Source organism: Sciurus vulgaris (genome assembly GCF_902686455.1).
Source record: "Sciurus vulgaris genome assembly, chromosome: 9".
Taxonomy (NCBI): domain Eukaryota; kingdom Metazoa; phylum Chordata; class Mammalia; order Rodentia; family Sciuridae; genus Sciurus; species Sciurus vulgaris.
Window position 1 is genome coordinate 40,824,255 of NC_136469.1, and position 72,089 is coordinate 40,896,343.

At 34.5% G+C, this 72,089-nt stretch overlaps 1 pseudogene across 1 annotated transcript; it reads right to left on the reverse strand.

Annotated features, from left to right (window-relative positions):
- Nucleotides 1–6,603: 6,603 nt before the first annotated feature.
- Nucleotides 6,604–41,857, reverse strand: LOC306669241 (KATNB1-like protein 1; annotated as a pseudogene). Its single transcript has 4 exons — nt 41,798–41,857; nt 18,933–19,463; nt 7,189–7,245; nt 6,604–6,898 (listed from the first exon to the last, which is right to left on the reverse strand). The product of its transcript is annotated as a KATNB1-like protein 1 (transcript).
- Between the last annotated feature and the right edge of the window lie 30,232 nt (nt 41,858–72,089).

Here is a 72,089-nt window from a genome sequence, read left to right on the forward strand (position 1 = left end):
GAACAAGGCAGGGATGCCCTCTTTCACCACTTCTATTCAATATCATCCTTGAAACTCTAGCCAGAACAATTACACAGACCAAAGAAATTAAAGAGATACAAATAGGAAAAGAACTCAAACTATCCCTATTTGCTGATGATATAATTATATACTTAGAGGAACCAGGAAATTCCACTAGAAAACTCTTAGAACTCATAGGTGAATTCAGTAAAGTAGCGGGATATAAGATCAAGGCACATAAATCTAATGCTTTTTTATACATAAGTGATGAATATTTGGAAAGAATAATCAGGAAAACTGCCCGATTCACAATAGCCTCGAAAAAAATAAAATACTTGGGAATCAATCCCACAAAAGAGGTGAAAGACCTCTACAATGAGAACTACAGTACAGTAAAGAAAGAAATTGAAGAAAACCTTAGAAGATGGAAAGATCTCCCATGTTCTTGGATAGGAAGAATTAATACTGTCAAAATGGCCATATACCTAAAGTGCTATACAGATTCAATGCAATTCCAATTAAAATCCCAATGACATACCTTACAGAAATAGAGCAAGCAATCATGAAATTCATCTGAAAGCATAAGAATCCCAGAATAGCTAAAGCAATCCTTAGCAGGAAGAGTGAAACAGGGGGTATCGCAATACCAGATCTTCAACTCTACTACAAAGCAATAGTAACAAAAACGGCATGGTATTGGTACCAAAATAGACAGGTAGATCAATGGTGCAGAATAGAGGACATGGACACAAACCCAAATAAATACAATTTTCTCCTACTAGACAAAGGGTCCAAAAATATGCAAAGGAGAAAAGATAGCCTCTTCAACAAATGGTGCTGGGAGAATTGGAAATCCATATGCAACAGAATGAAACTAAACCCATATCTCTCACCATGCACCAAAGTAAACTCAAAATGGATTAAGGACCTCGGAATCAGACCAGAGACCCTGCAAATTATAGAAGAAAAAGTAGGTTCAGATCTTCAACATGTCGGCTTAGGACCAGACTTCCTCAACAGGACTCCCATAGCACAAGAAATAAAAGCAAGAATCAATAACTGGGATAGGTTCAAACTAAAAAGCTTTCTCTCAGCAAAGGAAACTATCAGCAATGCGAAGAAAGAGCCTACAGAGTGGGAGAAAATCGTTGCCACTCATACTTCAGATAGAGTACTAATCTCCAGAATCTATAAAGAAGTAAAAACACTCTACACCAAGAAGGCAAATAATCCAGTCGACAAATGGGCTAAGGAAATGAATAGACACTTCACAGAAGAAGATCTACAAGCAATCAACAATCATATGGAAAAATGTTCAACATCTCTAGTAATAAGAGAAATGCAAATCAAAACCACCCTAAGAGTCCATCTCACCCCAATTAGAATGGCAATTATCAAGAATAAAAGCAACAACAGGTGTTGGCGAGGATGTGGGGAGAAAGGTACACTCATACATTGCTGGTGGGGCTGCAAATTAGTGCAGCCACTCTGGAAAGCAGTGTGGAGATTCCTTAGAAAACTTGGAATAGAACCACCATTTGACCCAGCTAGCCCACTCTTTGTCCTATACCCAAAGGACTTAAAATCAGCATACTACAAAGATACAGCCACATCAATGTTCATAGCTGCTCAATTCACAATAGCCAGATTGTGGAACCAACCTAGATGCCCTTCAATTGATGAGTGGATAAAGAAACTGTGGTATATATATACAATGGAATATTACTCAGCCATAAAGAATGATAAAATTATGGCATTTGCAGGCAAATGGATGAAATTGGAGAATATCATGCTAAGCAAGATAAGCCAATCTCAAAAAACCAAAGGTCATATGATATCGCTAATAAGTGGATGAGGACACATAATGGGGGGAGGGAGGGGTTAGTGTTAGGGTTAGAGTTAGTGTTAGGGAGGGGGGCAAGAATGGAGAAAGGAAGGAGGGGTGGGGGGAAGGGAAAAAATAACAGAATGAATCAAACAACATTACCCTATGCAAATTTATGATTACACAAGTGGTATGCCTTTACGCCATGTGCAAACAGAGAAACAACATGTATCCCATTTGTTTACAATAAAAAAAAATAAAAATAAAAGTTCATCAACAACTAAAAAATAAAAATAAAAATAAAAAATAATTTAAAAAATTTATAAAAGAGAAAGAAATAAAAGAGACACCTATAGGAATGTAAGTAATCAAATTATTCTTCTTTGTAGATGATATAAACCTAAACTGAGAAGACTCACTGTTGTAAGCAGTGAGTAAGAGAAGAATCAAGTTTGGTTCCAACAAGTGGATTTTACTCATGCAATGCACACTCAACTTAACATTCCTAATTATAACAAGTCACAAATACATTGAAGATTCACTCCCTTGTTCACCTAGAGTCCAATCCCCATGGACTTACTCAATGCAACATCTCTTAGCCAAGAAGTCAGTCAGTAAGACCTAGGAGATTCTTCTCAGCTGTAGCCTCTCTCAACTCCTTGGATGTCTTTGGATGTCCTTGGGTGTCCGATAAGCCAGAGGCTGGGTGGAAGTCATGGCTGCAGGAGAGGTGGTCAGTCATCTGGCCTTGGTGACAACAGCCAATCAGCAATCAGTGATGGAGTGGACAGCAGTTGGGATAGTCAGGAGACAGAGCAACATGGAGTCCTCTGGTCACAGTGCTGCTGACAGTTTGCTCCAAAAGTCCAGGGGTTTAAGTAGTGATTTGCAGCCCACTCATGCTCTGGTCTTCATTGATAAAGACCAGAACACGACTATACTAGGAGCTGCAACTCAAATCATAGATAAAGGTTCATATCGGCATTGTTCAGGAGTGTCATCCTGCCACACAGCAAGTTTGTCACCAGGCGCCTTTATTTTAGTTTTATAAGGCAAATACCAAATGCAACTTATTATTACTGCATAATACAAAACTATAGCAATTCCTATTATTTCCTTGTCTCATTGCACTCTCATTGTCAGGTCAGAATTTAAGCAGCTACATGGGAGGGAGCAGAACAATTAAGGTGGTGGGCAGCGTGCCAAAGAGTGACCAATCAAACACAGACAGATAAACCCCACTGAGCCTTATGCCCACCTATTACTCAGCAGGACCCCTCCCCCAATTCTGGCCTATAAAGACCCTGGGCAGCTGGGACCACATGCCATTTTCTCTCCACCCTGACCTGTACCCTGAGGGCTGGGATTTTCGACTGACAGCCAAATTCCAATAAAGCTTGTTTGGCCACTTTTGTCCGACTTTTGTTTGGCCACAAGCCCTCGCCCTCAAACTTACATTCATGATTCTATTAGGAGAATTATAGAGCTGATAAACAAATTCAGCAAACGAGTAGGACACAAAACTCTCGTACAAAAATCAAGTTGTCTGTATGCCAGTAATGAGTTTGCAAAGAAAGAAATGAATACAAGAATTTCAATCATATTAACTTCTAAAATAATAAAATGCCTAGGAACACATCTAACCAAAGAGATGAAAGACCTGTACAATAAGAATTACAGAACACTGAAGAAAGAAATTGAAGATACTAGAAAAATGGAAAGATGTCTCATGTTCATGAATAGGCAGAATCAATATTGTCAAAATGGCCACATTAATAAAAGTGATGTGAATATTTAATGCACTATCCATCAAAATACTAATGACATTCTTTACAGAACTAGAAAATTAATCATAAAATTTGCGTGGAAAATCAAGACTCTGCATAACCAAAGTAATCCTAAGCCAAGAGAGCAATGCTGAAGTCATCATGTAACTGAAAGCTTGGTGCTCATCCCCAGTGCCAAACCAATAACAAGGACATGATTTCGAGCAAAAGAGAAACATGAGGCACTCTTGTCCCAAAGACTGTGATTCTGCCCATCAACAGGAAGAGAGGGCTGTTACAGAGGTAAGTAAGAGAAAATGAGATTAGAGAGGAGAAATCAGGAAAGAGAAGATCAGGGAAAAGAAGATCAGGGCAAAGGTTAGGGAGAAGAAATTCAGAGAGATGAAAGAGGACTACCTTTTCTCCCATCCTAGGCTGAGTTATTTGTCCTTAGTACACACCCACCATAGGAAGGAAATAATCCAGAGTTTGGGGATGGTACCAGAAGATCTCAGAAACAAGTAAATTACTACTCCAAAAGAGAATATGTGGAATATAGTCCTTGAATCACCACCTAAAAGCCCCTGTTCCTGCTGATGGGCAGAATCACAGCGTTTGGGACAAGAGGAGTCCCCTATGTTTCTTCTTTGCTAGCAAAGCAATAAACCTTCTTTTTCCTTCTTCTCAAAACCTTGTTCTTATTATTGGATTGGCATTGAGGCCAAGGACCCAGCTTTCGGCAACATCATGAGAAAAACAGCATAATAATGGCTTAAAACCAGACATAAGACCCAATGGAGCAGAATAGAATACATAGAGATGAATTAACATAGCTCCAAGTCACCTGATTCTTGACAAAGGTGCCCTTTTAAATAATGGTAAATAAATAGTAGAATTAAATTTGATCTCTGTCTGATATCTATACAAAAGTAAACTCAAACTGAATCAAAATCTAAGTACAAGACCAGAAAATTTGCAACTATTGAATAAAAAAAGGGAAAATATTTCAACCTACAGGAAAAGGTAAAGATTTTCTAAATGGGACTCCCTAAAGCTCAGAAAATCAGAGTAAAAATCATTAAATGGAGTGGCATAAAATTTAAAAGCTCCTGTACAGAAAAGAAAACAACAGATTAAAGAGCCAAGTGTCATAGTGAGAGAAAAGGTTTGTCAGCTACTCTTTTGACTGAGAATTAATTTTCAGAATATATAAAGCATTGAAAAAATTGAATACTAAAAACCACATAACTGTATCAACAAATGACCAAATGAACTAAACAGATACCTCTTGAAAGAAAATGGCCAACAATTATATGAAGAAAAAAAAAAAAAAGATGTTTACCCCCTTTAACCATCAGGGAAAAGCAAATAAAAACTACACTGAGTTTCATCTCATTCCAGTTAGAATAAGTATCATCAAGAATAGAGATATAATTACACACCGCTGGCAGAAATAAAAGTTTGGTAGAGCCACTATGGAATTTAATATGAAGTTTTTGCAAAAAGCTGAAAATAGAACTACGTATGATTCTTCTCTACCACTCCTTGGCATTTATTCAAAAGGATTGAAGTCAGCATACTTTAGAAATTCATGCATGTTTATGCTATCATAACACAATTCACAATAGTCATGTAGAATCAGCATAGGCTTCCATCAACAGACAATATACAAATAAAAATGCTCATTTAAAAATACATATATACATATAAATATGTATGTATATGTATATACATATATATACAATTAGTGAATTCATGTAGGTATATATTCAGCAATGTCTGAAATTAATCTTGGTAATTTTAGGTATTTTCTTGTTGAGCTATTTTTAAATGTTTGCTGAGGTCTGTAATTAACTAGTCTTCAAATCATGAGAAAAATTATATTGAAATATTTTTTCTAAATTTTGTCATAGCAGGACTGTAATAATACCTTGATAATGTTTTGTATTTGAATAATTATTTAAAGTCTATGAAAATTTGCATATATGATGATATATATTCTAGAATTCTCGAAAGTTTAATCTCTCAGAAAGGCACTTACATCACTGTAGGTAAATCCATTAAGGTTTATAAAATGAAGTAAAATTAATAAATGAAATAAATTTTGTCTATGGAGGGAATCTATATCTGAATACAGAGATGAATTAATACTACATGGTAGATGCTTAAAAAGGTGAAAATTATCTTCTCAATGTTTAAAAATTTTGCACACATTTTTCATATTTTTAAATGTAAGAGTAGGATTTATTGGAGAATAGAAATAGGAACAGAATCCTTGCATTGCAAGAGGGGACCTAGTTTTTTCCTAATTACCTCATTTTTAATTGCCTGATAAGGTGCAAAATATGTTTCAAAGAAAACCATGAGATTTGGTGGATACTAAAGCTTGGTAATGCATAATAATAATTATCACTTGATCTTGAATCAATTAAATATTTGATAAGTATTTTTACAATAAGTCAGAAAATCCAGTTCTCATACAAACTATGTAAAAGTTGAATTAATATTAACATAGTCCAGAAAGTAGATTTTTAATGGGAAATTAATTACTTTCTTTTAGCATCAATCTCATCTGATTTGAGGAAAAATAAAATGAAGCAAAGCATAATAAATTGCTTATCAGAATACCTAGTACATAAATGATCAGCTCAATACATTAGAGTACTTCAAGGAGTAGGTAGGGGTGGACTAGAAGGAGGCTGCATTCCTTGTCACTCAGTAACTCAGAATTCAAGCAGAGGAAATACTATTTATCTGGGAGGCAGTCATTGCTGCCAACTGATCCCTTGCTGTTTATCTTGCTGAGTTTACCCACCATCTTCCAGCATATCATATGCCTTTTGAGTGTAGGTGGCTCACTGACCACTGCCTATCATCCACTGTTTGCCCATTTGCCTACCTCTTGCCAGCCCATCACCCGCCTTTCTCCTACCCATTGCCCACCTCCTGACATCCACCCACTGAATTTCTGCTGTTAACCTGCAGACCACCTTCAGACTGCCAGCAGATTGCCTACTGCCCACTGATGCCTGGAAGTTCATTGTCACACTCCCCACAGGTGTAGTTACACATGGCTGCTACCATCTTGGGACAACTGCCAGGGCCTGCAGGTTTGCTGTTGCCACTGCTGCCATTATGGTGTGTGGCCACCTCGGTCTGGGGACATAGGCCAGGGCCTGGAAATATATTGTGGTACCTGCAGGTCTGGTTGCACCTGAACTCTTTTGGCTTGGTGTGGTAGTGTCTACTATTTGGCTGCCTATTTGCAGGTTCACTCCTTTGTGTGAGACTATCTCTGGTGATCTCTCTGCATGTTGAAAGGGCATTGAGATCTTAGGACTGAAGCAAGACAGGACCTGGGGAAGCTGAAATTCAGGTTCACCAGATTGTAGCTGGGTTTGTGTGGGTCAGCCTGGGTCTGGCAAACCTGTGGAATAGAGACGAGGGGCAGCTCCCTAGGGGGATTACAGTCGAAGAAACCGGACAAAACTGGGCTCTCTCCAGTTCATTGATTTCTGAAGTGCACAGAGATTGAAAGACACTCTGCTGCGAAAACTGGAAGAGGGTGTAAGGGTATCTTGCTATCAACTCACCCACCTAACCAGTCCAGCACCCACTGGACTGGAGCTAACATCAAACTTCAGACAACTCCACCTATTGTCAGAGAAGGAAAATTGAGAAAATTTTTGAAAGTCAATGGAAGCAATCATTCAATTATCCATTAAAATGAGAATCACTAACATACAGAATAAAGATAGAATTTTAAAGACTGTAAGAGAGAAAAATAAAATTACACATAGGGGAAAGCCAATTTGGAACTCAGTTGACTTCTCAACCCAGACCCTTACCTCCAGGAGGTCCTGGAATAACATATATCAAGCTCTGAAAGAAAATGAATGCCAACTGAGAATTTTATATTCAGAAAAATTAAGATTCAGATTTGAAGATGAAATAAAAACCTTCCATGATAAGCAAAAGTTAAAAGAATTCACAGCTAGAAAGCCTGCCCTACAGAACATGCTCAGCAAAATATTTCATAAGGAAGAAATAAAAACAAACAAAACAAAACAAAGAAAACCATCAAAGAGAGGAACTGCAGTAACGGAAATGTCAATCCAAGGAGAAACTAAGTCAAGTTAAAAACCAAAAATAAACCAAAATGACCGGGAACACAAATCATACCTCAGTAATGACCCTGAACATTAATGGCCTAAACTCATTAATCAAAAGACATAAACTAGCAGATTGGATTTTAAAAAATACCCAATGATATGCTGTGTTCAAGGCACTCACCTCCTAAGAAGACATCCACAGACTGAAGGTGAAAGGTTAGGAAAAAATATATCACTCACATGGACTGCATAAACAAGCAGGGGTTTCCATCCACATATCAGACAAAGTGAACTTCAAATCAAAGTTAGTCAAAAGGGATAAAGAAGGACATTTCATATTGCTAAGGGAATCATACAGCAGCAAGACATAACAATCATAAATATTTATGCCCCCAAATTGGAGCATCTACACAAATCAAACAAACCCTTCTCAATTTCAAGAATCAAATAGACCACAACACTATAATACTGAGTGACTTTAACACATTCTCTCACCCTGCATAGATCTTCCAAAAGCTAAACAAAGAAACTATAGAATTAAATAATGCATTAGGGTACCTCTAGTATTGTCATCATTATTATTTTACATGTATATGAGCAATCCTTGTATAATTTTTGTTCAACCCATAATAATTTTTTTCTCTTTTATTGTTCAAAAGAAATTTGTGGGAAAAGCATAAGATAGATTATATAAAACATATATTAATTAGCCCAACAAACATTGTTTCTTAAATATTATTTTCTGTATATTTTAGTCTTTTATTCATTTTTACATTTAACCTAAGAGAAATCTAGGATGGAAACTGGAAAAACATGTATACTTCTTCATCATGAGTTGAATATTTCCTAATACAAGCAAATTGAAATAATTTCAGGAATCTGAAGTTATTTTTTAAGTACTTGAATTATTAAATACCTACACAAAACTCTATCTAATTTCCAAGGTCGTATATCAATATAGCAATTCTCAACCTAAGTTGTCTCTTTTCTATGACTAACATACAGCATCTAGTTATATACCTGATATTTATGTTGTGGCATTCATTATATCCAGTGTGTGAGTGTAGGGGTGTTGGGGGCTGTGCCATGTTGATGGCGCCAGAACGGTGCCTAATCACATCGGCAGCGAGGAGGTTAATTGACATAAGCACACTCAGGTGATTTATCTTCCACGCACACAATGTATGCACATGTGTTCTCAAGCACTCCTAATTGTGCCTGCTCGGACATCTAGCGTCTTGCTAATCTTTGCGTAAGAGGCATGGCCCTGCTCTCCGCCTCCTGGAGGTGATATAAGCATAGGCAGAGCGAGACAGTGGAGCACAGCAGCTAGCAGAAGCAGCAGCTAGCAGAAAGAAGCAGCAAGAATAAAGAAAAGACAGTGGAGCAGCAGCTAGTAGAAAGCAGAACAGCAGCTAGCAGAAAGCGGCGGAAGGCAGATCGCAGAGGGGAGAACTGAGACGCATCACTAAAGCACCCTAGGTAGACGCACCCTTAGTTCGCAGGATGCAGGACGCACCAGTAAGAAGCAGCAGACCTTAAGTAAGGCGTAGCAAGTCTCTCTTCCTCTAAGCTCTAAGTAAAGCCTGTCTTTCTCTCAAAGTCTCTCTCTTAACCAAAGTCTTTTTCTCTCTGATAAGTAAAAGTCTGTCTCTCCTCTCAAAGCAAGTAAACCTCATTTCCTCTATAAACAAGCAAGCAAGGAAACAGCCCAAAGATAGAAGTGGCTCAGTCTCCAGTCCACCACCCATAAGACCTGTGCAAATTGTTGCTGCAGGCGGTGACAAATATCCACGGATTTGGTACCGCAAAGAGCCAGCGACATAAGGGTGTGTGTGTGTGTGTGTGTGTGTGTGTAGATATATACACAAAATACCTCCATTTTCTATATTTATGATTATCTTAAAATATATGCCAAATTTGACTTTGTTCCCATCTACATGAGAAACTTCATTCACTTCCCTTTCAAGGTAAATTGAACTTAGTGACTTTAAAATAAAATTGTTCTAATTAGTGATACATGAGAGTAGAATGCATTTTGACACATCATACATAAATGGAGAATAACTTCTCATTCATCTAGTTGTACATGAAGTAGAGTTACACAGGTCATGTGTTGCATCTATTTCCTGCCACTCCCACATTTGACATGACTTTGTTGGAGTAGAGGATCTGACACATGACAAGGTTCTGTTGGAATAAAAGACTCAACTCTTGACATGGTTCTGTTGATCGTCCTCCCTCTTGGGGTCCATAGGCGTGGCGTGTCTCCACGTGTTGTTGCTTTTTAATATTAGTAATCAATATATCATTAGAAACTTATTGGAAAACATTGGGAAAGTTTTACTGTATTGGGACACAAAATAGTGCACAATAAAAATTTAGCAGTAATACATAGATAAATATATGAAAATAAACAATTGTAGCTGTGCTCTAGTTAAAAGGAGACTGTGATTGCTTTAGTACAATAATAGATGGATAAAGAGGCATTCCTCTGAGCTTGGATGCAGTGTTTAACCTTTGTTGCTTTCCTAGTTTTAATAGTTGATTCTAGAGATACTTTACCTAATAAAAACATTTGGGTTAGTCATAAATATAATTTGTGCTTTTCCTATGTTTAGTCTAATTCTTTGAGAATCAGAATAAGATTTTAGTCTGCCATTATATGAAATTAGAATAGACTAAATATTAATTATAAGTTGAATTCTTTGCCCTTTAATAATAAAACTTTTCACTGTTAAACACTGGAGTTCGTGGTGGGGGTGGTTTCTCAGAAAATCTAGTGATGTGTTTGTTCTGAAGGTTGAAGGCTGGCAGATCATGGTGCCCTCAGTTTAGCTGGGAGACAAGGTTGTTTTAATCTAGCTGGGAAATAAGGTTGTTTTGGCCTGGGCTGTCATACAGAGAGAATGTGTACTATGAGAAGAAGCATAGATTGTACTTTCGAAGGTTTCTCTTATTTTAAACTAACCATAAAATAATATTACTAAAGAAAAATATCTATAAAAAGACTGGCAGAAAAATAAAGACAGATTCAGCCTCAGAACATTTGGTGTCTCTGTGTGCTGTTTCTCCACCATGCAGATGCATCCCATCCACCTAGGACCCCTGGCACCTGCTAGGGCTGGACCCCAGCAGTCATGTAATCAGTATATGTACATAGGGTAATAAAGTCTGATTCATTCTAATATCCTTCCTGCCTCTGTGCCTCCCTCCCTTCCTTCACTCCCCTCTGTATAGTCCAAAAAATACCTGTATTTTTTCCCCACTTTATTGTGAATTAGTATCCACATATCAGAGATAACATTCAGCCTTTGGTTCTTTGGGATTGGCTTATCTTGCTTAGTATAATATTCTCCAGTTCCATCAATTTACCTGCAAAAGCCATAATTCCATTCTTCTTTAAGGCTGAGTAATATTCCTTTGTGTATGTATACCACAAATTCTTTATCCATTCATATGTTGAAGGGCACATAGGCTGATTCCATAGTTTAGCTATTGTCCAGTCTAGTGACTCACTTTTAATCACTAAAATTTATTGAAAGTTATAGTGTGTCACTTTCAAGAACATCATGAAAGACTTTGTAGTTCTTTGCCAGTCCATTTGCCAGTCCATTAGTCTTTGCAGTATCAATTATCTGTATCAAATGCCTAATATAGTTATATAGTTGACTTTAAAAGAGTAAAAGTTTATTCTGGTTCACAGTTATTGAGATTTCAGCCTATAAACATTTGTCCCAATTTCTTCGGTCCCATGACATCACACTGCATCTTAGTGGAAGCCTATGATGAAAAAAGGTCTATTTGCCTCATGTCCAGGGATTATTTTTGGTTAGGCAAGGAAGCCTTGAGATGTGAAATATATGAATTATAAATTTAAAACCTGATGAATTATAATTTTTCAAATTAAAATCAAAATTGTCCCTTAAAAATTGTATACTTTAAAGAGGAATTTTACTGTATACAATATACTACAATAAATTGAACCTAATAACACAGTCGATTCTAAATTAAAGGTCTTTTCAGTTTTGTTATTTGTTTCTTATTTTATTGAATCCTGATTGCAATAATGTTTGTAAGAATTCCATGTTGTTTCACTTCTTTGACTTCTATCTGTGTTTTAACATATGGTACATTTCATGTTTGCTCCATTTCCTCTTGAGAAGAAAGAGTATTCTTTACAAAGTGAAGTATTTGACATTTTCCATATCCTATACCTTGTGGATATTGACTAAATCTTCTATATGCTTGTTTAATTATTTTTTTATTCAACTATTTTAACATAACCTTGAAAGGAGTGCTAATTTTTTCTATTGTTTTTCTTGTTTCTCCTTGCATATTCTTCAGGTTGTACAATGAAAAAAATAGTTACTGTGTTACCTGGTAAATAGTCGTTTATAGCTCTTAGAGTTTTATTATTCATTGTATTATTTTGCATCACTTACTAAGGAAACTTTCTATGTCTAGTACATTGAGGCCTGAGTCTTGTCTTGTTATAAGACTTCAGGCCTTCTTAATATTTCCATTTGCCTGATATTGTTTTGCCTACCTTCTAATCTCACTTTCTATTTCCCTCCTTCCCTCTGTCTTTTCACCTTTACTTTTTGGAAATACACTTTGTGATCCTGGGGATCAAGTCTGGTATATTCAAGGCAAACTCTTTACCTCTGAACTATATCTCCAGTTTCCCATGTGTCATAGTTCTGGCTGCTGTGACCAATTACATTCTAGTGTGTTGTTTAAACTATATTTTGCATCCATCTTAGAGTCTATAAGTTCAAGATCTGGGTGTCAGCATGGTTAGGTTCTGATGAAGACCCTTTTCCAAATCATAATAATTAATTCTAAATTAAGAATCTTTTCATTTTGTTATTTATTTCTAGTTTTATTAAATCCTGATTGAATGTTACTGTGTATGAGAATTCCATCTTGTTAAACTTACTTGACTTGTTTTAATATATGGTACATTTCATATTTGGTCTATTTACGCTTGAGAAGAAAGAATATTCCTTATTCTTATATTCTCATATGGCAGAAAGAGGGCAAGAGAATTCTCCGAGTTCATAAAGGCACTAATCCCATTCATGTGTGCTCTACCCTCATAAATTAGTCACATTCCCAAATCACCTTCTGATGGTATCACATTGAATGTTAATGTTTTAACCTGTGAATCTTAGTATAATACAAACATCCAGTCCATAGTATGATGTTTTGCAACACAGTTGCATTTTGGCCTTGAAGAAAACCTGAAAAATGTTCTCTTTTATTAGCCTTTAAAACCCATTTGTATTTATTGATGTCTGATATGACCATATATTGTCATAATATTATATTTTGTGATTAACATAAAAATTATTTTGTATTTATTGTGTGTGTGTGTATGTGCGTGACAGAGAAAGAGAAAGAGGGAGAGAGAAAGATGCAGGAGTGTTCTGTTCTTGATAGTTTACATATATATAGTTTATAAATATAGTTTATACATGTAGTTTATTAAATGTTATACATAGTTTATATGCATATATCTGTTATTTTTTCTATTTATTTTAAAAGTAAGACAGAGTTTTATTATCTCTATCAGCTTTCCTTATTACCATCACTTATAAATATCATTATACACTTTTTCTCTTTCTCAAAATATCTACCAATATTTTTCAAAATTTAAAATATATGACTTAGCTCTCATATATTCACTAATTCCATTTTTATTCTTTTAGGCAATATTTTACTAGTTGATTTCATTCACCTATTCTACAAAAAAAAAAAAAATCAGTAATTTTTCTACATTTCTCTTAATTTTTTCCTTCCGAACCTTATTTTTGGCTTAGCACATGTATTTACATTTTGTTTTCCATCCTTGTCTCACTTTTATTTTTGTCTTAGATTATAATTAAGCATGTTATTCTCCATAGAAAGCATTTTCTTGATGTGTACCTATTTACTTCTTAGCTAGATGACATACTACTCTAATACATTGCTCAAGGAAATTTCACACTAATATCATTGCAAATTTTTTGCATGTATAAAACTTTCAATAGCTTCTGTAGCTTCTATAGTGATACAAACTTCCTGTTTTGAGTTTTTTGAATGATGCTCTATTATTGGGTTAATTTTTTCATTTTTCCCAGAAATCTTAATCCAACAAGAATTTTTGGTTCTTACTAAGTAGCCTGATTTGTGTGTGTGTTTGTGTGTCTCTGTGTATTTGTGTCTCTCTGTGTTTGTGTCTGCATGCATGTGTGTAGATGCTTCATATACATTTTGTTTAATTTTTTTAAAGTTGAAAATTTACACCTATATATCACAAAGTTTACTGTTCTATGTCAATTTCTTCTGAGCATACAGAAGTTGGGTTAATGGTTTCAGACCTTTATTTACAGAAATGTACTTGGATCATGGTCTAAAATATTAGATCTTCTCTACGCTTTGTTTTCCTTTATCTGAGATGTCAATTACGTACATATGGGAATTTTGTCTATCTCTATATTTTACAATTTTCATTTTATTTTTGTTTTTTTGGCTGTTTCCATTTCTTTTATTATATATCTTTCCATATGTTGAATTAATTATTGTAATTAAATTATCATTTATAGGATGATATTGTTTTTAATTTCCCATTCTTTACAAAACTATGTTAACAATTTATATTTCAAAACTTTTCTTTTCTATACATTTTATACTAACCTTTTATTTGGAAACTCTATTTTCTACTAAAGAAATTAAATGATATTTAATTCATTGGAGCTATATAAAATTTCTTCTGCTTCGTGCTTAATATGTTGTAAGCATTTTAATCAGTTATATCATTGTGATTCTATCTGTTTTATTCTTATAATGGCTATTTTGGGGTTTCCTGATGTCTCTGTTCAGTTTTCAATTCTTTTTTTTTTTTTTTTTCTGAGTTGACAATAACAGATATTTCTTCATTGAGGAGGTGTGTGAAAGATCTAAGTGGCTTTCTAGGACTCTCCCATTTAGAATGCTCTTCTTTTGTTAGTAAAGTGAAATGTAGTTTCATTTTAAAAAGCTCTCTGTTTCTGCCTATCTTTCTCTATCTCTCTTTAGTGGGTTTATAAAAAGAATACTTTTTCCTCTTAAACTTTCTGCAAATTTTAAAATTTACCCATATTAATTATATATAATAATGAATTTCATGGTAACAAATGCATATAAAATACTTTGGTCATATTGCCCCATTACCTTCTTTTACTCTCCCCTCCTTCCTCTTGTAATCAAGGAGCGGCAATTTCTGATGCTGCGATTTTTTTCTTGCTTCTGAAGTTTCTCTAATGTTCCCTGAACATGTTCTCTTCCTTTCAGCTAACAGCCCCCAAGGATTTGTCCTATTTCAAATGTTTTTCTATTCCTAATATCAATGCTTTTCTCAGATTTTTACCTCCTATCATGTGCAATTTCAAGCCTGTTTCAGTGCAGTACTCAGAAGCCGACATGCTGATCTCTTATTTCTATTTTGCATTTTATCCCACTTACATTGGAACTCCTTTTTTTCCAGAAGAATTCTTTTGTTATGCCCTAGGTAGGCCCTGATCCCTGGAATCATTTAGTCACTGCCTGACTCTGCACACTAGCATGGACTCCAAATTGGTTTTGCTGACTTTGGAGGTTTATTTTCCTATTTAATTGTGAGTCAATGATGTAAAATCCTTGGTATCATGATTATCTTTTGGGTGTGAGTTACTATGGTTTAAGTTTCCTTTCCTTTTTAAAGCAATTATACAATTGCGAAAAATATATCATCATATTTGTGTTGAATAGGTTATCATTTTCCTATTTCTATTTATTTTGATTTTAAATAATTACTAAGTTCTTTAATATTTTTCAGGTTTTTGTGTAATAAGAGTATTTTATCTGAAATACTTCCTCTGAAGACATTTCTTTTGTGAACAACATAGGCTCAAAAAGCAGTTTGGACCCTTTTCCATCATTTTGTGTATCAATATTAGTTTTCACATATTAAGGGCCAGATTTAAATATATTTAATTACCTTTTCTTAACTTTTTCTCAGTAAAATTTCCTTGAGATTTTTAATTATCTATTTATATTTCCACATAAATTTTAAGTTGTTTTATCAATGCTTTATTGCTATTAAATTTTATTTACCCCTAGAAAATATTGTAATTATACCATGCATACTTTTTTATTCATTATATTTTTAAAGTATTTTTATTTGTTCTTATGAGTTATACATGATAGTAGAATGTGTTTTGACATATTATAAATATATGGAGTATAACTTCTCATTCTTCTGGTTGTACCTGATGTAGAATTACACCAGTTGTGTAATCAAATATGCACATAGGATAGTAATGTCCCATTCATTCTACTATCTTTCCTACTCCCATTCCCCCTTCTTTCCTTCAATCCCCTTTATAAAATCGAAAGTACTTCTATTCTTCCTTCCCCTTCCCACTATTGTGAGTTAACATCTGTATATCAGAGAAAACATTTGGCCTTCAGTTCTTTGGGATTGGTTTATTTCACTTAGGATGATATTCTCCTGTTCCATTCATTTACTTGCAAATGTTATAATTTCATTTTTTATGGCTGAGTAATAGTCCATCATGTATATATACCACATTTTCTTTATCTGTTCATCTGTTGAAGGGCACCTAGGTTGGTTTCATAGTTTAGCTATTGTGAAGTGAACTGCTATAAATATTGATATGGCTACATCTCTGTAGTATGCGGATTTGAAGTCTTTTGGGTATAAATTGAGGAGTAGGATTAAAAGTGGGTCAAATGGTGGTTCCATTCCAAGTTTTCTAAAGAATCTCCATACTGCTTTCCAGACTAGTTGCACCAATTTGCAATCACACCAGCAATGTATGAATGTACCTATTTTTCTACATCTTCATCAATGTTTATTCATGTATTTTTGATAATTGGAGTGAGATGAAATCTCAGTGTAGTTTTAATTTGTATGTCTCTAATTGCTGGTCATTTTCTTATTTATTTTCTTCAAAAAGCTTTGATCTTGGTAAAACAATTTAATAAAAAGGTCCACCAAGTAAGTGTACCTTACGTATTTTTTTGTTCAAAATTGCCAGATCATATCCACTGATCATGAATTAGAGTAACTTAATTCTGTATTTCTCAGTGTGAAATATATTTAGAAAAGTAATAAAAATTAGAAGTCTTCTGCAATATAAACATAGAATGCATTTAATGTGAGTCAAACTATGTGGTGTGAGTTCCAGGATTTTTCATTAGAGCTTGACATCTCATACTCATGATGATTAGCTTTCATGTTTATTGCCAGTTAAGGGCCACATTGCACCAGATCATGGGGAAAATGATATTGCATCAATACAGCAGAGTATAAATGATGTAGTGGACAGATTGGCATTCTTCTCTTTAATTCTCTCCAGCAATATGTGTTCCAATCTCATTATTATCTTCTATGGGAACCATATGCAGACTTGCTCCAAAACCCATTTCTACTTCATTTCTATAACAGTGGTACAAGGCATGTTTGCCAGAAAACAGGTCACAGATGGAATACTGGAAAGCTGAGATTCTCTTTGGCCGGTTCTCCCCTAGGAACTACATAGGAAACTAGTAATTAATACCAACATTTTGGGGTTAAGAATTCAAAATTTGATGGCACTCTTGGTCTTGAAGTTAGTATTGGAAGCAGTGATATCCTTGGGAACCACATTAGAGTGATAGAATACGTAGTAAGTAATATACTTGTCAAGACAAAGTTTAAATAATATCACCTCGTTTTATGCCTAAAGCAGTACTTGTCTACTCTGCTGCAACCAATTGTTTCTTGTAGGCTTCTTCAGCAGATATGTCTGGGGTATATATGCCTAGAGGAATGTGGAAGGGGGATAATGAACATGATAATTCTGAAATTCTGTCAGGTCCACTTTTAGGGCATCAAGAAAATATTGAACTATGACTGATGAAGTCTAAGAATAGATCAATAATTCCATTAATCATGTCATACTGGCCATGAACATAGTTATTGACATTATCTTCCTTGATAATTATAAACTTCTTAGAATGAAAGCCTGCTGGAATCTTCCAAGGTAAACTTTTTTAATATTCGTGAGTTTTATATTTCTGAAGAAATATAAAGCATTTGGCTGTTTTCTAGGAGCAGCCTCACTTCGAACTATATTAAAAACTCTTGTCGTGTTGCCTTGTGGTTTTGCTCTTTGGCATCTGTACACAGGGATGAGTGATCAGTTTCAGGTTGTGGATTTCACAGCATTATCCAAAGCACTGCCAAATCTGGACACAAGATTGCAATATAGAGGGAAAAACACTTGCACAAAACAAAGACTAGAAAGAGGTCTTTGGTCTAGTACAGGTCAAGAGGTGGTAACAATAATCATCTTGCACTGATAGACTATTCAGTAGTTGGGAGAAAAAAGTTGCTACAATTTTGTATTTTTCCAAATTTCTCAGGATTTTTTTGTACACTCTAAAGTCTAGGTCAAAGGATAATTGCAGTTGTTGTCTAAATGTGGTTTGTTATTCTTTGATTATTTAACTTATTTCATAAGGACTGCATAAAATATTTTTTGACAACTCAGGTACATCTCCTATTTCACACAATTAATTTTATTGGCATTGGTACATACTACTTAATGTATTCTTAGAATGTGTTATAGTTTGGATCTGGAATATTCCCCAAAGTCTCTGTGTCAAAGGCTTATTCCCTAATTGATGGCATTGTTGGGATGTTGGGTAATTATTAAAAGGTGGAGCCTGGTTTGAGTAGCCTGGTTGGGGGCATAATTCATTTAAAGGGTTTATGTTGTCCTTGAATTTCTCTCTCTCTTTCCCTGCCACACCGTCTCTTCCTCTCTGTTTTCTGGCTTACACAAGGTTAGCAGCTTTTCTTCACCACACCCTCCTCACCATAATGTCCTGCCTCACCACCAGAGGCCCACAGTTATGAGACCAAGTGGTTATGAACTGAAATCTCTGAAACAATGAGCCAAAATAAATCTTTCCTTTTTTTGTGCTATTTTTCTGAGGCATTTTGTCATAGGGAGAGAGCCGACTAGCCTATATAGGTACCTCAAGTATTTGATGCAAGACTGTAGCACATTATCTTTATAAATTCAAACTGTGCTATTAGAAAGAGTAAGATTTCTGTGTTTAGACAAGTCTGGTTTTGAATAACAGTCTGGCTCATTTTGTCACTGAGAATAAGTTACGTATTTTCTATTACTTGTGCTCTTCTCTTAGAATTGCCTCAGCCAGTTTAAACCAACTATTACATATTCTTCAAATTTGCTTTTAAGTAACGACTTTACAAGAGGCAACAAGTCTACACAGCAGCCAAGTGAGATTTATTGTTTTTCTTCCTGTAAACTATTAGTGAGTACAGGCAGGCAATCTACCAGAACTCCAAGATCTTCTATCCTCACCAAATAAGCTACAAGTTCACTTATACTTCTCTTTCTCCAGAAAGTTAAATCTACATTCAATCTCAAATTCCTGCTAAACAAAACTTGGGCCATTGTTTCATGATTCTGAGAAACCTCAGGAAAAACAAACAAACAAACAAACGAAAAACCCACTGTATTTAGATGATGGGCTTTCTGTCTGTGAAGAACCAGAGTCACTGGAATTAACCAAATATGTTCAACTATCATGGCGTAATTTTTCAGGCAGGTGGCCTGCACAAGCCAGTTCATTTTCTTTTTTTGCCATGTCACAGCCCCCACTTATAGAGGACTATCTTTTTCTGTAACAAGGATTTGGAAAAGGATGTTGAACTTTCTTTTACTTTGGTTCCAGGATATACTGGTAATATATAGCTAAGGACATAGATGCTTATTTATTACAGTTGCATTGAGAGATTTCATCTACTAAAGAACAGTTGGTTATTCAAAACATCCTGGACTATGATTTCCAAAAATAGGCCTCTTCTGAGAACTGTGAACTGTGGAAGAATTGAAACCATTTTTTTCTTTTAAAAATCTACATAATGAAACCACTAATGAAAATGTAACAATCTGCTTCACATTGAAGAGGAAAAATATCCAAAAGGAGCAGCTTCAACTTCAATGAGGTGAAAGTGCACTACAAAGATTGTTCGCCTTTGCTGCATTCAGGATTTATGTGGTTATCTGGTAACACTGTTTAAGAACTGCTGGATCCTAATGCAGTTCTGCATAAGAATATAATTTATACTATGTGAAAAAATAAGGACTTATTACTAGGAATCACAAAGACCAATCATCATTAATTTTTTATTGTGTTTTATAAAAAAAATATTTAAATGTGTACAGCTATTTTCTTATGTTGAACAGACTTTGAAAGTTTAAAACATCATAGTAAATAATCAATATTAAAAATCCTTTGTCCACACTAAGATACTGTGTATACAAATGCCTTAATTATTAATAAGCCAATGTGTTATAATACCAATATTTGTTTTTTAAAAAATAAAAAACCTGCCAGGCATGGTGGTGCATGCCTGTAATCCAAGACACTCAGAAGTGTGAGGCAGGAGGATTACAAGTTCAAGACCAGTCTCAGCAATTTAGAGAGACCTTGTCTCAAAAATATATAATAAAAAGGACTGGAGATCTAGCTCAAAGATAAAGGACCCTGGGTTAAATACCCAGCACCAAAAAAAGAAATAAAAAAATTAAAACAACCATGGTTCTGGCATGATGAAATCATGAAAATAATTAAGTCAGGGAGTTACATTCATTTAGAATGTTATCGCTGAAACATTTTCCATACTATTCTTAAAACTTGAGAATGTTTTTAGAAGCTCTGATTTTTTTTTTAATTTTTTTTTGGCCAGAATGTTCATGTCATCTATGTATGTGTTATCTCTATAAAGAAAAAGGTGAATATGTATTTGTATGAATGTTTAACTGGAAATGTCCATGGAGTTGGCTAATTTATATTCACTTTTTATTGTATATAATTTCTAATATTTTTCATATCTGTATCATGTAAACTCCCTTCATTTGAGTAAATTAACTAAATATTTCTTTTTTTATTATTTTTATATAGCTTTTAATTTTTTACAGACTGCATTTTGCTTCATTGTACACAAATGGTGTACATAATTTCGTTTCTATGGTTGTACGCAATGCAGATTCATACCATTCATGTAATCATGCATGTACATAGGGCAATGATGTCTGTCTCAGGCCACCATTTTTCTTACCCTCCTCCCTCTCATTTTCTTCTACATATTCTAAAGTTCCCCCATTATTCTCTTATTTCCCACCCCCCATCCCATTATATATCATCCTCCACTTATCAGGGAAAACATTTGGCCTTTGGTTTTTTGGGCTTGGCTTATTTAACTTAGCATGATATTCTCCAATTCCATCCATTTATTTGCAAATGCAATAATACTATTCTTTATGGCCAAATAGTATTCCATTGTGTATATATACCAGAGTTTCTTTATCCATTCGTCTGTTGAAGGGCAAATAGATTGGTTCCACAATCTAGCTATTGTTAACTGAGCTGCTATAAACATTGATGTGGCTGTGTTACTATAGTTTGCTGATTTTAGGTCCTTTGGGTATAAACTGAGGAGTGGGATAACTGGGTCAAAAGGTGGGTCCATCCAAGTTTTCTGAGGATTCTTTATACTGCTTTCCAGAGTGGCTGCACCAATTTGCAACTCCACCAGCAATGTAAAAGTGTGCCTTTTTTCCCACATCCATGCCATCATCTATTATTGTTTGTGTTCTTGATAAAAGTCATTCTAATTGGAGTAAGATGAAATTTTAGAGTTGTTTTAATTTGCATTTCTCTAATTACTAGAGATGTTGAACACTTTTTCATATATTTATTAATTGCTTGTGTGTCTTTTCTGTAAATTGTCTGTCCAGGTCCTTGGGCCATTTATTGATTAGATTCTTTGTATTTTTGTTGTAAAGTTTTGTAAGTTCTTTATAAATTTTCATTACACCTCACAGTCCTAGAAAAAGAACAGATCAACACCAAAAATAGAAGACAGGAAATAATTAAATTCAGTGCTGAAATCAATGAAATTGAAACAAGAGAAACGATTCAAAATATTGAGAAAACAAAAAGTTGATTCTTTGAAAAAGTAAACAAAATTGATAAACCCCTAGACACACTAATGAAGAAAAGGAGAGAAAAAACTCAAATTCCTAGAATTTGTGATGCAAATGGAAAGATCAACAGGCACCATTGAAATACATAATATAATTAGAAGCTAATTTGAAAATCTATACTCCAACACAATAGAAAATATTGACGACATCGACAAATTTTTAGAGACATGATCCTCACAAACTGAATCAGGAAGAAGTACACAATCTAAACAGATCAATTTCAAGCACTGAAATAGAAGAAGTCATCAAAAGCCTACCAACCAAGAAAAGCCCAGGACCAGATGGATTCTAAGCTGAATTCTACAAGACCTTTAAAGAAGTACTGATACCATTACTCCTCAAAGTATTTCAGGAAATAGAAAAGGAGGGAACCCTTCCAAATTCATTCTATGAGGCTAGTATCACTCTTATACCAAAACCAAAGACACATAAAAGAAAGAAAACTTTAGACCAATATCCCTGATGAACATAGATGCAAAAATCCTTAACAAAATACTGGCAAATTGAATACAGAAATATATTAAAAAGATAGTGCACCATGATCAAGTGGGGTTTATCCCAGGGATGCAATGTTCGTTCAACATCTGGAAATCAATAAATGTATTTCACCACATCAATAAACTTAAAGTTAAGAATCACATGATTATTTCAATTGATGCTGAGAAAGCATTTGATAAAATATAGCATCCCTTCATGCTTAAAACACTAGAAAAAATAGGAATAGTATGATCATACCTCAACATTGTAAAGGCTCTCTATGCAGTGGTGGTGAGCCGGCCCTCCACACCGAGGTGGAAGGCATTGCTAAGCCCGCGCCACACACCAAGGTCACGGTCACTGAGCCCGCCCCCCACACTGAGGTCGGTCAGGCGCTGACCCTGCCCCGCCTGCCCCCCTACTGCTGAGGGACACTGTGACTGCCTCCGTACTGACTCAGTGCATCCTTGCTGGGGCTCCCCAGCTCCTTTGGAGGCTGGTGCAGGCACTTTGAATTATTCCTGAAGGCGTGGCCATCATCATTGGAAGGGCGGTTCCCTTCCCTAGACGCCTACAGGAGACTGGAGACCCTTTGACAGGTACCCCTATTTACTCACTTATATCCCCATCTTCTTGTTCACAACTAGAAATAGTGTAAATAGTAATTGAAGTGACCCTGTTTATTTTAAAAATGTTAAAGTCTTTATAGGGGCTATGTGGTTCAGAACTGCATTTTCTCTGCATTGGGTGCTACTGGTATTGATCTCCCCTTCAAAGGAGAGGTAGTGGAAAACTGCAGGGTCATAATAAGTCTGCAGGGGGCAAACTTCAGTATCTCTGATCTTCACTGATAGAGGGCAATATATAGAAACAATATGAAAAAACAGGGAAAGAAAGTGTCCCTAACAAACCAAGGTGCTATTGTGATAGACTCCAATGACATCATGGCAGTAGAAATGACAGAAAAAGAGTTTAGAATATGCATGATTAAAATGATCTGTGAAGCAAAAGATGAGATAAGAGAGCAAATGCAGGCAATGCAAGACCATTCCAGTAGACAGTTAAAAGAGAAAATGCAAGAAGCAAAAGCACACTTCAATAAAGAGATTGAGATTCAGAAAAAAAAAAAAAAAACAATAGAAATACTTGAAATGAAAGAAATGATAAACCAAATTAAAAACTCAATAGAAAGCATCACCAACAGAATAAACCTCGTGGAAGACAGAATCTCAGACAATGAAGACGAAATATTCAATCTTGAAAATAAAATTGAACGAACTGAGAAGAAGTTAAGAAGTCATGAACGGAATCTACAAGAATTATGGGATATCATGGAAAGACCGAATTTAAGAATTATTGGGATTGAGAAAGGCACAGAGATACAAACCAAAAGCATGAACAACCTATTCAATGGAATAATGTCAGAAAATTTCTCAAACCTGAAAAATGAAATGGAAAATCAAATATAAGAGGTTTATAAAACACCAGGTGCACAAAACTAAATATTTCTAAAAAAAAAAAAAAAAAAAGAATTGACTTAGCCATAGTTTGTTTTGAGGTGTGTGTGTGTGTGTGTGTGTGTGTGTGTGTGCACGCACACATGTGCACACGTGTGGGTGTGTGTATACTAACATTAATAGTTTTACGTATTTCATTGGTGGATGGATAAAGTATACAAAAATATCCCTTTGTATGACTTTTTACAAATGCAAGTGAATCTACAATTGTTTCAATAAAATTTTCAATTAAATATATACAATTTTGCCTTAATATATCAAAATATTTAATAAAACATTGATTCTTTCTTACAAAATTAAAACCCATTATATATTTAGAGCCCAGATGTGAAGTGATTTTTTTTTGCAGAATTACCCTCTTGAATAAACAAGGAAAAGGTAAGAGTATATATTATCTTAATAAACACACACATAAACGTACACAGAGAAATCATTCTCTCATTAAAGTTTCACAATTCAAAACTTTATAAATTTTGCCTGTTATGGGCTATAAAGAGGTAAGTTCAGGATAGTTCTCTGTTTTTACTTATTTTAATAACAGTAAAATGTCCTAGGATATAAGAAATTTTCCCTTTAAACTACCATCTAGTCTATTCAAAAGCTTAGAAAAATGCACTTAAATGACTTCTTCAGAATTGAAAGATTAAGAAGGAAATTTTGAACACTAACTCTTCAATTGTTTCTTTTTATTAGTTGACAGCCATAAAAAATACTTACTGGGTATTTTATTTTATTTTATTTTTTTGGTGGTGCTGGGAATTGAACCCATGAACTTGTGCTTGCAAGGCAAGCACTTTGCCAACTGAGCTATCTCCCCAGCCCCCTTACTGGGTATTTTAAAGGAACCAGGTGGTAGTCTAGGGGACAGGTTTGAATCACATTTAGAGCTGAAACACAAAATAACAATCTCAAAATGCAAATAGAAAGAGTGAGCACACTTAATTTTTCTAATTTTTTCCCTGCTGGTTCAGAGTCAACATAGCTGATATCATCAAGTTACTTAAAGTCCAATCTAGTGATATTTTGTTAAATTTAAAAATTCTAACCACGAGTATAGAAGCAATTTTTCCCATTAGCAAATTAAGAAACAATAAATATTGCATATTTAGATCAGTTTCTCATAAATTTGTTTTTCTTCTTCTTTTTTTAAAAATTTTTCTTTTTATTTCTTTTGGTACCAGGGATTGAACCCAGGTTCAACCTATCATGGATTGCAACTTCCAGAATAATGAATTGGAATCAATCTTTTCTCTTTAAGTTAATTATCTTGGGTATTTATTATGGTAATGGAAAGTCGTGATAATATTTCACAGCAACAATAACAAACTAATATACTCTCAGATTTTATTTCAGTTTTTATTTTCTCATCTATCTTCAGAAATAATATGCTCTGCCTATAATAATGTATTCATAGATAAACAGGTATCTCTAGGTCATGATTTTTTAAGCCCAGAGACATTCTAAAAATATTTTTTCTGTAATTCTTTTTCTCTTCTTAATGAGTCCTGCTTACTAGGAACAAAAACTCCTCTGTAAAGATTTCCCTGTCTACTCTTTCACTCTGCAACTGAACCATCAGTTCTACTATTTGGTAAGAATACTGAGTGAATTCCAAAGAATGATGGTTATATTTTCCTTATCCTAAAATTTCTGGCCCAGAATTGGACATATAGAAGGAAGTAGCAAGACCTGCTTTGTGAATGAATGGCACAGCGGCAGAAATTCCCTTAACTTCATGAATTTAAAAATTCAATCAGCATACACAACAGGAAATAAATCTCATAGGGACTCAGAAGAACTTAGATATAAAGCTTTAGAAATATTTCATAACTACCAAACACTGAAAAAAAAATAGTAAGAAAGAATAAAGCTTGGATGTGCATTTTCCACCCTAAAAATTTTCTTTCTGTGGATCCATGCTTCAGTCAATTCATTTTGACTAATAGCCTACTACATCAATAGTGACATATCACTAAACTCTGGTACACATTTGGGGGCAGAGGAAACATCTTTGAAATTATTTCCAGGATTGCCTGACTGCCTACATGTCCTCATCTTTTTAAACATTTTATATTTGGTGTCTGCACAAATGTTATCTATCTTATAAGGAAAAATTCTCAAGGGTAAACAACAGGTCTATACTTGATTTGCTTCTTAATACTTCTTTTGTTATATCATGTAGCAGAGTATTCTGAACATTACATACATTCAACTGACACAATTTAAAAAAATTAAAAAATTAAAAACATTATTTCATGCTCCACTGAATTTTTTATTAGCCAAGTGGGTCAGTCTGTTTCTCTCAGAGCTGTGTATATATGTATATGGACCAAAAATTGTGTTTTAATATTCTGAGAACTGTAGATGGTTTTTTAGTTGGGAAACTTGAAACCAGAATAGTATGATTAAGCTTTTCTCTTGGTTACATTTGATTTTGGGCTGAGGTATGTAACAATTAAGTGTTGTGTAAGTATACTTAGATCCACACTACATAATTTACCTTTAATAATTTGGTTTACCTTGTCTAAAATAATATTTTGATTATAATATGGAAGAACAAATGGTAAGTCGAAAATTTTCTTAGTTACTACAAGTAATTTTTTTCTAAATTCTCTTAAAGATTTTTAGAATTGGCTGTTTGACCCTATGACTGCTAGAAAAAAACACGGAATCAATAATCCAAAGTATTTTTGCAGGCCCTGTCTTCCTAATAATACTTCTAAAGCTCAAGAAGTAAAACCAGGAATCAATAAATGGGATGGCATCAAATTAAAAATGTTCCACTTGGCAAAGGAAACAAGAGTACGAAGAGAGATCCTACAGAATGGGAAAAAAATCTTTGTCAGTTACACTTCTGAAGGGGATTAATATCAAGAATATACAAAGAATTCAAAAAACATGCCACCAAAAATCCCCAAATGACCCACTTAATAAATGGGTAAATAATCTAAATAAATGTATCTCAAAAGAAGGAACATAAATGGCTAACAAATGTATGACAAAAATTTTCAAGACCTTTGACAATCAGTGAAATGCAAATCAAAAGTACACTGAGATTTTATCTCACACCAGTTAGAATGGTAATCATGAAGAATATGAATAAAAGTTCCTGATTAGGATGTGGGGGAAATAGTACAAATTATTTAACCACTTAGGAAGGTACATAGTGGTAGCATTCCTCAAAAGGCTAAGAATGGAACCACAATGTGACTCAGTTATCCCACTATTTGGCATTTATCCAAAAGAAATAAAATCAGCATATTATAGTAATATATGCATACTAATATTTATAGCAGCAAAATTCTTAATTACCAAGTTAAGAAACCAGCCAATATGTCATTTTGAGGGTAAATGGATGGAACTCGAAAAAATCATGCCAAGTGAAATATGCTAGATGCAGAAAGTCAAAGACTGAAAGTTTTCTCTCTTTGCAGAGATAGAGAATAACAAAGAAAAAAAGTAAGAATCTTATGAAAATAAGAACAGTAGAGTAAAGGAAGGAGGAAGTTGCTAAGGGGAGCAACAGCAGAATGAATCTGATCAACTTTGCTACATGCATATATGAATACAACACAATGAATCCCGCTTTTATGTACATCATTTTATGTATAAAAACAAATAAATAAATAGAAGGAAGACCAGTAGAGGAGAAAAGGAACATAAGAGGGCAAAAGGAGAGAAAGAAAATGAGAAGTACTGGGGATTGAGAATGAGCAAAACATGTTATACACATTTATAATTATGTAAAAATAAATCCACAATTATGTATAATTATAAAGTACGAATAAATCAAAACAGATCATTGGTCATTTGAATGACTTTGATGAATCACTACAAAATAAATTGAAAATAAAAATCTATTTGAAATCTATCAAATATGCACAAATTAATTGGAAACAATGTAATATTGTTTTTTGATTTCAAATGAAAATGTTCTTCTGAAGCAATCTATCACATCAAAAATATATAATTTAGAACCTTCTAAAATATAACCAAATGTAAACTCATAATCTAGATCAACACAATAAAATGCCAATTAATATTTTATTTATTTCCCAAATTGACTCAAAATGTTGAACCTGAACAAGGTTCTCATTTGCATAACATACAAAAATTTATTTTGAATCTTTATTATAATATTATTAAAAATAATGTTATGAAAATCATTCAAGTTAGCTTTCCTCACTATTGAAACAAAGTGAAAACCTGAATAACCCTTTATCTTCGATTGCTTTTAGTTACTTTCTTTTAATTGATTTTAAACATCACTAATTTTGGAGATCACATAGCTAAGAAATATATTATCAGTACCCTTAATAAATTTGTTTTGAATAGCATCTCTGACAAGTAGGTTAACTGTTGTTGAGGTTACTTTTCAGGGACTTGAACACCATTTCTGTTGAAAGCATTGACTTCATTTGCACCTGTGCAGGTGTTTGACGCGTAAATTTAATGTCAGGAAATGAAAAAACTTCAAACTCACATGATAATACCTCTGCTTTCTAAGAATGTGTCCCATGAAAGGCTATGAAATAGATCACACTTGCGTGTGCCACTGATTACCTTCTATCACATTTCCCCATGCCTCAGACTACTCTGCTTCTTCATCCCATAAATATCCAAAAATCTATTCTCAGGGAGGTGTGTTTGAGACCTCAGGCTTCCACATCCCTGCTTGACTATCTTGCAAATTCAGTCTTCTTTTTTAAAACTCATTTCAGTAATAGTCTTACTCTATGGAGGGCATAATGGCCCTAGTTTAGTAACACTATTGGTATTGTTACTATCATCTCTGTTTTAGAAACTTAAAATTGATTTCAAAGAGCTAAGCAATCAATCACAAGATGACACAGATGGTAAATAGTTGGATAAGAATTTGAAAGTCAACTTCTTTCTTGTTTTATTTAGTAATATCTACCAAACCAAATCAGTCAACAGTGAGTGTAAAAGTCTAAAACAAAAGCATCCTGAAGCATCATTGTTTCTTCAATCTTTAGTGTCCTGAGTCACCCTAATTTGTGCCTTAATGAATCTCCTTGACATGATATAAAACAAATTCCTTCCTAAAATATAGATAGCACAATTAGTACACTAGCCTCAATAACTTTGTGCCTAAAAGCATTACTTACTGCACTCTCTTGTCCCTCAGTTTTTGGTTGCCAGATTTTAAAAATGCAAAATTGCTTATGAACAGAAGGTTGAACTTTAACACATTTTACAAAATGTCCCCCTTTCAAATTGTTTTTCTTTTTCTTTTTATATGTGACTGCCTATTATATGGGGAAATTTGAAGATGTCTTTTTATTGTTAGTCATTCCATAGTTAGGTAAAACTTCTTTAACTTTTGATGACAAAAATCTTTTCTAAGAAGTATTAGTGGCAAATGTGGATAATTCCTATAAATATATATAGGAATACAGTATTTTTTCATTTTATAGTGGTATTAAAAAGAAATTGCTTAGGAAAACTATTATTTATTATGTTTTAACTTGTGGTATAATTCTTTTCTATCATTTAGCCTATACTCTTACTTTGAGAGTTATTGACATATATAATCTTGAATTTATGTAGATCAAAAGCCTTCACTAGCATATGATTTATTCTTAATGTAACAGCATTTGACTTTTATATTGATACATTAAACCATGGTGTAAAGAATAAGGAATATTATATATGCCAATTGGCTATTGTTTTATTAATTTTCATTCATTAAAGATATCAAAAGTAAAGGAAGCAATTCATTTAAAGCATGAGGTTAAATACCAGCACCTAACAAGATATGATGTGATATTATTTTGAAAGTTTTATTATAAAGAACTATAAACATTTCTGGTGTGGTTTAAGATACTTTATTCTGAAATATATAATATATATATATTTTTTTTTCTTGGTCTTTAAATTTATCATCCAAGTATGAAGGCAATTAAAACATGATTAAATAAAAGCATTAAATGAAAATATATATGCATACATATATTTTTCTTGGTCTTCTTTAAATATATATATATAGATGGTGCTGGGAATTGAACCCAGGGGCACTCTGCCACTGAGCTACAGCCCTTGTCCTTTTTATTTTTTGTTTTGAGACAGGGTCTTACTTAGTTGCTGAGGGTCTCACTAAATTGCTGAGGCTAGCCTCAAACTTGGGATTCTCCTTCCTCAGCCTCCCTAGTCATTTAAATTACTTGTGTACATTACCACACCCCGTTCAGAATATTTTTCTAATGATAAAAATGTATATTATTTTTACTTGAAAATTTTATTTTCTCAAACTTATATAATTAACTCTTCAAGAATCTATGGACAGCCAGGAATGGTGACACAAATGCCTGTAATCCCAGCAGCTCAGGAGGTTAAGGCAGGAGTTCAAAGCCAGCTTCAGCAATTTAGTAAGATCCTAAGCAACTAAGTGAGACCCTGTCTCAAAATAAAGTGGTTAAGCACCCACAAGTTCAATTCTTGGGAAAAAAATGAAAGAAAGAAAGAAAGGAAGGAAGGAAGGAAGGAAGGAAGGAAGGAAGGAAGGAAGGAAGGAAGGAAGGAAGGAAAAAAGGAAGGAAGGAAGGAAGAATCTATAAAAGTCAAGTAAAGCAAAAATATTTTCTTTGCCAATTGAGGTGTCATGTTTGTTCAGAACCCCTTTTTCAAGGACAAAAAGCATTGTAATTATACTTAAACTTCTTGTAATATTTGCAACATATTTATTCTTGTTAAACTTTATTCCCAGTAACACTAACTTGGAGATAGTATGTTTTTTGTCTGTTCAAGAATTTTAGAATTATATTATGTATACATGTTAGCCCATAGAGCTATATGATATCTTGAATATCATATAAAAGTGATTATATACTATAGGTGTAACACTTGGAGATACAATAATATGACCAAGTGCTTCAGTATGCAAGGTATATTTGAATGTCAAAGATGACTATCACACCTGCTGAACTCCATTTCAGTCACTTACTCTTGCAAATTGTTCCTTCAGGACATACTTGATACTCATATAGTACATCTCCATTTAAAGTGAACGGATAGCCCTGATTATATCTGAATCATGTTCAGGGATATTTTTCACTCTTCTTGAAAAACAGAACACATTTGCAGCTCAATAGCTCTATTGTCCTATTCCATCAAATCAAAAACATCTAACAGTGTCCCATCATTTTCTCTATCCCCTTCAGTTCAAAATGACAGCATTTTTCTTCACCTAATTCCATAAACTATTAAATGATCATCCTGTCATCCATTTGATGTTCTCTTTTAAACATACTTTCTAATTTTTTCAGTGTGGACCGTCTGAAGATTTTACAGATCTTCAATTTCCATTTCTTTTTGCTTAAAAATTCCCTATTTGATTCACATCTCTCCATTAGCATTTTTCTGTAATCAGTCAAGAAAAACCAAACTCTTCTTCAACACTTTGCTTAGAAATTTCCTCTGCTAATATCTACTTTTCCTGTTCACAAATTTAACCATCCATTAAAGTTTCAAAGGCACTTCTGTATTTTTAGGTATTTGTTTTAGGAGCACCCAACTTCTCTGTAACAAATTCAGTTTTAGTTATCTCAGACTACCATAACAAAGTACCATGGACTAAGTATCTTACACAAGATAAATTTATTTTTTCATAGTTGTAGAGGGCACCAGATAAGGGCCCTCTTCCTGGCTTGCAGATGATGAACTTCATTGTGTCTGAGAGAGAGAGAGAGAAAGAGAAGAGAGAGAATGAGAGAGAGAGAACAAATGAGAGAGAGAGAGAGGACCTTGTTCTTAATGGATGAATAATACTCCATTGTGTGTGTGTGTGTGTGTGTATATATATATATATATATGTATATATATACACATATGTACAAATATATATTAGTCAGGGTTGTCTAGAGGAACAGAACCAAAAGGAAGTATGATTACCAAAAGGGGATTTATTAGATTAGATTACATGACTAGAAGCTGGAAAGTCCACAATGGCTGTCTGCAGACTGGGGAGCTGGAAGAACGTAGCTGTGCAGTCCAAGAGGTGGAAGCCCCAGAACAAGAGGAATCAACAGTGGTACCCTAGTCTGGGACCAAAGCCTTCTAGAAACTTCCTGAAGAATCATTGGCAGAGTTCACTTTGGAAGAGAGAAGAAGTTAGAGTTTGATATCCTCAGATGGTCAGAGTAGCAATCAAGAATCCATTCAAGAAAAATCGAGCTGCATCTGCTGTTTCTTCCTTGTTCTTCCAGATTTATTCCATCCAAGCCACCATCTTGTTGGGCAGTGCTGCCCATGCTTAGGGAGGGTCTCTCCTTCAGTTGGCTACCCCACATTCCAATCATTCATAGACACAATCTCATTGACATACCCAGAAGCCTCATAATCATTGGCATCTCTTAATTCAATCAAGCTGACAATTCAAATTAACCAATACAATATGTACACATATTCATGTGTGTATATATAAACAATGAATTATATATATACATGTATATATATACATATATATGTCTATGTACTTATTATACATATATATGCAATATTTTCTTTTCCATTAATCTGTTGGTTGACATGTAGACTAATCCCATATCTTAGCTGTTGTGAGTAGTGCTAAATGAATATCTAACAAAGATTTTCTCTCATTTTTTAGGTTGTTTCTTTGTTCTACAGAAACTTTTTAAATTATTTTATGTAATACTATTTGTCAATTTTAGTTATTATTTCATGAGATGTTGGACTCCTGTTCAGGCAATCATTGCCTAAACCAAGATTTCTTTACTTTCTTTCTTTTTTTTTTTTCCTTGTAGTGGACTCAGGCACACTATACCTCCAGACATTTTTTAAAATTTTTTGTTGTGAGATAGAATGTTACTAAGGAATATTTGAAGAGGAATAGAAAAGGTTTTACAGACCTTTAGCACAAGAATATTAAACTCATATTACAGAGGAAAAGAAATGAAAATCAAATACGAGCCCATAGAAAATTTGTCTCAGATGATTATTCTATGTTCATTTTCTCCCATATAACTCATTTACTACCCCTTTAGAAATTACCTCCTACCCATCATTCTGCTCTCCTGTGTGAGGAGCATATTTAAGATTAACCATCTGGCCCTATATTTGTGTTTCATATATGGCATGTATCTGTGGTTTAGCACATTAATAAATTTGTATTCTCTTTCTTCTGTTCAAAACTAAAAATGTTTTACAAATCATATTATTGAAAGGAAGCAAACATTTATTCATTACTTTAAAACAAACATTTAGTCGTTACTTTAAAACCTTAATGCTGCCTAGGAAAAGTGAAGAATAATTTATCCAGAGTGAATCTAGCAATATTCTACAATGCATATAACGTATTATTGTATGAAAATATTCTTTTCAAAAAATTTTTCCTTGTTCATGAAAGACATATTTTAAAGATATAATACTTGCAAATGTTGACAAAGAACTTATTCTTGATATATGTAGTGTCAGGTTATAAACAAGATGTGTATCAGAATTCATATTTATTCAGTTTATTTAATTTTTTGAGCTCTGAAATGAATGTTCCCATTGAATCAGTGCTGCAAAATATGTTGAGGCCTCAGTAGAAATCACCTTTCTGGCAAATTCTTAAAATCTCTGAGAATAGTCAACAACTGATTGTTGGTGACAGAGTAGGGACAAGATTAAAAGGAGGAAAAATGAGAGAACGTGCCATTATTTACCTTCCTTCATTAACTCCATAGACCATCACATTGCTTTTTCTTTGTGATCTACCATATTTCTTTGTTCACCAGATATAACATCATTATGCAGCATCTTCTGTCTTCCCAAACCCAGATACACTAGGTGCTGTCTCAGTTTCCATGATCCGTCTCTGGTTCTGGACACCTACCTTAGTACTTCCTGCTAAGTGTAAAAGAAACAGATAAAAGAAAATACCTTAACTCTTTATCTTGAGAGAGAAGATGGCAGAGCAGATCTGGCCAGCAACTCTCAAGTTATCTACAGTCCAAATTGAAGTAGTGAAATAAGAGTGAACCAGAGTTGAGTGACAGAGTGAATATACTAAAACTCAGTATTGGGCAGTTTGAAACTTGAAGGAACTTGTAATTTGGTTGCTGGAGCAGAAAATAAGAAAATAATTCATTGACCCTGAACCCTGACCAGAGAGGGGAAACAGGTAGGGTAACAAAGGGAGAAAGAAGAAAAATCAAAACCCACAAGTTTGCTTCCATTAGAACAATTAGAATAAAAGGCAGACCAAGTTAAAATGAGACAGCAAAAATAGTGAAGGAAACTACACAATTCATCTCAAATTGTTAGTACAAACTCTGCCAGGCAGTCATTTTTTAATGACCACAACTTGCCAGTTTTTCTAGAAGAAATTAGTTCTGTATAGCTTTTTTCCTATCTTCAGAGAGTAACAAAATTATGGAGAATGCCTCTATAAAGGTTTTCTCAGTAATCCATGTAGAAGGATTTTATAGAAATACCACTGCTGTTTGAAAGCTATCAATAATCCCTCCCCCTTTTGGTAGACAAAAGGAGGGGGTAGGAGTTGACCCAAGAACAAGTAATTACCAGATGGCTAACCCCAACCTAGTGCTCATCAGAGACTTTTTCCAGAGGAGCTCAAGTGAAAATGGCCTAATTGACACCTTACCCCAATGATGATGACAGGTAAAATCCCACTGACCTGCAGCAGCCTGGGTGAAGGCTTCTGTGCCCCAGCAGTAACTGGGCTGGTGGTAGAACACCTGAATTGACAGGACTTGCAATTGTAGACAGCTGCCAAGTGTCTATTTATTTATGTGGATATTTATATTTATTGATTTGTGCATGTTGAACCAAACTTGCATCCCTGGAATAAAATCAGCTTGGTCATAGATTACAATCTTCTTAATGTGTTTTTGATTGTGGATCTCTAATATTTAATTAACGATTTTTACATATATGTTCATCAGAGATATTGGTTAATTGTTTTATTTCCTTTATGTGTCTTTTTATGGTTTTGTATCATGGTGACACTTTCGTCATAGAATGAATTTGGAGTGTTTCCTCTGTTTCTATTTCATGAAATAATTTGTGAAGAATTGACATTTCTTTTTAAAAAAATAGTCCTAAAATGTATATGGAAAACATAAAAGACTCAGAGTAATCAAAGCAATAGTAAACAACAAGAGGGATGCTGGTGGCACCACAACACATGATTTTAAATTATACTATAGAGCTATGTTAGCAAAAAGAGTATGGATTTGCTTAAAAACAGGTATGAAATGCAGTGGGATAAAATAGAAGAAAAAGCACATACAATACAATTCACATAACTTAACAAAGGATCCAAAAATATACCTTGGAGAAAAGATAACTTTTTCAACAAGTGGTGCAGGGTAAAGTGGATATCCATATGTAGAATAATGAAACTAGATTCTTATTTCTCACCCTGTACAAAAGTCAACTTAAAGTGAATCAAAGAACTAGGAATTAGTTCAGAAACACTGCAAATATTATAAGGAAACAGCATTAGTATCAACATTAGTCAGGTACTGACTCCCTTTAAAAAAATTCTCAAAGCTGAGGAAATAAAACCAAGAACCAATAAATGGGATGGTTTCAAATTAAAAAGAAAATAAAAAACTTTAAAGGATAAAGAGAGACATTATATATTGGGAGAAAAATAATTTATTAGCTACATGGAATTAAAGTGCAGACTATATAAAGAACTAAGTAACAACACCAAAAAGCAAGCAAATAAGCGACCCAATTGACACATGAGCAAATAAGCTAAAAAGGTATTTTTCACTAGAAGAAATGCAAATAGCAAACCAATATATGAAAAAATATTCAACATCCTTAGCAATCAAGCAACTACATTTAGATTTCATCTTACTCCAGTTAGAATGGCAATCATTGAGAATAAAAATAACAATAAATGATGGTGAGGATATGGTGGAAAAGGTAGGTATTTTGTTAGTGGGACTGCTTCGGAAAGCAGTATGGAAATTCCTCAAAAGTTTTTGACTGAATTCACCATGTAACTCTGCTTTCCTACTCCTTGGTATTTATCCAAAAGAATTAAAGTAAGCATGCTATGGTAATACATATATATCAATGTTTATAACAGCACAATTTACAATATTCAAAATATAGAACCAGCCTTGGTGTTAATAGCAGAATGGATAAAGACAATGTGGTACATACATACATGATGGAGTTTTACTCAGTCATAAAGAAAAATTAAGTTACATCATTTACTGGTGTTTTGGTCATCTTTTTGCTGGGGTGACTAAAACATTTCAGAGAAGGAAAATTTATTTGGGGGCTCAGTTTCAGAGAAGTCAGTCCATAGATGTCTAACTACATTCCTTGGCATTTGAGGTGAAGCAGAACATCATGGTGGGAAGAGAGTGGCAGAGGGAAGAAGCTCACATAATGGTCAGGAAGCAGAGAGAGAGAGTCCACTCAAAAGATACAAATATGTATCCCAAAGGCATGCCCTAAATGCCTGGTCACGCCCTACATGTCCTCAGTTAGTATTCAGTTAATCCCCATCAAAGGATTAATTCATTGATGGAGATAAGAGGCATACCATTTGTGTAATCATACATTTTCATAGGGTAATGGTGTTTGATTCATTCTGTTATTTTTCCTTCCCCGCCACCCCTCCCACCCCTCTTACCTCTATATAGTCCTTCCTTTCTCCATTCTTGCCCCCCCACGCACCCCCCATTATGTGTCATCATCTGCTTATCAGTGAGATCATTTGTCCTTTGGTTTTTTGAGATTGGCTTATCTCACATAGCATGATATTCTCCAATTTCATCCATTTTCCTGCAAATGCCATAATTTTATCATTCTTTATGGCTGAGTAATATTTCATTGTATATATATACCACAGTTTCTTTATCCATTCATCAATTAAAGGACATCTAGGTTGGTTCCACAATCTGGCTATTGTGAATTGAGCAGCTATGAACATTGTCGTGGCTGTGTCTCTGTAGTATGCTGATTTTAAGTCCTTTGGGTACAGGCCAAGGAGTGGGATACCTGGGTCAAATGGTGGTTCCATTCTAAGCTTTTGAGGAATCTCCATACTGCTTTCCAGAATGGCTACACTAATATGCAACCCCACCAGCAATGTATGAGTGTACCTTTTCCCCCACATCCTCATCAACAACTACTGTTGCTTGTGTTCTTGATAATCACCATTCTAATTGGGGTGACATGGAATCTTAGGGTAGTTTTGCTTTGCATTTCTCTTATTACTAGAGATGTTGAACATTTTTTCATATATCTGTTGATTGCTTGTACATCTTCTTCTGTGACGTGTCTGCTCATTTCCTTAGCCCATTTGTTGATTGGATTATTTGTATTCTTGGTGTTTTTCGAGTTCTTTATATATTCTGGAAATTAGTGCTTTATCTGAAGTATGAGTGGCAAAGATATTCTCCCACTCTGTAGGCTCTCTCTTCACATTACTGATAGTTTCCTTTGCTGAAAGAAAGCTTTTTAGATTGAATCTATCCCAGTTTAGTTTGATTCTTGCTTTTATTTCTTATGCTATGGGAGTCCTGTTAAGGAAATCTGATCCTAAACTGATATGTTGAAGACTTGGACCTACTTTTTCTTCTATAAGATGAAGGGTCTCTGGTCTGATTCCGTGATCCTAGATCCATTTTGAATTGATTTTTCTGCAGGGTGTTAGATAGGGGTTTAATTTCATTCTCTTGCATATGGATTTCCAGTTTTTCCAGGACCATTTGTTGAAGAGGCTATCTTTTCTCTATTGCATATTTTTGGCCCCTTTTCTAGTATGAGAAAATTGTATATATTTGGGTTTGTGTCCTTGTCCTCTATTCTGTACCATTGATCAACCTGTCTATTTTGGTACCAATACCATGCTATTTTTGTTACTATTGCTTTGTAGTAGAGTTGAAGTTCTCATATTGCAATACCCCCTGCTTCGCTCTTGCTGCTAAGGATTGCTTTAGCTATTCTGGGATTCTTATTCTTTCAGATGAATTTCATGATTGCTTGCTCTATTTCTGTAAGGTATGTCATATGGGATTTTAATTGGAATTGCATTGAATCTGTATAGCACTTTTGGTAGTATGGCCATTTTGACAATATTAATTCTGCCTATCCAAGAACATGGGAGATCTTTCCATCTTCTAAGGCTTTCTCTAATTTCTTTTTTTTTAGTGTTCTGTAGTTCTCAATTTAGAGGTCTTTCACCTCTTTTGTGAGATTGATTCCCAAGTATTTTATTTTTTTCGAGGATATTGTGGAAGGGGTAGTTTTCCTAACTTCTCTTTCTGAAGATTCATCACTTATGTATAAAAATGCATTGGATTTATGAGCATTGATCTTGTAACCTGCTACTTTACTGAATTCTCTTATGAGTTCTAAAAGTTTTCTGTTGGAATGTCCAGGTTCCTCTAAATATATATCCTGTCATCAGCAAACAGGGATAGTTTGAGTTCTTCTTTTCCTATTCGTATCCCTTTAATTTCTTTGGTCTGTCTAATTGCTCTGGCTAGAGTGTCAAGAACAATGTTGAATAGAAGTGGTGAAAGAGGGCATCCCTGCCTTGTTCCAGTTTTTAGGGGGGATGCTTTCAGTTTTTCACCATTTAGAATGATATTGGCCATGGGCTTAGCGTAGATGGCCTTTACAATGTTAAGGAATGTTCCCACTATTTCTATTTTTTCTAGTGTTTTGAGCATGAAGTGATGCTGTATTTTATCGAATGCATTTTCTGCATCTATCAAAACTATCATGTGATTCTTAACTTTAAGTCTATTGATATGGTGAATGAATGACATTTATTGATTTCTGGATGTTGAACCAACCTTGCATCCCTGGGATAAAATGCACTTGATTGTGGTGCACTATGTTTTTAATATATTTTTGTATGCGATTTGCTAAAATTTTGTTGAGAATTTTTGCATCAATGTTCATTAAGAATATTGGTCAGAAATTTTCTTTCCTCGATGTTACTCTGTCTGGTTTAGGTATGAGGGTAATATTGGCTTCATAGAATGAGTTTGGGAGGGTTCCCTCTTCTTCTATTTCATATAATACTTTGAGGAGTATTGGAATGAGCTCTTCTTTAAAGGTTTTGAAGAACTCGGCTGAGAACCCATCTGGTCCTGGACTTTTCTTTGTTGGTAGGCTTTTGATGACTTTTTCTATTTCATTGCATGAAATTGATCTAAGTTGTATATGTACTCCTGGTTCAGAATAGGTAATTCATATGTCTCTAGAAACTTATTGATGTCTTCGAGGTTTTCTGTTTTCTTGGAGTATAGATTTTCAAAATAGCTTCTAATTATGTTTTGTGTTTCAATCGTGTCTGTTGTGATATTTCATTGTTCATTCCGAATTTTAGTAATTTGTTTTCTCTCTCTTTCTCTTTGTTAGTGTGGTAAGGGATTATCAATTTGTTTATTTTTTCAATGAACCAACTATTTATTTTGCAGGTTTTTCTATGATTTCTTTTGTTTCAATTTCGTTGATTTCAGCTCTGATTTTAACTATATCCTGTCTTCTACTACTTTTGGTGTTGCTCTGCTCTTCTTTTTCTAGGGCTTTGTGCTGTAGTGTTAAGTCATTTATGTGTTGAGTTTTTCTTCTTTTTTGAATGCAGTCTATGAAATAAATCTTCCTCGAATTACTGCTTTCATAGTGTCCCAGAGATTTTGATATGATGTGTCTTTGTTCTCATTTAGTTCTAAGAATATTTTTATTTCCCTCCTGATGTCTTCTGTTATCCATTCATCATATAATAGTGTATTATTTAATCTCCAGGTATTGGAGAAGTTTCTGTTTTTTATTCTGTCATTTATTTCTAATTTCAATCCATTATGATCTGATAGAATACAAGGTAGTATCTCTGTCTTCTTGTATTTGCTAACAGTAGCTTTGTGGCATAAAATGTGGTCTATTTTAGAGAAGGATCCATGTGCTGCTGAGAAGAAAGTGCATTAGCTCTTTGTTGGATGGTATATTCTATGTATGTCCGTTAAGTCTTAATTGTTGATTGTGTTATTGAGTTCTATGGTTTCTTTATTCAATTTTTGTTTGGAAGATCTATCCAGTGTTGAGAGAGGTGTGTTCAACTCGCCTACCATTATTATGTTGTGGTCTATTTGATTTCTGGAATTGAGAAGGATTTGTTTGATGTACGTAGATGAGCCAATATTTGGGGCATAGATATTTATGATTGTTATATCTTGCTGATTTATGCTTCTCTTAAGCAGTATGTAATGTCCTTCTTTATCCCTTCTGACTAGTTTTGGCTTGAATTCCACATTATCTGAAATGAGGATGGATACTCCACCTTTTTTGCTGTGTCTGTGTGCATGGTATGTTTTTTCCCATCCTTTCACCTTTAGTCTGTGGGTTTCTCTTTCTATGAGCTGAGCCTCTTGCAGGCAGCAAATTGTTGGATTTTTCTTTTTAATTCAATCTGCCAGTCTAGGTCTTTTTATTGATGAGTTCAGGCCATTGACATTCAAGGTTATGATTGTGACATGATTTGTATTCTCAGTCATTTGACTCATTTTTGTTTTTTCACATGATTTGGTTTCTCCTTTGGCTATCCTTCAGGCGATTTCCTCCCATTGCTGATTGCATCCTTGTTTTTCATCTCTTCCTCATGGAATATTTTGCTGAGAATGTTCTGTAATGCCGGCTTTCTTTTTGTAAATTCTTTTAGCTTTTGTTTATCATGGAAGGATTTTATTTTGTCATCAAATCTGAAAGAAAGTTTTGCTGGGTATAAGATTCTTGGTTGGCATTCGTTTTCTTTCAGGGCTTGGTAAATGTTGTTCCAGGCCCTTCTAGCTTTTAGGGTCTGGATTGAAAAATCTGCTGATAATCTTATTGGTTTCCCCCTGAATGTAATTTGATTCTTTTCTCTCGAGGTCTTTAAAATTCTGTCTTTATTTTGTATGTTAGGTATTTTCATAATAATGTGCCTTGGTGTGGGTCTGTTGTAATTTTGTATATTTGGAGTCCTATAAGCCTCTTGTACCTGGTTTTCCATTTCATTCTTCAGATTTGGGAAATTTTCTGATATTATTTCATTGAATAGATTGTTCATTCCTTTGGTTTGTTTCTCTGTGCCTTCCTCAATCCCAATAATTCTTAAATTTGGCCTTTTCATGATATCCCATAATTCTTGTAGATTCTGTTCATGATTTCTTACCATCTTCTCTGTTTGATCAATTTTGTTTTCAAGATTAAATATTTTGTCTTCAATGTCTGAGGTTCTGTCTTCCAGGTGTTCTATCCTATTGACTAATCTTTCTATGGAGTTTTTAACTTGGTTTATTGTTTCTTTCATTTCAAGGATTTCTGTTTGGTTTTTTTCCTCAGTATCTCTAACTCTTTATTGAAATGATCTTTTGCTTCCAGTATTTGCTCTTTTCTATGTTGTTTGGTGTGATAATTTAATGCCTGCATTTGCTCTTTCATCTCATCCTTCAATGCCTGCATTTGCTCTTTCATCTCCTCATTTGCTTCCCTGATCGTTTTAATTATGTACATTCTGAACTCCCTTTCTGACATTTCTTCTGCCATGCTATCATTGGGTTTTATTGATATAGTATCTAGGTTTGTTTGGGACATTTTCTTTCCTTGTTTTCTCATATTGGTCAGATATCAGTGGGACTCTGAGATATTGCAGATTTCCTCTATTGGCTTATAGTGTCCCTGTATATTTCCAGTATATTACCTCCCAGCCTTCAGTAGTCTGAAGTCTTGGAGGAACTTGATAATGCAGTGCTTCCAAAGAAATCTTCTCCTAGCTCTCTACTGGGTCCAGGGCTGGCGCTGGTTCTGTGTAGAAATCCTCTCACTGGGCGGGCCTGCTCGGAGAAGCTGGCTGTAGACAGGGCCTGCTGCCACCGGAGGGAGCTCGGCTGCTTGAAGAAAGCATCTCGCTGCCCTGCTCTGGTCCCAGAGGCCACCTGTGGGCTGGGATCTGCCTCTGAGTTCAGGGTTTGGGGTTGGCTCTGTGCGGAAGAGCTCTTACTGGGCGGGCCTGCTCCGAGAAACTGGTTGTGGACCATGTCTGCTGCTTGGAGGGAGCCATGCTGCTAGGGGAAGACTCTCACTACCCTGCCCTGTTCCGGGAAGCCACCCACTGACCGGCTGGCAGCCCAGACCAAGCTTCAACCGGTGGGAGAGTCTCACCCCCTAGCTCTATGTTGGTCCGAGTCTCTCAATACCTCCCCTTCTTGAATCCTGAGTTCTGGAGCAACGGGAGATGCAGTCACCCTCTAGTCTGCCATCTTGGATCTGGTTAAGGTTCTTATAACCCAATCATTTTACCTTTGAATGTTCTTGCATTGTCTGTTACATGAGCTTTTGGGGGACACATCACCTCCAAACCGGGACAACTGGTAAATGGATGGAGCTTAAAAATATTATGTTAATTGAACTCAACCATATTCACAAAGTCAATAATTGAATATTTTCTCTCATGTGTAAGCTAGAGAGGAAAAAGGATTTTTTTTTTAAATGAGGAGATATCTTCAAATAAAAGGAGCATAAAGTACAGATAGAGACATAGTTAGAGAAAGAAGAGGTGGGTGGAACTGCAGAAGGAAATTGATCAAACTATACTATATGTATGTATGAATATATCAAATAATTTCAACTTTCATGCACAACCATAATGTGACAGCTGAAAAATATATTAACAAAAGGAAGATCAATAGATTTGAGGAAGAAATGAGGAGGAGGTATGAGAGAAGGAAAGGAGGAAGTACTGGGTATTGAAATAGAGAAAATTATTTTATATGCATTTATAAATATGCCATAATGTACCCCACAATTATATATAACTACAATGAACTGAAAGAAAAATCTTTCCAGGTTGCTATCAAAATTAGAAAAATTAGAAAAAGTGTTAGAGTATGTCTATCAGCCATTTCAAAATTGAACTTTGTAGGCAATTTATTTATTTAAGAAAATGTTTTAGGAGTACTATGTGGAAAGTTCTTGTGATACTTTGACTAACTCATCCCATGATCACATGAAATTGAAAGAGATATAAATATAATACAAATGTAAAATAAATAAAGTCATGTTGCTATGGCAGTATATGTGGGAATCATAGATAAGGTTTTCTTGTTTGCATGACAATTATCTGAAACCTATAAAGTTATAGGAGTTATTGCAGGTAGGAGGTGGATAAAAAGCATTATAAGCAGAAGGGATTCCAGAAGCAAAGTCACATGGAAAGCATAAAGAATTAAGTACTGTGCAAAGTCCAGGGAATAATTTTAATGTTAATGAATAGAGCTGGGGGGAAGAAGACTGATATAAGTTATTTTGTAATTCATAAACAGTTTCTGACTACTAAGTGGATACAGATAAGAACTGGGACCAGAAGATGGTGATTAAGGAGTCTTTTTCAAGAGATTATATAGAACTGGGTGAATTCTGGAGGCTTTAAGAGATTTATGATTTTTTTAAATGTATAAATACAGATAATGATAAGAAAATTTGTAGAACCTCACCATTAGATTTGAAATTTCCCAAACAAGATTTGACAATTACATGAAAATATTGATATGTGTGTGAGAATGAAGAGAGAAACCTCTTGAATTCCTTATGAGCCACCTATGACATGAATCATATCAATATTACACCTTTTGCCCAAGAGTAATGCATGACATTTTTGAAAATGGGAACCAAAGTGACTACCAATTGGTCAAAACCAGAGGGTAGAGAATACATGGCAAATGTCTGGGATAGTAAAAGGACACAGTTGAAATATCAAGAGATGCCCCAAAACACAGGGTGAAATGAGGTCACAAATGTGGAAAGAGACTGCTAAACTGTCCCATTATCAAGTATGCTTAATGTCCCCAAATGTGCTCAGATGTAATTAATCTGGAGACCTGTAGTACTTAGATATCCTGATGGACAATTTTAAAGTGTTACTCAACTATATTATGCTTCTGAAATTTAAAAATAGAAGCTTTAACTTGCTGGAGATATTTTAACTGTTACTTTAGCTTAGAAAATAAATTTAATTAGTCTGAGAAATGCTTTTAATTATAGAGGCAGTAAAGTGAATCAAATAGATTGACTTTTAATAAATTTAAAATAATATCTGCATATGAAAACATAATGTTTTAAATATATAACATTGTTAAATTGTATAGCCTCATACATTTGTTTTAAAATTAATAATTGATGTCATTCAAGTTTGATCTAAGATCACTGAGAGAATTTGTATAGTTTTTAAAACCAAATAATAGAAAATAATTCACTGCTTTATTTTCAAAGAATTTGATACTTCTGTTTATGACTGTTAGACTCTTTTGCATTCTTTAAAGATCTGTGTAAGTCCTCAAGCAGGAAAATACAAGCTTGGGGTAGAAAGCAAACACTATAGAACCTACTGTGACAGTTGAATCCAGAGTAGATGTAGGGAACCTACAATGGGTCAGAGCAACATCTACTGTAGTCTATGCATTACACAACTCAGACTTACTTCTGTTACATATTAAGTTCAGTTTGTCTTTTGTTGTGGAACCAAATGAGTAGATGATTGTCATAAATTTAGAATCCAAGGAATTTGTTTTGTTTCAATTATTTATATCATTCTATTCTTGGGAACTGTGCATCTATTTCAATAGAACCCAAAGTTATGGTTAGAAAAACAAATTTCTCCAAAATATCCTCAGGATTATGGTAAATTGATCAAGTCTTACTTTCACTCTTTTGTTCATGTGCTCATATTCCAATTTTTGGTACATAATGTTATATAACATATAACATATTGGTTCAATTTATGTTCCAAATCTGTAAGCACACTCACTCCAATCCTCTACAAGGTGGAGAAATCCAGTATTGGTGTCTTATTTATGTCAAAAAGACCACTCCAATTCTCTATCAGGATTGTAATTTCTGAATAATATGGTATATAATAGGACAAATAGATCTATATCATAGACTTGGCATTGGACTCTGCCTATGAAAGGTAAGACAATCATTGGTTGGACTAACATTAGATATGATGACCTACACCTTTGGACCCACTACCAGAAATTCATCCATAAGCATATCTCATAAAGTTCTTGAATCTGATATTCTATTTTTGTATGTTCTGAGACTCTATTTATCCTATGAACTCATTTGCTACTGTCCAGAAGTCCTTATATTACATTAACAATATTTCCTTCCACTATAAGTGAAGGCCTAAGAATATGCTCAAAAGACTCTCACTAAGAGAAGAATTTCCATTCTCTGCTCTTTCAATGCCACTTGTCATTTGGATTGTAATGTGGGAGAAATCAATTTTGTTGGTCAAATGAATGTATACATTTTATGTTATTAATCCAGTAGAGATCTATTCCGTGGAGTCATGCCGAAGTCTACTACTACTGGAAATTGTGAGATCATGAAAACTATTGTCACACTGTCCAAGTCGGCACCCACTGTGTATTGTAGTGTGTATCTAGTGGAATACAACTGAAAGAGATCCGGAGAAGATTGTACCCAGAGGAGTTCAGGGCAGAAATATGGAGTGTAGTGAAACTCACTTCCTTTTCAGTCTGGTGACTCACATAACCTGCTGATGAGATTCAGGTGATCAAAAAAGTGAAAGTGATCATATTTGGGAACACAGCCTTAGAAGATCATATTGGACTGTGGAATGTGCAAGACTTTCTATTCTCTTTCTGCCCAGGGCCTTTGGTTATTTGACCCTCAAAGTAGAATTCTCAGTAAGTACCTAAGACCCAGATGCCCAGCAGAGATTGGTATTTGTCCATCCTTTAGGTTGTTTAGATATTATCTCTTTGGAGTAGATACCACCTGACAGATTTCCAAAATTCTGTTTAGACCTAAATCTTGGCTGATGGAACTTCCCCTGTAGAACTTGGATCAACCTTGTCCTGGAAGTGCATCAATCTAGTCTGTCTGAACAATACTCTAACAAATAGTATTTCCCATTTTATCCTACCTTGTATCGGTGATAATGGAGTCTGAGAGTCATTTCAACTACCTTTAGTCCCAGATTATCCCAGCCAACAGCTTGTCAAGAACCATAAATAAGAGGTAGGATTTAATAACCCCTAACTTTTGCTCTCTCTCATGGAAACGTAGCTCAAGAAGAAACATAAAAGCAGTGGCCTTGGTAATAAATATGCAGAATTGTCCCCTGTTAATTAACACAACAGAGACAATTATTTCATTTTTTCATTAAGAATTTTTGTTGTCTTTATTGTATTTGCTGATCAGTTTATGTACATACATTTATACATGCTCATTTTTTCCTTTTCATCAATCTTTTATTTTCATTATCCTCCTGCTGTTCTGTTTTGTTCTGATTTCTTTAAGGAATTATTGTTGCTTAGCTGTTCTTTGGGATTTTTTTGTTTGTTAATTTGTGGGAGTTTTGTGTTGTATTGCTTATTATTGCTATTATTATTATTATTATTTTCATTATTCTTTCTCCCTTTCCCTAACAACAAATTTTCTGATTTGCTTATTCTCTTTCTCTTCCAATTTTGATTCCTGTTTTTTTTTCTCCTTCTTCTTTACAACCTTCACATGCTACCTCTCTTCTGCTTTCTGTCTTTTTACCTTTTGAAATTATGAACTTTCTCCTGACTTTCTACTTCATTTTCTTTCTGTTAACTAACTGAATTTTTAGTGTGCATGCGTGTGTGTGTGTGTGTGTGTGTGTGTGTGTGTGTGTGTGTGTGTTTGGTGCTGGAGATTGAACTCAGAATATTACACTTTCTAGGTAAGTGCTTTACCACTCAGCTATGTACCCAGGCCCATTTTTAACATCATTTAAATTCTTTAGTTTACAATTTGGAGAATGTGATAGAGTAAATCATATAAAACCACAATATCTTAGCAACTCTTGAGAGTGAATTACAACACCACTCTATAGTGATAAACAGCTTACAGAACTGAGAAAACTGAAGGATACCATCATTTGATTTGGGCAATCTGAGTTTTGTGATAAGGAGATTCATTGACATGGGAGATGTGGGGAACTTATTAGGATCAGATGAAAAATGTTGAGACCCAAAACACCTTTCTTAAGTCAAGTGGCTGGAGCATACATCCCACATACCTAAAACCAGCTAAATGGACTAAGGCTCTCAGAACAAGTGGTGACACAGAAAAGGAGGGTATAGAAGTTTATATACTACCTAACAAGACTACCTAACAAGTTTCAGAGATTTAGGTCAGAGATGAGAAACTGGACATTTGTAATCCCAGAAAGGCTTTGATTTCATAAGCCTCAACAAGGAAAACAACTGAATTGTATTAGCTGTTAAATATTAACTGATTTCTAATGTCACCTCACATGTGTGTTTTCTCAGAGATATGTAAGTTTTCAAGTATTTTTCAACCGATGCATTCTTTCAAAATATTTCTTGTATTCTCTTCTGTCTCCATTTCTTCCCACTCCATTATCCTTTACACATGTCTTGTATTAACATGTCTCTCATCCATCACTCAAACTTTTCTATAATTTTTTTTCTTATATAACTATATTTTTTTGATTTTCTATTTTTATCTCTTATTTCAATTCAATTTAATACTATTAATGCTTAACCTTCTTAGTCTGTTATGTTCACTTTTGGACAATAGAGTTGTAAAGATCAGTAATAATAATTTATATAGCGTATGAAGTTACATGCTTTGCTTTTAAATCTCCATTGTTACCAGTTATAACTCTCTCAATTCAAAATGGTACTAGTGACTGAAATTAACACCTTGATTATGATGATCAGATATTTTGTATCCAAAATATATCTCAAGTCTAGTTGTTATTTATAGATAACTACTCATTAATGAACCCCTACAAAAAAAGGGGGCAGAGAAATCCATCTCAAAGTTTGTTTAAACAATGGCATCAGAAAATGTGAGTAAATGAACCAACAGGACACATCCAGAAATCTATAACTACTCAAAACTAAATCCCCAAATATTGATGAAAATATTCAAAGTGTTAAAGGTTAAAATAATCAATGAATTAAACCAAGATCTAAGAATTGAGGTAAGAAAAAAAAATCAGAAAGTGAAATAGCATTTCTCCAGAGAAAAAGAAATTCTGAAAATGAAACAGAAATTCTGAAAGTGAAATACAATAAATTGAATAAAAATTTTGGTTGAAAGTATCACCAGTAGATTAAATCATGAAGAATACAGATTTTTCAGACCTCAAAGACAAAGTAGAGGAACCTGAAAGAGTCAGCAATAAAGAAAAGACAGTAAGAGATCATGTTCAGGATATTAAAGAAATCTGGAGCAACATTAAGGGACCAAACCTAAGAAATCATTGAAATCAAAGAGGAAATTGAAATTCATTCTAAGAACATGGAAAAACTTGTCAGTTAAATAAACTGAAAAATTTACAAGCCACTTGATGAGATGTGTATGCAGAATCAGGAGCATTTAGAACCCCTAATGACCAAGATCAAAATAAAACTTCTATATTATTCATTACATTAAATATGCCTAAAATAGAGAACAAGAATAGAACTTTAGAACCTGAAGAGAAAAATTCATCTCATATTTGGAGGTTAACACAAGAAGAGTAACTTCTGATTTCTCAAAACAAATACTAAAAGCCAGGAGGACTTGGAATGATATATTTCAAAAAATAGCTGTCAACCAAAATTTCTGTATGCATAAAAGCTTTCCTGCAGAATTGAAGAAATAAAAATTTTCCAAAGCCATAAACTAAAAGAATTTATGATCACTAAACCAGCACTATAGAACTCACTTAAAGAAACACTACCTGCAAAGAAATTAAAAACAAAATTCTGTGGCTGCATGTGGACAGATCTCAATAGAAAGATAGATAAGTAAATAAGAACTAGGACCAAATTAAACTTTTTTAAATAAAACAAAATAACACAATGTAAATTGCCTCAATTCTCCAATTAAAACACAGATTGGCAGAGTAGATTAAAAATAGATTCAACTGTATGTTGTATGCAAGAGCTCATCTTTCATCAAAGACATATACAGATTGAAAATGAAAAATTGGTAAAAAAAATTCTATGAAAATGGAAACCAAAAGCAAGCAGATTTAGAGACTCTCATCAGTGCTGACTAAAAGCCAAAATTAATCAGAAGAGACAAAGATCATTATTAGATAGTGATAAATATAATAATTTAACTAGAAAATATGATAACAGTAAATTTTGCCCCAAATATTGGATTGCCTAGTTACAAAAAAAAAAAAAAAAAATACTATGTGATATACAGACTTAGAGAGACCACAATAAAAAACCAATGTGTGATTTCAACACACCACTCTCAGCAATAAATAACTTGATTAGACAGAAAATTAGTAAAGTCTTTTCAAACCCTAAAAAATTGAATAAGATGATCCTAAGAGAAATCTAGAGAATATTTCACTCAAAAACAGCTGAATTCACTTTCTTCTCAGCTGCTCATAGAAGTTTCTTCAAAATAGACCACATTTTAAGACAGAGCAGATCTTAGTAAATATTTTTTTAAATTGATAAAATCTCTTGTATTTTATCAGGTAATAGTAGAATAAAATTATTAATTTTTAAAAACAGAAATTGCATAAGTACATGGACATTAAACAAAAAACTCTGAACTTATGTAAGGATAATAGAGAAAATTAAGGAAGAAATTTAAAAATTTCTTAAACTTGAATAAGAATAGGGGTGTCACACAAAAACCAAAAAATAAGAAAAATTTCAAGCAAACAAAAAATGGATTTATTTTAGTGTTCTAGAAAATCAAAACAGATTATTTCCAAAATCAGGAGGATATAAATAATTAAGATAGGAGTACAAATCAATGAAATAGTTAATAAAAAGTAACACAAATGATCAGTGAATCAAAGAGTTGGTTCTTTGCAAAGCCTAACTATATTGACAAACCCTTAGCCAAACTAAACAAAAAAGAAAGCTAATACCCAAATAAATAAAATTAGAGATGGAAAAGGAGATATCACTACAGACATCGATGAACCGTAGAAAATCATTACACATTAATTAAAAATTTATATGCCAATAAAATGAAAAATCTACAAGAAATCGACTGATGAATGAATACATTAATTAGACACTTTTGGGTTTTAGTTTGGATTTTTACATAGCTTGTATTTTAATTTTTTTTTTTTTTTGGTTCTTTGCTATTTCTATTAACCCAAAGCATTATTTTAATAAGCATTATAATAGCAACCTAAAAGAAGAAAAAAGAATGGACAGATTTCTAAACACATCTGAGCTACCAAATTTAACCAAAATAATACAGAAAACCTATGTAATACAGTATTAAGCAAGGAGATTGAAACAATAAGACTTCCAACAAAGAAAGACAGAACCAGATGGATTCCCAACTGAATTCTACCAGATGTTTAAAGAACTAATGTCAGTGCTCTTCAAATTACTCCACATAGAGAAAGGGAAGAGACACTTCTAAATTTATTCTATGAGGCAAGTACCTACCTGATGCCAAAACTAAATAAAGACACAGCAAGGAAAGAAAACTACAGTATAATATGCCTGGTCAACATAAATGCAAAATTATTTAATAAAATACTAACAATTCTTATTTGAAAATATATTGAGGACTATATATTATGATCAAATGTATGTCATTTCAGAAATGCAAGAATGTTTTAACATATGCAAATTAATAAATGCAATTCATCACATAAGTAGAATTAAGGACATAAGTCGCTTAGTCATCTTAATAGATGCAGAAAAAGTCTGACAAAATTCAGCACTCATTCTGAAAATTCTGAAAAAATTCTGAAAAATATATAATAGAAGAAACTTAACTCAATAACATAAGGTTATATGTGAAAAAACAAAAGCAAAGCTCAGATTTTAAGTGGAAAAAAAAAAAGATAGCATTTTCTCTAAAACTAGGGACAAGACTAGGATGTTCACTTGCACCACTCCTACTAAATAGTATTTGAAATTTTATTCAGAGCAATTAAGCAAAAAGTATGTAAAATGTATAAATAGAACAAAAAAGTTCAAATCGACACTATTTGTTGATGATATATATGATCCTATACTTAGAAGATTCAAAACACTTCATTAGAAGACTTTTAATACATATTTCAATTTCAACAAAATTGCAGGATTACAAAACCAACACAAATTTCAGGAAAAAAAATTCATTAACAATAATCTCAAAAAGATGCCTAGGAATAACCCTGACCAAGGGAGTGAATAACTTCTACAACAATAATTAGAGAATACTGAAGAGAGAAATTGAAGAAGACAATAGATCTTCTTGATCCCATGATCTTAGACAGACTTACTATCATCAAATTTACCTATTGCCAAAAGTGATTTATAGACTTAATGCTATACCCATCAAGATACTAATGTCAGTTTTCACAGAACCAGAAAAAGAAAACATTCCCAAACTTCATTTGGAAAAACCAAAGACCCAGAATAGCCAACACCATCCTAGGGAAAAAGAGAAATTCTTGAAGCATCATAATGCACATTTTCAAAATATATTTTATACCCTATTAACAAAAACAGTATGGTATTAGCATAAAAATAGATATGTGTACCAATGGAACAGGATAAAAGACCCAGAGACAAGGCCACACAAATACAGTCATTTAATCTTTAACAAAGATACCAACAAAACTATTACTGGAGAGTAGATATAGCCAGTTTAACAAATGGTGCTGGGAAAATCAGATATCCACATGTAGAAGAGTGAAACTACGTCTGTATCTTTCACTGTACACAGAAGTCTACTAAAAGTGGATCAAAAACATAGGAATTAAACCATAAACTCTGCAATCACTAGAAAAAAATATAGGTTCAACACTTCAACATATAGGTGCAGGCACCTGCTCAATAAGAACACTGAAGTTCAGAAAATAAAGTCAAGAATTAATAAAAAAAATAAGGTGTTTTTGAAATAAAATCTGCACAGCAAAGGAGACAAGAGCATGAAGAGAGATTTCACAAGGTGAAATTATTTTATGAGCTACCCTTCTGACAGAAGAGTAATGTTCACAATATGGAAAGTACTCGAAAACTTAGCACCAAAAGGACAAATAATTCACTCCATAAATGGGCAAATAAACTAAACAAGTACTTCTCAAAAGAAGAAATTCAAAAGGCTATAAAAACGTGTTCAATATCCTTAGTAACCAGGGAAATTCAAATCAAAACTACACTGACTTCTCATCTCACTTCAGTTAGAATTATGAAGAACACAAGAAGAAATGCTGGTGAGAATTTAGGAAAAATGAAACACTTATACATTATTTATGGAATTATAAATTACTTACAGCTGCTATAGAAATCAGCATAGAGTTTCCTCAAAAGACCAGAATGTAGCCAACACCTGACCCTTGCCATATCACTCCTTGATGTTTATTCAAAAAAACTAAAGTTAACCTACTGTAGTAATACATGCATGCCCATGTTTTAGCAACATTTTTCACAATAGCCAAGTTTTGGACCCATTGTAAGTACCTGTCAATGGGTGAGTGAATAAAGAAAATATGTATGTATACCCAATGGAATTTTACAAAGTCATGAAGAAGTAAATTATTTCAATTGCAGGTAAAGGAAACTATAGAACATCACACAAAATGAAATAAGCCTGACTCAGGAAGTTCAGGGTCATGTGTTTATTTTCATGGAAGCTTGAAAGAGAAAAGGGAAAAATTTATTTTCATAAAAATGATCATTATTAGAGGATAGAAGGGAGATCTATTGAAGACGGTCAAGAAGAAAAAGGAAGGTATTGAACAATTCTATTGACCAAATTATTTTATGTGCATATACAAATATGTCACAATGAATCACACTTTTTGTTTTTCAGTACTGGGAATTGGACTTAGGGGTGCTGTACCTCTAAGCTACATCCCTAGACCTATTTTTTGCGGGGGGGATACCAGGGATTGAACTGAGAGGCACTCAACCACTGAGCAACATCCCCAGTCCTATTCTTAGTGATGGAATCTCACTGAGTTGCTTAGCTCCTTGCGGTTGCTGAGGCTGGCTTTGAACTCATGGAACTCATGGTCCTCTTGTCTCAGCCTCCCGAGCTGCTGGGATTATAGGCGGGTACCACCATGCCTGGCTCTTAGAACTTTCTTAAAATATATTTTCTTAAATTTTGAAACAGGGTTTTACAAAGTTGCCCAAGTGCCTCAAACTTGCTAAATATTTAGGTGAAAATGTCAAATCTCTTATAAGACAGAAAAAATTCAAACCCAAACAAAACAAAACCACAGAACATAGAAATAAATATCAAAATTTGAATTATCAGTTTTCATTAACAATGGGCAATGTTGTTGAAAATATATTTAGGGTCTCAAGGAATAAAAATATGCATCAAGAATTTCATTAGTCTGAGTTTAACCATGAATTGCAGAAAATTTTGGGAGAGAAACGTGAATTTAGGCAGATATTGACAGAAATTCATGGTTATGTTGTGTTTGGAGCTTTAGAGCACTTTCTTGCAGTTATTCATAAAGTACATAATAGGTAATGTGGACTATAATCTCCCCATTATACTTTAAAATACTAGAGCTTGTCAATTCTATCTGTATTTTAATACCTTTGTCCTAACTTTCTCTATCCTTCTTTCCTATTTCTTGCCTCTACTATCATGCATTCTAATCAACCTTTTTTTAGCATCCACATATGAGAGGTATACATTTATTGAAATATCACATGTACTTTATAAATAGTGTAATTATTATGTTTTAATGAAAAAATTTAAAAAAGTTTAAGGATATGAAAATATTAATGACTGATTTTATCTTTTCATACTATATTCATATATTGAATTATCACAGTCTCATAAACATATTCAATTAAAATAATAGTTAATAAATATTTCAGAAATAAGAAGGGAATATTTATAACAAAAACAGAAAGAACTCAATGAGCAGACTATATAAATTTGTCCTTAGTGCCAAGATTAAATGAGAACTATGAGAGAGAAACCATTATATAAGAGATATATGTTCTAAGGAGAAACTCAACTATTTAAAATGGGGTGAAAGAGAATGTCTGTATGAAAAATAAATTTTATTTCTATTTTCATAATCATAGCATAGCAGTGATGTTAGTATTATTGAATAGACATAGTGTACAAGAAATGAAGGAGTAAGCCAGAGAACAATTGTAGAAATCGCATTCTCCATGGACTTGAAAATCAGGATCGTTAAGGTTAATAAGAAGTATAGATCTAATTGGGCAGATGATACAGGATAAGTCTAGAAAATCTTTTCAGACTTCACAGGGAAACAACCTAGGTGTCCTTCAACATGACTGAATAAAGATAATATGGTATATGTACAAGATGGAATATTACTCAGCCACAGAGAAGAATGAAATTATGATATTTACCAGTAAATGGATGGAACTGGCAAATATACTAAGTGAAATAAGCCAATCCCAATATACGAAAAGCCAAATGTTCTCTCTGATTTGTGGATGCTAACCCAAAACATGGGACATTGGAGAGGGGAATAATAGAAATCTATTGGACAAAAAATGGGAAATGAATAGAAGGGAGGGGGAGGGGAACAGGAAAGACAGTAGAATTAATGGGACATAACTTCTATTATTGTATTTGTATACATGACAAGGGAAACTCCACATCATGAATGACCATAAGACTGGGAACCTAAATAGAATAAGTTATAATTTACAAATGTATGATATGTCAAAATACCTTCTACTGCAATGTACAACTAAAAATAAAAAATAAAAATATATTAAAAAACAAAAAGGTGGCGTTTTTCAAGATGGCGGCCTAGAGGGTGGCTGCATTTCATGTTGCTCCAGGACTCAGGATTCAAAAGAGGAGATATTGAGACACTTGGGACCAACTCAAAGCAGCCGGGTGACTCTCACCCTTTGGGAAAGCGTCCCGGATGGGACGGTGGTCCCGGAATACAGGAAACTTTGTGAAGTAGAGCTGCCGGCGAGACGTCCCTCCCCCCGCTGGAGCAGTGAACTCGGACAACTGGGAGCACCGAAAAGGAGGCTGCTCGGCGCAGCGCTGGGACTCGGAGCAACCACTGGGGCTCCGGCAGATACCCAGGGGAGGAGTGGCGAGGAGAGCTGTGTGGACTCAGGACACCGGGGCCTGCCCTGAGGAGGAGGAGGAGGAACATGGCCGCGTGGATTCGGAGTGACTGCACCAGAGCTACAGGCAGTTGCCAGAGGAGAAGCTGCGCGGCGAGCTGTTTGGACTCAGAACGACGCTTCTGAACCCCGGGGCCTGCCCTGAGGACGAGGAGGAGGAAGAGGAGCGTGGCCACTTGGATTCGGAGTGACTGCACCAGAGCTACAGGCGGTTGCCAGAGGAGAAGCTGCGTGGGGAGCTGTTTGGACTCAGAACGACTGCTTCTGAACACCGGGGCCTGCCCTGAGGACGAGGAGGAGGAAGAGGAACGTGGCCAGTTGGATTCAGAGTGACTACACCAGAGCTACAGGCGGTTGCCAGAGGAGAAGCAGCGCGGCGAGCTGTTTGGACTCAGACCATTTCTGAACCCCAGGGCCTGCCCGGAGGAGTAGGAGGAGGAGGAGGAGGAGCGCGGCGGGTCGTTTGGACTCGCAGTGACTGCATTAGCGCTCCAGGCGGCTGCTCAGAGGAGAAGGCGAGTGGTGAGTTGTTTGGACTTAAAGTGACAGCGCCTGAACACAGGGGGGCTGCCTGGAGGAGGAGCGTGGTGGGTCACTTGGTCTTGAGTGGCCGCACCAGAGCTCCGGGCGGTTGCTCAGAGGACCCGTGCTGCAGGTCACGTGGATTCAGAGCCACTCAGAGCGACCGCTCCTGAACACTCAGGGGGTTATCTGGAGAAGGAGGAGGAATGGGGAGGATCACTTCGACTCGGAGTGATTGATTGCCCAGGGCTACGGATGGTTGGTGGGAGGTGGAGGCACACAGTGAGTTTCTTGGACTCCTAGTGACTGCACCGGAATACAGGGTGGCTGTCTGGAGGAGGAGGCGTGTGGCGGGTCTCTGGGTCTCAGAGCGATTGTACGGGGTCGCAGGTGGCTGCAAAGAGGAGGGGCCGCATAGCCAGGCGATTAGGTGCAGAGCAGGGTCCCAGGATGTAGGAGGCTTCTGGGTGGAAGAGCCGCACAGAGACAGGCTTAGGGCGGAGCGAAGGTTCCAGGCCTGCGGACAGATTCTCTGAGGAGGGGCAGCCTAAGGAGATTCATCTGCGAAGGGTGAGGCTCCCAGGCCCAGGAGGTAGGGCCGGGCCCCTGGGAACTTTGCAGAGGAAGGCAGCCCAGCCCAGGCAGTAGCTGTAAATTGAGGGGAACCTCTAGGAGGGTACTGACCAGCGAGACTTCCCCACCGGGTGAGTCTTCCCTGCCGGGTGAGGTTTCCCCACAAGGACGGTAAAACTAGAGTCTCAGGCCCTAACAGGCCTTGCCTCAGCCCGCAGCCTAGGTCCCCTTTGGATGACCATTTGTCAACAAGTGGAGGCACCTCTGCCCACTAGCAGGGATTATACCCCACCTGAAGGCCACCACTCCTAGAGAGGCACCTTCCTTGTGGAGCACCACATCATCAACTTCCTCCAAGACTTCAGGCTACTGAAGGCTAAGGGGGGATATATATAGAAATCTTCAGGGACATTGTAAGTCAATAGAGGAAATCTGCAATATCTCAGTGGTCCACTCATACCTGAACAATATGAGAAAACAAGGAAAGAAAATGCTGCAAACAAATCTAGATGTTACATCAATAAAACCCAATGACAGCATGGCAGAAGAAATGACAGAAAAGGAGTTCAGAATGTACATAATTAAAATGATCAGAGAAGCAAACGATGAGATGAAAGAGCAAATGCAAGCATTGAATGATCGCACCAATCGACAGTTAAAAGAGCAAATACAGGAAGCAAAAGATCATTTCAATAAAGAGTTAGAGATATTGAAAAAAAACCAAACAGAAATCCTTGACATGAAGGAAACAATAAACCAAATTAAGAACTCCATAGAAAGCATATCCAATAGGATAGAACACCTGGAAGACAGAACCTCAGACATTGAAGACAAACTATTTAACCTTGAAAACAAAGTTGAACAAACAGAGAAGATGGTAAGAAATCATGAACAGAATCTACAAGAACTATGGGATATCATGAAAAGGCCAAATTTAAGAATTATTGGGATTGAGGAAGGCCTAGAGAAACAAGCCAAAGGAATGAACAATTTATTCAATGAAATCATCTCAGAAAATTTCCCAAATCTGAAGAATGAAATGGAAAATCAAGTTCAAGAGGCTTCTAGGACTCCAAATATACAAAATTACAACAGACCCACACCAAGGCACATTATAATGAAAATACCTAACATACAAAATAAAGACAGAATTTTAAAGGCTGTGACAGAAAAGAACCAAATTACATTCAGGGGGAAACCAATACGGATATCAGCAGACTTTTCAATCCAGACCCTAAAAGCTAGAAGGGCTGGAACAACATTTTTCAAGCCCTGAAAGAAAATGGATGCCAACCAAGAATCTTATACCCAGCAAAACTTACCTTAAAATTTGATGATGAAATAAAATCCTTCCATGATAAACAAAAGCTGAAAGAATTTACAAAAAGAAAGCCAGCATTACAGAACATTCTCAGCAAAATATTCCATGAGGAAGAGATGAAAAAGAAGATAGAGACACTAGCATGTATTCTATCAGATCATAATGGATTGAAGTTAGAAATAAATGAAAGAGTAAAACACAGAAACTATTCCAACATCTGGAGATTAAACAATATGCTATTATATGATGAATGGATAACAGAAGATATTAGGAAGGAAATTAAAAAATTCTTAGAGGTAAATGAGAACAAAGAAACATCATATCAAAATCTCTGGGACACTATGAAAGCAGTACTTAGAGGGAAATTTATTTCATGGAGCGCATTTAATAAAAGAAGTAAAACTCAACAAATAAACAACCTAACACTACAGCCAAAGCCCTAGAAAAAGAAGAACAGAACAGCACCAAAAGTAGTAGAAGACAGGAAATAGTTAAACTCAGAGCTGAAATCAATGAAATTGAAACAAAAGAAACAATACAAAAAATTGACAAAATAAATAGTTGGTTCTTTGAAAAAATAAACAAAATTGATAAACCTTTAGCCACACTAACAAAGAGAAGACGAGAGAAAACCCAAATCACTAAAATTCGGAATGAACAAGGAAATATCACAACAGACAGGACTGAAATACAAAACATAATTAGAAGCTATTTTGAAAATCTATACTCCAACAAAACAGAAAATTTCGAAGACATCAACAGGTTTCTAGAGACATATGAATTGCCTAAACTGAACGAGGAGGACACAAACAATTTAAATAGACCAATTTCAAGTAAGGAAATAGAAGAAGTCATCAAAAGCCTACCAACAAAGAAAAGTCCAGGACCAGATGGGTTCTCAGCCGAGTTCTACAAAACATTTAAAGAAGAGCTCATTCTAATACTTCTCAAAGTATTCCATAAAATAGAAGAGGAGGGAACCCTCCCAAACTCATTCTATGAAGCCAATATCACACTGATACCTAAATCAGACAGAGACTCATCAAGGAAAGAAAATTTCAGACCAATATCCTTAATGAACATCGATGCAAAAATTCTCAACAAAATTTTAGCAAATCGCATACAAAAACATATTAAAAAGATAGTGCACCATGATCAAGTTGGTTTCATCCCAGGGATGCAAGGTTGGTTCAACATCAGGAAATCAATAAACGTAATTCACCACATTAATAGACTTAAAGTCAAGAATCACATGATTATTTCAATAGATGCAGAAAAAGCATTTGATAAAATACAGCACCCCTTCATGCTCAAAACACTAGAAAAAATAGGGATAGTGGGAACATTCCTTAACATTGTAAAGGCCATTTATGCTAAGCCCATGGCTAATATCATTCTAAATGGTGAAAAACTGAAAGCATTCCCCCTAAAAATAGGAACAAGGCAGGGATGCCCTCTTTCACCACTTCTATTCAACATCGTTCTTGAGACTCTGGCCAGAGCAATTAGACAAACCAAAGAGATTAAAGGGATACGAATTGGGAAAGAAGAACTCAAACTATCCCTGTTCGCTGATGACATGATTATATATTTAGAGGAACCTGGAAATTCCACCAGAAAACTCTTAGAACTCATAAGTGAATTCAGTAAAGTAGCAGGTTACAAGATCAATGCCCATAAATCCAACGCATTTTTATACATAAGTGATGAATCTTCAGAAAGAGAAATTAGGAAAACTACCCCATTCACAATAGCCTCGAAAAAAATAAAATACTTGGGAATCAATCTCACAAAAGAGGTGAAAGACCTCTACAATGAGAACTATACAACACTAAAGAAAGAAATTAAAGAACACCTTAGAAGATGGAAAGATCTTCCATGTTCTTGGATAGGAAGAATTAATATTGTCAAAATGGCCATACTACCTAAAGTGCTATACAGATTCAATGCAATTCCAATTAAAATCCCAATGATGTACCTTACAGAAATAGAGCAAGCAATTATGAAATTCATCTGGAAGAATAAGAAACCCAGAATAGCTAAAGCAGTCCTTAGCAGGAAGAGTGAAACAGGGGGTATTGCAATACCAGATCTTCAACTCTACTACAAAGCAATAGTAACAAAAGCGGCATGGTATTGGTACCAAAATAGAAAGGTAGATCAATGGTATAGAATAGAGGACACGGACACAAACCCAAATAAATACAATTTTCTCATACTAGACAAAGGTGCCAAAAATATGCAATGGAGAAAAGATAGCCTCTTCAACAAATGGTGCTGGGAGAATTGGAAATCCATATGCAACAGAATGAAACTAAACCCATATCTCTCACCATGCACGAAACTCAACTCAAAATGGATTAAGGACCTCAGAATCAGACCAGAGACCCTGCAGATTATAGAAGAAAAAGTAGGTCCAAATCTTCACCTTGTTGGTCTAGGATCAGACTTCCTTAACAGGACTCCCATAGCACAAGAAATAAAAGCTAGAATCAACCACTGGGATAGATTCAAACTAAAAAGCTTTCTCTCAGCAAAGGAAACTATCAGCAATGCGAAGAAAGAGCCTACAGAATGGGAGAATATCTTTGCCAATCATACTTCAGATAGAGCACTAATCTCCAGAATCTATAAAGAACTCAAAAAACTTTACTCCAAGAATTCAAATAATCCAGTCGACAAATGAATAGACACTTCACAGAAGAAGATCTACAAGCAATCAACAAACATATGGAAAAATGTTCAACATCTCTAGTAATAAGAGAAATGCAAATCAAAACCACCCTAAGATTCCATCTCACCCCAATTAGAATGGCGATTATCAAGAATACGAGCAACAACAGGTGTTGGTGAGGATGTGGGGAGAAAGGTACACTCATACATTGCTGGTGGGACTGCAAATTAGTGCAGCCACTCTGGAAAGCAGTGTGGAGATTCCTTAGAAAACTCGGAATGGACCCTCCATTTGACCCAGCTATCCCACTCCTTGGCCTATACCCAAAGGACTTAAAATCAGCATACTACAGAGATACAGCCACATCAATGTTCATAGCTGCTCAATTCACAATAGCCAGACTGTGGAACCAACCTAGATGCCCTTCAATTGATGAGTGGATAAAGAAACTGTGGTATATATATACAATGGAATATTACTCAGCCATAAAGAATGATAAAATTATGGCATTTGCAGGCAAATGGATGAAATTGGAGAATATCATGCTAAGTGAGATAAGCCAATCTCAAAAAGCCAAAGGACGAATGATATCGCTAATAAGTGGAGGATGACACATAATGGGGGGGAGGGATGGGTTAGTGTTAGAGTTAGGGTTAGGGAGGGGGGCAAGTATGGAAGAAGGAAGTACTGTATAGAGGGTAAAGAGGGGTGGGAGGGGTGGGGGGAAGGGAAAAAATAACAGAATGAATCAAACAACATTACTCTATGTAAATTTATGATTACACAAATGGTATGCCTTTGCGCCATGTGCAAACAGAGAAACAACATGTATCCCATTTGTTTACAATTAAAAAAAAAGAAAAAAAATAAAAAATAAAAAACAAAAAGGCATCTGAAGGATGCCTTAACCCAATCAGTGAATTAATCTTTTGATGGGATTAACTGAGTAGTAACTGAAAGTAGGTAGGGTGTGGCTGGAGGAGGTGGGTTCCTGGGGATGTGCCTTTCGGGTATATATTTTGTCTTTGTTGGGCAGAGCTCTCTCTGTTTTCTGGTGTGATGTCTCAAGCCAAGTTTCTTCATCACACTCTTCTACCATGATGTTCTGCCTCGACTGGAGCCCCAATTAATGGAGCCTACTCTGCATGGACTGAGACCTCTGAATCCCTGAACCCCCAAATAAACTTTTCCTCCCAAAACTGTTCTTGTCAGGTTTTTTAGTCACAGCAGCAAGAATTCTGTCTAAAACAAGTAGTCAATGAGTAAGATTCAGCTGGAAAATTAAACTGGGGTATCCTATCTTGTAGAGTCTATCATAGTTGGTCTTGAAAGCTAAAGAAAAATATCATGAATGAAGAGTCACACTTTACAAAAATGCTTTTTATTTTTTGTTTCGTATTACATTAGAAAATTTGACAGATTTCTATGCGATATCATCCTCTTATTGTATGACCAAGAGGGATATCAAAAATATTTTACCATCCATAGAAAGAAACATAAAACTATCAGCATGGACATCCATTGTAATTATCAGGTAGTGTCACACAGGGGCAGGCTAGCTCAGTATAAACCTTTGGTCCACACTGAGCCAAAACCATGTCAAGACAGAATAGTTTTAGAAATTAACACATTAACATCAAACAATAGATTGCATTAATCTTGTGAATGTCTGTCATGCTCTAGACACTATGATATTGTGATACATCATAATATAAAATATATTTGAAATATATCACCTCTAATCCAATATTCAATTCTATAACATAAATTATATCTTTCTTGCTTTATATTTGAGATAGAAAATGAAGATCCAGAAGTTTAAATGATTTAACCAAAGGCACACAGTAAAATTAGAAAAATCTAGATATTAATTCAGACTTGACAGGCTCTGAGGTTCACCTTTTCTTTATTTTTCTATGAATTATCATATCTCAAAATATATTCCATATAAGCACAATCTTTTTTATTTATTAAAAATTGATATGTATCCAAATATTTTATTGGTATGTTATAATTTGGCAAATGTTCTTTTAACTATACAATAATATTTATCTCTTACTGTTTTGTGCTAAATTAATTTTGATGTGGTTAATATTTTTGTATAACTATGAATTCCAATTTGAATCCATTAGGAACCTAAATTATAGGTCATATTAAACCATTTCTTTCTGTGTATAGCAGAAATATTTCTAAACATGTATTTGATTAGTTTATATAAGTGCCAGAATACCTGGAAAATTGCTTGGGGCTACCCCATTAAGAACAATACTCCCAAATTGACACCATAATCTGTCATCAGAGTATATAATTGCCACTGCTGGCAACATGCTAAATGTTGTAACTGGTGTGACTAGCTCTAAATTAGTGCACATCAATGCTTCATCTTATGCCCAAGAAACTATAAACAGTCCTCCATATTCATTGTTTTCACATCCAAGGATTCAACTAACCACTGGTTGAAAATATTCCGAAAATATATGTTTGTACTGAACACGTATGATTTCTTTCTTATCATTGTTCCCTAAATAATACAACAAAACAATGATTTCTGTAGTATTTGCATTGCATCAATTATTGCACATAATCTAGAGAGGATATAATGTATACAGAAAGATGTGTGTAAATTATAGGCAAATTTTATGCTATTTTATAGAAGAAATGAGCATTTGTAAATTAGTGTGTCCTCGGAAGAAAAAACTATATTTTCTAATCAGAATATCTTAGGTCACAGCATGCTTGTATAAACAACTTGCCACTTACTGCTGGATTAATGAGTTTTATGGTACAGCTCAAGTCATGTGCTGGTACTGTAAGAGCTATTGGGAAAGTGAGTCTATTATTTTCAATTTCTCTAGTAGATGGCAAATCCCACCTTCCAGTACAACTCATAATGTGGTAAATTCCTAAAATGTCAAGGAAGTTTCAGTGCTAGGCACCAGAAGAATTGCAACTTACCACTATAACCATAATTTCTACATATTAAAAAACAATGACCTTCTTAATGTTTCTACATTTCTTTCTTTGTGGGCAACTATAATTAAATTGTTTTAAAAATAAGTCATAAATTAATTACTTGTTTTTTGCATGCATTTATAGAGGGATATACTTTTTGCACAGATAAAATATTTCTCTTTCTGTTTTAATTAGTAGAATATTTTTTCCCTGTTCATTTTTTATGCTGTAGGGGCAGAGTATTTAACTACAAAAGAGTGTTAATTTCACAAAGACACTGAATGGCACAGAACTGAATCACATTGCCCCTCAAAAATTCTAGAACCTAATTTTATGTAGGCTGCAGGATGCCCTTGTCTTTTTATATCTTTCAAATCAGTTTCAATTATAATTAGAAGACTGCTGTGCTAATTAGATTATTTTGTATATATAAAAAAAGCAAGTGATGAGTTATAGTTACTTGAGATGTAACACACATCTTTTTCAACTTAATTTACAAAAATAAAACTACTTCACATTCAAAAGTTCCTTTGATCTAGAAACAGCAAGATGTTTTAAGGATTTCATCTCATGAACTTTTATACTATTCTTTAAGTTTGATAGGCAGTAATTATGTATTTATTCATTTTATAGCTGAAGAAAGTAAAATAGAAGGTAAGCATAAGAGCTTATCTTAACCTTAAGGAATATCATTGCAGAGATAAGGTGAGGAGACAGATGCAAAGTCATCTCACTGTCACTGGCCTTTTTCTAATTCAAATGGTTTTGGAGAAAATTTCCTCTCATTAGCTAATAAAATAACACCCAGAGACATGCCTTGAATTTATATAATCTAACTTTTAGTAGTGTGATATGAATTCATTTATGATGAAAAATAATTCTGTACTAGGTATGTCACTTAATAAATAGATAAATACTATGGAGAAAACCATTTCCTATTAAAATAGACAAAATAAGGAATATAATTACAGAGAAAAATCACCTCCTTTACAAATATAGAAGCAAAATCCAGGTGTGTTTGAATACATGCCTCTGACATTATACTTTATAGTTTATAATGGTTGAAGCTGAACCAACTCAAATGTCTGAATGGAGTGGGATATTAATCAATATTTGAAACAATAACCTATAGCCACAGCATGTAATATGAAAAACACAACCTAGTTAATGCTTTTTTTTTCAATATGAAGCAAATAAACTGTGAAACAAACATTTTCATGAGTTAAAAGGGCGTCATTTTTTACACCAGGTTTTAATCCATCACCAGGCAGAGAGTATACTGCCACCAAATGATTAGATGATTATTGGAGATGGCTCTGTGTTCCTTTATTTTGTCTGTGTTACCTATGGAGTATCTATATTTACTTTGTACTATAGAAAAAATATTTACATTTTCCTTAGGGGGTATAGGGGTAGGAAGGATAGTAGAGTGAAAAGACATTATTACCTCATGTACATATATGACTACATGACTGATGCGATCCTACAATATGTACAATCAGAAAAATGAGATATTATATTCTATTTATGCATGATTTAAGAAAATGTATAAATGCATTCTACTGCCATGTACAACTAATTAGAACAAATTTTAAAAAATAATAAAAAACAGGGCTGGGGATGTAACTCAGTTGCTAAGCACCCCTGGGTTCAATCCCTGGTACCAAAACAAACAAACAAAAAAATTCCCAATATATTGATAAAGGAATTTTTACTGTAATTACTTTCTCATATTTGAATTGTGATGTATAATTTTAAGTGACTCTAAATAGTTTGTCTTATTATGCCATACTAAAATGTATAAGATGAATCTCCACTCTTGAAAAGAAATCTGATATAATTTGTTATAATTAGGATAAATTCTTATAGAGCATTTTTGACTGATATGTATGTGGATATGAAATAAAACAAATGATTACAGTGTAACAGAAATACAAACTAAAACAAAAAGCTAGTTGGACCTAACCTTTCCATAGAGTTATTTTTATTTAATAGAAGCACGTTGCATGCATTTCTTCTGGTAGTAGGCTGCTTCTTCTTTTTCGTCTTCCTTTTTCTTATTTTTGATCTATACTGTGCATTTAAACAATACTGTGGCTCATATGCATTTAAACAGAAAGATGGCTAACAGCCCAGCAGAAAGAGGAAGAAGTAAGGAAGATGGACAAATCATAAAACGATTAATTAGCCCTTTGCCTTAGTCCATTTTGTGTTGCTATTACAGAATACTTGATACTGATTTGTTTACAATGAATGGAAATTTATGGGTCACTGTTCTGGGAGCTGGGAAGTCTAAGACCAAAGTGCTGCCATCTGGCAAGGGCCTTCTTTCATCGCACCATGGAGAAAAGGCAAAGAGAGATGAGAGAGAACAAAAGAATTCACTGACTCAACCCCTTTTAATTTAATTAATTTATTTTTTTTCTTGTAGTGCTGAAGTCTAAAGCCAGATCCTCCCACTTGCTAAGCAATAACTCTACCATGGAAATTCATCCCTTGGAAGTTTTGTAATCAGCATTAATCTCTTCATTATTATTGGAATCCTCATAACATAATACCCCCACTTACATTCCATATTCTAACACAGTTGTATTTGGGATTAAGTTGCCAACACATCCTTTTTGGAATACATAGCGAAACCATAGTATGCTTCAAATAATGTGAAACTGACAGCAGTGAATAAATGATAGTGCTTTGTTATAGCTGGAGATTAAACACCACCAAATTTTAATAAATAATTTAGATTTCCTTTTGCATGACATTTCAAGAATAATATTTAAACACACTGCAGATGGTATTTGAAGTAAAATATTCTTATCTATTCATATTTGAATTGATAATTGCACACACTTTAACATTGTGATTAGGAACAAAAGCATTCAAATTCTACACTTAAGAAATTTCTATCTGTTCTAGAAAATTTCTAGTAGTTTTTTGGGTCTGCTAAATATAGAATCATGCTGTCAGCAAATAAGGATAGTTTGAATTCTTCTTTTCATATCTTTTAAGTTTGTTTTGTCTGATTGCTCAGGCTAGGGTTTCAAGGACTATGTTGAATAGGAGTGGTGAAAGAGTGCATCCCTGACTTGTTCCAGTTATCCCACTCCTAGTTCTGTATGTACCATCTCAACAAAACCCCTATCTAAACAAAACAAACAGACACCCTGGAAAATTCTCATAGGCAATGAACAGCAGGAGCACCCTAACATGAAAAGAAATTTGGACACAAGTATTGATACATTCATTGGTTTGTTACTGGAGGTAATATATATTCACAGATTACCCTGGTTCCCATGTAGGGTTCAAGAGAATGCAAGAGAATATCTGATACTATGAGAAAAATGACATATTAATTTATATTGTTCTTTCAAATATGTTATTTTCTCTTACATATAGACTTGGATAATTCAGAATGAATTATTGCCAGTCATAGATGGAATAAACATATGATATAAGAGATGTTTCTAACTAGAGAGAGAGAGAAAGAGAGAGAAAGAGAGAGGCAGATATATATAGAGAGAGAGAAAGAAAAAGAAAACAAAGAGATGGAAGTATAAATTGTTTACTATTGATGAATAGATTGAGGAACTGTATAAGGAGGTGGGAAACCAGTTTCCTAATTCTATTAGTAGATTCAAAACCTTAATAGACATAGGCAAAATCCAAGAAAAACTGCCTTCTAACTCTCCATCTGGGACTATAGGCAGAAACTGCTGTCCACACAAACCAACATGGGTCTCAACAATCATAAAAGTGACAGGATGGTATGGGTAGTGTAAGGCCTCCATCATTCTTGTGTTGATGAGGAAAGGGAACAGAGAACAGCCACAATTTTGCCTGCTTTGACTTCAGTATTTGGATGCACAAGTGATACCTGTAATCTGTTAACCAGACCCAGAAAGTATAACACAACACAATGGACAATAACCACATAAAGCCCTTGCCCTAGAAGAAATCCAATTGTCTTATAGAATAAGAATAGAAATGATTTCTATAAGACTGGGAAGTTACCCAGATATTTAGTTGGTCTAAGGAGAAACTAATTATAGGCTGGAAGGGAAATTTCCTTGTTAAGTTTAACTTCTGTTTTATTTAGCCCTGTACTGCTCTCCTCCAATTGCTGCTTTGAATAAATAACACAGTTGAGCAGTGTATCATAGTGAATTAAATAATGGCTCGGGATTTCCCATTGCACACAGATTAACCATGTGTATTTATCTTTTTCCTCCCTAGACCTCTATAAAATGACAATATAGAACTTAAAAGTTATAAAACTATAGGTTTAAATAAAATGGTAGATGTGACTTCCTTGGACAGAAGATGTTAGCTACTATCTGAATGATAAAAATGGGAAAAAATAAGCAAAAAGACAGGCAGAGTAAAAAGAGATTAACTATAAATATTTAAGAAATACCAAGCAAGACTTAAGAGTTATAAAATACCAGACATTCTAGGAGTTCACTGAAAGTTTCTCAACCCTAAGCATGAGTCTTGTAGTTTATTCTCTGTAGAAATTGAATAGTATACTCTTTCCTTTCAGGAACATCACACATAGCAAATAGAAGGTGTGAATTAGGCAGGGGAAAAAAAACATAAAAATAAAGTAAATTTTACATATTTAACAATTATAATCCCAGCATTCTCCCCTCCAATTCACAGAAATGTTTCCAGCCAGGTGACTCTTAAGAGAAAATAGAACATGATTCTTCAGCAAATTTGAGAAATGCCAAGAAAACTTTCTAGATATTGGCATTTAAGAATTCTGTTTTAAAAATCTAACTTTTTAACTGAACAACTTTTTGTCAAAATCTAAGCAATAGCCAGTTGTGCAACTTCTACCAAGATTTTTAGTACTTAAAATTAATTTACTAATTATTATCATTTTAGTTGTATATATTTATGGAATATAATGTGATAATTCATATATATATATACATTATATATAATATGTAATGATCAAATCAGGGTATTTAGCATTTTCATAACTTTAAAAAATGATGAACATGTAATATTCAAATATATTTATGAGCTGCAGTGTAATATTTAAATACATGTAGTATTTACTTTTAAATAGGAATCTAAGTATCACTAAACCCTTATAGAATGTCTTCAATAGTATATAAACTAAGAGGAAAAAAGACATAAAAGTAAAAGACATAATGCAGGCAACAGGAAGTAAATACAAATAAGAGTATAACAATTAACCATCCCAAATAGGAATTGGTTCTCATAAAAATAATAGGAAGGTACTAAGGAAGCCAATCAGAAAATAACTATTAGAAATGAAAATATTTGATAGCTAGTGTTAATAAAGCAATAAAATAATCAAAGGAAAAAATAAATAAACCTTCCTAAACATACAACCAGAATGTAAATAAGTAAAAACCACCTAGAATATAAAATAAAAAACCAAAAACATTAATATAAAAATCCCATTGATAGAAAAACAGAAGTTCTAAAAAGTATAGGCAGAAAGAATCAAAAGAAAGACATTATTAAGGAAATTACAAAGAAAGGTGTCTTTACTCAGTCCAATCAGGACAAATAATTCCATTCTTGGTAATCCAAGTAGGAAGGCTTGCAATACAATCTGAGATGTGTACACTCCTTGAAGGGATGATGTATGGCTGGGGGAGGAAACCACTGGTGGGAATTAATACCAGAAGCTCTCCAGGTATTCACTGAGAGCCTCAGATTCTCATGGGCACCGACCACTTTTTCTATCCACTGCTTGAAATAATGCAGTTGAAAATTTTAGGGGAAGATCTGGTACCAGAAAATCTCGAAGAAGATCACCATTAAGCATCAACAGTATGTAATTCTCAGAAGATTTTCCAGGGAACTAGTGTAAATCAAGAATCCCGAGGAAGGTGAATCACTACTGTACTTTTGTGCCTTGCAATCCTGCATGAGTTTTGCATTAAGGGTTTACATTTCATTTGATATGTTCATGCAACTGTCCCTGGAATACAGCTCATTGACAAATTTTAGCCACCCTATGGGAAAGGGAATTCTGATAAAGGGGTTCCAGACACCTTTCTTGCCATGCAGAAGAGAAAGTAGTAGGTGATTGTGATGATATCACTCTTACTATAAGGAATTCAGCACAAATGTGTATATCTGGAACTGAAGTGCTGTTTCCAAATTGAAAATACTCAATCATTTCCACAGCATAGTGAAAAGGGCCAAAAGTAAACCATAACAACCATGCCACTAGAGGGTATCAGAACTTCAAAATAAAAAGAAGATGCAAAAACCTTCTAAAATGTAAAATTTTCTTCTTGTTAATTTGCTGGAAATGTCTTGGGGAAATACACCACAAGAATAAAGAAATGAGCAACTAAAGAGAAATATATGATTTATAGGAAGCAACACAAACATTGTGGAATAATCTGAAGATGTCAGATGTGCAACAGTGCTTAAGACTGAGCATCCAGATTGGAGGGAAAGGAAGTAAATATGGGGTATATTGGTAGGAGATCCTGGCAGGAGTAGGATGATATAAATTAGTAAATTAAAAAAGTAAGTTTAGACAGATTATAAAAGAAGGGGAAAACATTAAAAGTCAGCAAATTTTAAAGAAAAGATAATCATGATATAACATTTGACATACAACTAACAATGCAGATAGCAATGCTAACTTAACACTTAATAGAATTACCTAGGGGTTAACTTTATTGAAAAGATGGGGGAAGGAAAGTAGCATAGTGAGTCCTCATGCATTATAATGTAATAAAATGTAATGGATTAGGTATGCAATGTAATGTACACAATCCTAGTATACCATACCAATAAGTAATAGGAAATTAGTTATAAATTCCACAAGTCAAGAAATAGCAACATGGGAACAATATTTTTTATCAAGTAGTGGACATTTTAAAAGCAGCTAAGAGAAAATTGTGTGCCTTGATATGAATTATAACTGAGTGAGCTACAGATATGCCATGTTAGCAGAAGAGGAGAGAGAAAAAAAGAAAAGTTCAGTCTGTATATTTTCTATCTCAAAATAAAGTTTAATATTCAAATTTGGGGAATTTACTTTATTATCTAACCATTGTAATTGAGTTTTACAATGATATCGGCTATAGAACAAGGTAAAGCTATATAGCAAATCAGCTAACTATGATTAGGAATTGGTAAAGCAAAATGATTTACTTGGCAAAAAGTGTTTCCAAATTCTGTATGTGTAGGTTGTAGAGAATTATAGTTTTTTGAAAGGTAATGAATATATATATATATACATATATATATAAAATGAGTATATATATTTTTCAAATTAAGGTACTTAATGTCACTTAAATTTATTTATTTTTTTGGATATGTGGGAAACTAAAAATAAAAAAACAATCGATCATGATACATTCCTATAAATTAATAATATAATAGCCAATTATTTATTCAATAATCAAAACAGCTTTAAAGAATAGAGTGGTATTATCATCATTTTATAGCTGAGGAAACAGACAAAGAATTTAAGAAATCTGCTTGTGGTCTCATAGTGGTGGAGCCACTGTGAGATGGTGGTCTGGATGAAGATGTGACAAACTATTATACTGTACATCATGTTTTGACTCATTAAATATATACTCGAACATCTTTTCTCTGGAACCTGTTGTCTTTCTTCTCTATTTTTTTATGTTCACAATCCTGTAAGACAAGGATCTTGCATAATTTCATCCTTGTTGTCTCTTTGTTCCTTGCTCTTTCCCAAATTGACAAATTTTACTTTGTCCTTATCCTTAATACCTTCACATTATAGTATATCTTCATTTCTGAACTGCCTCACACTCATTTCTTGATTTTTCCATTTCTAACTCAGTCTCTTTGTTGACAGGTATTGGATTCAACACTAATCAGTGCCTAGGAAACTTGCAGTGAGATAAGAAAAGTAAAGTAAGTGATACAAGAAATAAAATAGAAAATCAATAGTGGGATGACATCAAATTAAAAATGTGCTGCACAGAAAAGAAGAAATCAAGACACTGAAGAGAGTCAACAGAATGGAAGAAAAATCTTTGCCACCTGCTCCTCAGGGCATTAATATAGAGAGTACACAAAAAACCGAAAAAAAAAAAAAAAACTTTAGCATGCGCACCCACACACACACACACACACACACACACACCAACAATCAATAAATTGGCAAAAGAATCAAACAGACACTTCTCAAAAGAAGAAATACAAATGTTAAACAAATACATGAAATAATTTTCAAATCTTTAGTAATCAGGGAAATGCAAATTAAAATTACATTGAGATTTCATCTCATTCTAGTGAGAATGCAATTATCAAGAATACAATAAATGGTGGTGAGAATGTGCAGGAAAAGTATACTCCTGCATTGTTGGTGGGACTACAATTGGTGCAACCACTCTGGAAAGCAGTATGCAGATTCCTCAAAAAGATATGAATGGAAGCTCCATACAATCCAGCTACTCCACTCTTTAGTATATATCCAAAAGACTTAATTCAGAATACTACAGTGATGAAGTCACATCAAAGTTCATAGCAGCTCAATTCATAATAACCAAACTATGGAACAAAACTAGGAGCCCCCTCAACAGATGAACCAATAAAGAAAATGTGAGATACACACACACACACACACACACACACACACACACACACACACAATGGAGTATTACATAAAGAAGAATGACATTATGACATTTTCCAAAATGAATGGAACTGGATAGTGTCATGCTAAGTCAAATAAGCCAGTCCCAAAAAGTCAGAGGTCATTGTTCTCTCTGATATGCAGAACCTAATTCAAAATGGAGTGGGGGATAAAAATAAAAGAAAGGTTAGTGGAGTATGAAGGTGATTGAAGAGGAGGGAGGTGGTATGGCATAAGGAAAGACAGTGGAATGAATCTTACCTAATTTTCTTACATACATACATGATTATACCACAGTGAATCTCACCATCATGTATATCCACAAGACACTATAAAAAACAATTTTATGTAAATAGCAGAAAGATAAGTAGAGTAGAGGGTAGGGAACAGGGGGAGGGAGGAAGAGAGGGAATGGGGAAATACTGGGGATTGCATTAGAACTAATTATGTTCCTTGTTTTCACAATTTTGTCAAAATAAGTTATAATGTACAACTAAAAAACAATGAAAAGGAAAAAAGAAGAAAAATGAGATACTGAAAATATAG